Source organism: Amaranthus tricolor, chromosome 1 (assembly GCF_026212465.1).
Source record: "Amaranthus tricolor cultivar Red isolate AtriRed21 chromosome 1, ASM2621246v1, whole genome shotgun sequence".
In the NCBI taxonomy this organism is placed as follows: Eukaryota; Viridiplantae; Streptophyta; class Magnoliopsida; order Caryophyllales; family Amaranthaceae; genus Amaranthus; species Amaranthus tricolor.
The window spans coordinates 4,810,382-4,877,151 of NC_080047.1; the positions used below are offsets into that span (position 1 = coordinate 4,810,382).

The 66,770-nt window shown below is 30.2% G+C and overlaps 4 protein-coding genes and 1 non-coding gene across 6 annotated transcripts; 1 reads left to right on the top strand and 4 right to left on the bottom strand.

Annotated features, from left to right (window-relative positions):
- Positions 1 to 7,108: 7,108 nt before the first annotated feature.
- LOC130817447 (trihelix transcription factor ENAP1-like) lies at positions 7,109 to 8,278 on the bottom strand. The gene has a single exon (XM_057683194.1). It carries the CDS (start codon positions 8,276 to 8,278, stop codon positions 7,109 to 7,111), a length of 1,170 nt encoding a protein of 389 aa, XP_057539177.1.
- A 1,012-nt stretch (positions 8,279 to 9,290) lies between these two features.
- Positions 9,291 to 15,796, bottom strand: LOC130814098 (MAR-binding filament-like protein 1-1). 2 transcript variants are annotated; one of them, XM_057680111.1, is made up of 5 exons: positions 15,249 to 15,796; positions 13,155 to 13,192; positions 12,915 to 13,046; positions 10,303 to 12,119; positions 9,291 to 9,841 (listed from the first exon to the last, which is right to left on the bottom strand). In XM_057680111.1, exons 1-4 carry the CDS (start codon positions 15,532 to 15,534, stop codon positions 10,314 to 10,316), a joined length of 2,262 nt encoding a protein of 753 aa, XP_057536094.1. In that variant the 5' UTR covers positions 15,535 to 15,796; the 3' UTR covers positions 9,291 to 9,841; positions 10,303 to 10,313. The 2 variants fall into 2 exon arrangements, with proteins under 2 accessions (XP_057536094.1, XP_057536086.1); XM_057680103.1 differs by lacking the exon at positions 9,291 to 9,841 and having other exon boundaries at positions 10,030 to 12,119.
- A 1,921-nt stretch (positions 15,797 to 17,717) lies between these two features.
- TRNAR-UCG (transfer RNA arginine (anticodon UCG)) lies at positions 17,718 to 17,791 on the bottom strand. The gene has a single exon. It is a non-coding gene; the product is annotated as a tRNA-Arg (tRNA).
- Positions 17,792 to 17,880: 89 nt separating this feature from the next.
- LOC130814139 (uncharacterized) lies at positions 17,881 to 24,107 on the top strand. The gene is made up of 3 exons (XM_057680185.1): positions 17,881 to 18,591; positions 22,286 to 22,512; positions 23,533 to 24,107. Exons 1-3 carry the CDS (start codon positions 18,368 to 18,370, stop codon positions 23,538 to 23,540), a joined length of 459 nt encoding a protein of 152 aa, XP_057536168.1. The 5' UTR covers positions 17,881 to 18,367; the 3' UTR covers positions 23,541 to 24,107.
- A 3,670-nt stretch (positions 24,108 to 27,777) lies between these two features.
- LOC130814132 (probable sulfate transporter 3.4) lies at positions 27,778 to 34,294 on the bottom strand. Its single transcript, XM_057680157.1, has 12 exons — positions 33,881 to 34,294; positions 33,324 to 33,372; positions 32,859 to 33,066; positions 31,345 to 31,516; positions 31,150 to 31,215; positions 30,633 to 30,746; positions 30,350 to 30,466; positions 29,796 to 29,922; positions 29,166 to 29,452; positions 28,885 to 29,075; positions 28,722 to 28,807; positions 27,778 to 28,345 (listed from the first exon to the last, which is right to left on the bottom strand). Exons 1-12 carry the CDS (start codon positions 34,250 to 34,252, stop codon positions 28,125 to 28,127), a joined length of 2,010 nt encoding a protein of 669 aa, XP_057536140.1. The 5' UTR covers positions 34,253 to 34,294; the 3' UTR covers positions 27,778 to 28,124.
- Between the last annotated feature and the right edge of the window lie 32,476 nt (positions 34,295 to 66,770).

The window sequence follows — 66,770 nt, forward strand, 5'->3', positions numbered from 1 at the left end:
TTTTACATAGAAATATGATTGACTCATATTCAATCATCTTATTAGTTATTCTAATAAAGTGATAAATATTTTAATAAAATAAATTTTATAATACATAGGTTTCATATATTTAGAGTTAATAATCAATGATCAATGTTTATTTAACTACTTTTGATCGAATTAAATGAAAATTGACAGAACTTTATAATTTTAATTTTCGGTCAAACAAATAAATGTAACAATGTAATAGTGATCACTAATTGATTTGCATTTTAAGTATTTTGCTTTAAGTAAAGGGAACCTTATCATCAATTAAAAAATGACTAACAACTTAATCTGATACTGACTCGATCGATAGTAATTAGTAATTCGTAATTTGTAGCCGAATTCTACTTAAAAAATACCCGAACTCGATCTGTACCCGGTAAAATCGAACCAATTATTAACCGATGACAACCCGAGACCGATTGAAACTTGATACGAACTTCAATCGACACCGAATTGATGCTAACCCGATAGCTCGAATAACTGATCTTCAACTGAACCGTGACTAACCGACCCGACCCGAGTATGACCCGTCGTAACCGTCGTAACACGCATCCGAAATATAACCGATCTGAAATACAACCGAACCGAATGAAACCCGTCTGAAGCCGACCCGATCACCCGAATGAACACCTCTAGTTATGACGGGGGACAATTCAAATCAAGGACCTCCATCTCAATATTTCTATCTTTTATTCTTTATGTATAAGTGAGAATATTTTTTTTAGTGGGGAAATTTAAAACAAAAATATATTTATAGAATAAACTTGGTTAACTGGACAGGTAAATTATTTATTATTAATAAATAAATAAAATATATTTATTATTGGTAAAATCTTATTATTACTTCTTAAAATCTATTAATAATAGATTGTATATTTGGTGGATAGATATAACTTACTAAACTCATTAATTAATGATTAGAGTGATGGTTTGATGAAATTTAAGAGGCACAAATAAATTTGGTGACAATACTATAATATGTACAAAGGTATATTTATAGGCTAGCTAGGAGTGCAATTTATAGTTTTATTAATCATAATATATGATTCAATAATTTTACTTAAAATTAATAAATCTTAATTTCTTAGAGTTTATGATAAATGAAAAACATATTAAACTTTTTTTTAAAAGCAGTATCTTTGATTCCACAATTAACTAGAAGAAGACTATAAATCGCATAAATTATAATTTATGCCTTTGTACTGAATAATATAATCTATTGCCTATTACATATCAATAATTTCACATTTTCAAAAATTTTAAAAATTTTTTATCTTCATTTTGTTGCGAATGGACACTAAAAATACAAACCGACTATTCCAAATTACTACTATCCGTTTGAATAAGAGGTACATGGAGACTTCAATGAAGATCAAAGAGGTTTTTTTAATTAGAAAAAATAAAAAAATTTTGAATAAGTTAAAAGGAAAAGGGATTTACCGATTGTAATCGGTTCTTTGCAACAAAGGTTCATTAGCAACAAAAGATATTCAAAGGTTGAATTATTTAAAAATTTTCAAAAGATGGGATTATTAGCAAAGAATGCAATTGGGTGGATTATTGAATATTATTTTTCCTAATTTTAAAAGGTTTGAATTTAATTACTTTAGTTATTTATAACTCTTTTTGTTTTTTAATGAAGTTTCCATAAGGAATGTTAATGAGAACTAAGATAAATAGAATCTTTTAGAAAGTTGAGATATTATTTTATTGAATAATAAATTTGATGGAGGAAAAGTGGGGATTATAAACATTAAAAAAATATTAAATGAAAGTTAGCGGAAACAATATATGAGGACCACAACTAATAAAAAATATTTTTATAAAGTTAGTGGGAAACATGTCGGGACCATAAGAAATAGAAAAATCTTAAAATGAAGTTAGTGGAAAATATATGGGGATCATAAACATTATTAAAATATTAAAATGAGAATGACCAAGGTCATTTTTATTCAAAATTTATGATAAAACAAAAAGTTTCTTATGGGAACAACAAATGAAACATTTAAAAGTGACAAATAAAAACTACGTTAAGGAACAGAACGAGTAATAATTGTAATTTTTTAAAAATGGTTCTAACAAGCCTAAAGGTGGATACATATTTTAAATATCTAATGATATATTTAGTAACATTTCATTTAAATGTCACTATTTTAAATATCTAATGATACATATAGTGGATTCAATTACATGTATTAGACCTTTTAGCAGCATAATAAAAAATCATACTAAAGCTATTTTTGCAACATAGGATCTAGTGACATTTCTTATAAATGTCACTATAGACTTTAGTAACAATTACATATGTCACTAATGACCAAATAAAGTAATCACTTTATTATGGAACTTAAAATAAAAACCAAAAGTTGTTCCACTAAAACTATGAATCAGTGACATTTTTTTAATGCCACTAAATCCTATATATGTCGCAAAAAGTTCATTTTATTGTAGTGAATATACAATTATTTTAAAATGTTTTTGCTGAATCAATTAAAATAATAATTGATTTCAATTCTCATTATAATTGGCACTTGTTTAAACGTACATATTGGAAGAGGATAAGATAAGTCTAGCACAAGTACTTAAATTAATATGTATATTGGTTGATGTTACTATAATTTACAAACATCTTTTCTTACATGTCAAAGGTTTTAATTACTAATAATAATAAATAATTAGAAAAAATGGCTTCAGTGCAAGAACAAACAAGAACTCATGGTAGCTTTATGAATGAAACATTTGTAAAGATGGAGTTATTGGAGATCAAAACATATTCAGGATTTTTTCAAGATGGAGCTCCAAAACCCATTTTGGAGCATTATGAGAACACTAATTTCATACACGATGGTCAGCCTCCTAAGGCTTCCAAGGTTGGGGTTGCATACGGTGGTTATAATGATGCCCAATGGGTTGTTGCTTGGCACGTGCCTCAACCTGATAAACTTCGGTTATTAAACCCAACAAGGCATTACCAATACCATATACTTTTATCGTAAGTTATTTTTTTTTTATCAATTTTTCTAAATTTATATGAAAAATAATATTTATATATGTAGTATGTTTTTGAGAATTATAAGTTAATTTAATGGTTGAGATCTTTTTTTTAGCTTTTATAATAGAGATTCAATTTCACCACCTTAGATAGTTCTGGACATGTACAATATATAATTTAAAAGTCTATCTTTAGTTAATTTACACATCTATTGACTTAGTCAAACTACTTTGAAAAAATATAAAAAGACAGTGTCTCAAAAATTAATTTATATTTTTACTTGGAAGCCCCTGCAGTCACCACATGTAAAACGCATAATTATCTCTCCCCTTCTTGTAGGGATATTCTATTCTAGTCTAAAAAAACATCAATTTTTAGTAATTTTTGGAGATCCATAATTGAATACTCATATGTCCTGATGAAATGAATTTAAGAGAAAAAGGACTTTCAAAAAAATGGTAATTATTAAAGAGAAAGAATAAATTGTATGGATGAAATTAGTAGAGAGTTAAAATATATAGATGAAATTAAAAAAAAGTGGTGGCTCATAGTCTAAAAATAGAAATAATACAAATTAAGTAAAACCGATCAAAATGAAAAATACTTCAAATTTAAGTATTTTTAATTAAAACACTTTTAATTTTGGTCAAAATAAGATACAATGTATAATTTATTTGTAAAATATATATTTGATGTGTATATGTTGTTTGTACTACAGGTGCTTGGAAAATTCTTTTTAGCTGAAGAAAAAATTGATTGGGTAATATTGAAAAGGAGCTTGATGAAAGCAAGTCGAGCGAGATAAGCGATCCTTACTTTAGAGCTACTATCACTCCTCATGGAAACAAGGCCCAGCTTGATGTCAAGTTTCTCAACGTTCCTCACTAAACACTCAGTGTCCCACTTGCTGAAGACATGTACCCTCTAAATATTATCAAGCCATTTTTAAAATAAATAAGTCAGATGACAATTATATAATAAGAACTGAAATATTCAAAAGGCCACTTTATAAGTATTTTTAAGAATAAATAAGTTCTTATGATGACCTTTTTTGAAGATTTTTTTTGAGTAGGTAGACTTTTTGACCACACTCTCCTATATGTATATAAGCTGCCGTCTATCTTTCCTTTCCAGACCCTGACTATAGTTGTCTATAAGCGGGATATACTGAATATGATGATGATGAAATCTTCATGATGACAATTACTAGCTATCATTGTACTATCATTTGTAATGTAAACTCTACTACTTGGTAAGATCAATTAATATGTTAGATTCACAATGTCGACTAATGTAATTTGATTATCATTTAGTAAGTACTTCTTTGTTCTATTTTATTCTTCTCATTTAGTTTCTATATGTTTTTCAAATTAATTTTTGAGCTTGAATTTTTTAAAATATGCATCATAAAAATTTATAATGAAAACTATATTTAAGAATATGAATCTAACAGATCATGCATGAGTATCATGTGTTGCTTCAATGAAGGCAAATTTTCCTTGTGTTTAAAGTGAAATATTATAAATGGGTAAAACATTATAATACAAAGATAAATTTATTATTAGCTAAAATTTCAATTTTAATTTGCTTTCTAATAAGTAATAATCAGACCCAACATCATGCACGTACGCATACTAGCTGATTACATTTAGATACCAATCTAGTTAGCAAAATATGATTCACAGTTACCAATAAATCAATGACCATTATTAAAAAGATAAAAAAATGCAACGTAATCATAAATAGTAATTTAATTCAAATTAATGAGAATGATGGATTCGTAAATAGAAATTGAGTTCAAATTAAATAATGCGAATGTAATAAAAACAAATGGGGAAAGTCTAAGCGAGGGTAATCTAATATCATAAAGACAAAACTCAAAAATAATGCATAACAAGGGACGAAAATTTTATTTAGAATATTCAAGCAGTTAGGCTATGTATAAACATAGTTTTCTAGCTAATGAATATTGTGTCTTAATTAGTTAAAATAATTTTTTGTGTTTTGAATCGAAAAATAATAATAGGAAATTTTACATGTTAGTATCCAATTTTCATGAAACGTCAGTGATAGTATTTTTGTAAGATTTTTTCACATGGTAGTATTCAATTTATATTTTCTGTTAAATTCATGTTAGTTTCTATTTAATTTATCATTTTGTAAAATTTTTCCACATGGTAGCATTTAATTTTTGCTCTCAAATGTTTAATTCACCATCTTAACGTTTAATTCACCAATTAATTTATCAACGCCCTTAAATGTTGTAACAATTTTATTTTCATTCAAATTAATGGCATTATAAAGTTCAAAAGGTGCATTACAAACATTAATAAATAATTCAAAAAAGCATTTCATAAGCTCAAAAGGTGCATTTTATAAGTTCAAATGGTGCATTACAACTTTACAAGCACTAATATATACTACTTAATTGTTACATCATTTAAAGGCGTTGATAAATTAATCGGTGAATTAAAAGTTAAAATGGTGAATTAAACATTTGAGATCAAAAACTGGATGCTACAATGTGAAAAAATCTTACAAAATGATAAATTAAACAGAAATTAACAAGAATTTAACGGAAAATGCTATAGTGCATAAACTGGACGCTGCAATCTGAAAAAATCTTACAAAAATGCTATCACTGTGGATTTCATAAAAACTAAATACATGTGGAATTTCCCAAAAATAATTATAATAATTTTATATTTTCATTTTCAAAAGTGAGTCATGACCAAATTTCATCAAACACATTAATTTGTGGTCAAATTCGAAAAAATATAAAAGATAAAGATAAATCATCACTCAAAATAATTTTTATATTTTTAGAGTTTAAGGAAAAGAAAGCAAACACCTCACTATGGAACTATAAATGTATTATCCACATTTTGGCAAATTAAATAGACGAAATGCATGATGATGACGACACGTTGATATTACATAATATTTTAATCTTTGTTTTACATCATTGCTTGTTGAGTATCATTTTTTGTTTGAATATGATAAATTACTATAGATTTATAATAGTTTATAATCTGATTAGAATTAATTACTCAATAAGAGATGCTTATTTCAATACAAATTCAAAAAGACCTGAATTAGAAGTTCCAATAAAAATATATGGTTCTCAATAAATATATATATATATATATATATATATATATATATATATATATATATATATGAAAGAGTGTGACTTGAGTCGTGTTAATCTTAAGTTACGTGTTACATGGCAAATGAAGTGTAGAAGAATTTTGGACTTAAAGGTTAGTAGTAACAACTTAGTACTAGACCTTAAGCATGGGCGAGTACATTCAAGTCATAGAAATAATACACACATTGTGTGCATGGGACAAGTAGATGGAGTACCTTGCAAAGGGATTGGCCTTGATCACCAAGGCAATAGTACCTACAAACAGCTGCAGAGCCAAGCAATATGCTTAAGCCTCCATACTCTATCCTTACCACACTCATTAATTCTCTACTCATGCATAGCTCACACAAACACTCATCCTTCAACTTTGTATTGAGCTTTCAAACTCCTATATCTTTTAAACACATAATAATACGCTAGACTAGAATAGTGAATGTAGCCTCATTAATGGTAAACCATCTTAAATCATGGTGTAAGAAAGAGTGAACTGGTTTTATTGGAAGAGGATTTAGGCTACATAGGGAGTTAAGAGGGGATAAGACTAAATATGGAAACTAATTGATCTCCTTACTTATACTCTTCTGTCTTCATTCTCCTAATTCCTAACTTTTAAATTGAGGATTAATTTCCTTAATACAAAAGAAAATTATTTTTTAAAAATCATGACAATGTAGCACATTCAACTAGAAACTTAAAGTAATATTTGTTGGTATTGAGATCAGAACTCTCTGGAGGCACCAATGAATCCACCATTACATCCTACACTCTACACAACACATACACATACATGTCATGCTAGAATTCTACTTCCTACTATTTCCTTCACTCTTAATAAAGATCGATTTCGCAAAGCGTTCGACAGATTATGATATCATACAACATTAAGCGGAACATCGATGAACTACGTTATTTACAACTTACAGCTGATTATATGAGTACTACCCGCTGTGATTTTCACCCGAGAGATCGTTCTCATAATCACGAGCTTGTTGTATCCTTGCAATCTCGGCCTGAGCTCTCTCTAAAATCTGCCTCCTTTGTGCATCTAGTTGCCTGTGGAAATCCTTCCTCATGTTTTCCAACTCCACCATCTGCTTACTCTTATTACTTTCAGTTTTCTCATATATCTCACTGAATTTATTAATAGACTCAGCCAGCAATCGAAAACATGAATTTTTCCCTATATTTCTGTTTTCGTTAGGTCGAAGTTTATCCGAATCATCCTCTTCGCCCTTCAAAGAACCTGAATACTCGGGACTATCTCGCATCTCGTCCAATCCATTTGCACAATTCAAGTACACATTCGGGTTCATGAACACATATTCACCCGAATCAACTCCACATGAAAGGCCAGTTTGTCGCGATGGGGCAGACGACAGCAACATATCCATCTTCCTATAGAAAACCCATTTGCTATCGTCATTCCCACCAGATAATACCCGAGTTTTCTCTTTTTTGTACTTCTTTCTCAATAAACAGAATCGATTACGACACTGAGCATCAGTTCTCTCGATATTCGTTTGTCGTGATACTTGTTTTGCAACTTCAAGCCAGTCTGTCGAATGAAGGCTCGTCCTTCCTAGTCTAACAAACCAATCTCCCCACGCATCTAAGAAGGCGAATGTCTCTCTATCAGTCCAATCATCCACTGAAGTCTTCCCACCACATGATGGCGGAGATTTCAACACCTTCTCAACCGATGGGGTGGGAAGACGCGGAGCAAATTCATAATTCGATATTAGGGTTCTTAACTTTCGCTTCTTTCGTGGCCTTCCAATGCCAATACCTTCATTATCATCCTCCTCCTCCTCCTCCTCCTCATCATCAGAATCATCGAATTCCTCTTCCTCATCCTCTTCCTCGACATCAGCACCATTATCCACATAGGTATCTTTCTCTATCATCCTAACCCCATTGATTCCTACATTTTCATCCCCTGATTCTTCATCTTCTAAAATTCCCTCCTCATCACCAGGATATGAAATAACAGCCCTGGGATACATAGAACCCAGTTCTGAAACCTTAGAGTAAAGTGAGGAACAATACTCATTTTGATCCTTCAAACCAGTAATTTTTGGGAAAAACCTTGAATCATCCTTATCATCCATTACAAGTTTACAACAGTAAAATCAAAAATACCCTATTAGTGAATTTTTGTTTCCAATCATAAAGATTTCACTCAAAAAACCACTCCAGAAATCAGCTTTTTGTGCACCAAATTTCCAAATAAACTATGATACTTACTTAATTACACCCAAAATCTATCCTAATGAAGAAATTTTAACTAAAAGTAATGAACTTTGCTCATAACTACAAGAAAATAATACATGCAAAACAAAATCCATCATTAAATTGTTGAGGAAATCTACAACAAACAAGTACACTACCCATATAAAGAACACCCTTTATCAGGATTCTCTATTACATGAAAATAAAAGTGCAAAAACCCCAAATAATTACCTGAGAGAATGATGCTTAATGACCCATGAAATTCCCAGAAGAATTTTCATCTTGAGTGAAAATTGACTCTGATCCAGGACGCAATTCAAGGCCATGGGGAACCCAAATGAACATTTTGGTGATAATAATTATCGTCTTGAAATGAATTTTTAGTAAGAGTTTTAGATCGGAAGAAGACAGAAAATGAAAAAAATGAGAAGTAATGTGGATGGAGGAGAGAAAGAGAGAGGAGCAAAAAAGTCTCGAGATATTTGGAAGTTAGAGAAAAGTGTTCTTCCCCTTGCTTATTTGCTATAGTGAGCTGAGTGCGCTATCCTCTTTCCATTGATCATGATGATCTCATCATTGTGGTTTTAGCTTCTTAATCCTCACCGTCCATGCCATTTGATCACATGTGGGCTCCACATAAAAGAATGAACGGTAGAGTACTTGGTTGGTGGCCGTGCACATAAAAGTTAAAAAGGTCTTGTGGAGCTCTGATTTGACAATTTAGAGGTATTGATTAATTATACTAATCGAAGGGTTAACTATTGAAGCTCGTTATTATGAAATAGATGGCGAAAATGTAATGATTTTTAATTGTTGTTTATTAGAGGAAACTTAATTAAAAAACCATAAGTTAATGAAAAAAAGCTATTCGTATTAGCTTTTTAGTCGCCTTTTAACTTAAACTTAAAAGTCAACTTTTTAACTAGCTTTAACATATCCGTTTGACTTTACTACATTCTTACTTTTCACTTTGGTCCTCCATCTTCTATTCTAAGCATCTTCACAAGCGTATTCTAACCTTTTATCGTCTACATATTTATTCTATTCTTCATTCATTTACTTCTTGTCTAATTCTCTCACCAGAAATTAACCAAACAAATTTCCTTTGTTATGAAAAGACAAACATGCATAGAGACTAAAGAGGAGGTATCAATTTGTATCATGGGTCGCAACGATCTTCAAGTACAACTTCTAGCAACTATAGTTGACTCCTTTAGAAATGTTTCCATTGGCAAGTTCATGAATCATGAGATCATTTTTGCAAACTACCATAGTACCATTGATATGTACATTCCATTAGTAATAGGTGTGCTAGTTTGAGCGACATTTCTGCTGAGACTTGCAAGAACAATGAAAAACTCCTTGTTTGTCTGGGGCTGGGAACATAGATGTGAGGCATGAAGATTCGTGTGAGGAAATCTCGCCATCCATGTCCATGTGTCCTAGGGAGAGGGAGAGAACATAAATCGTAAGAATTAAAAAGTAAGTCCCATATCCCAGTGTCACATCAAAAGACCCCCTCGAAGTCAAAGAGGCCTCGGTTTTCTTACGCCGGAATTCATGATACAAAATTTCGTAAAGACATAAACATATGATATAGAACAAGAAAAAGAATCATGTACTACACATATAGAGGAGTGGGTCATTGGAGGTTAATTTATTCAAGTTTCAATGTACTCACGACACACATAGGTCGTCGAGAATGCCTCTTGATCTTCACAAAAAGGATTTACATACATCAATATTCAGTAAAAATCAGCTTTACACGGCACATGATGTGAGATAATAATATTATTACGTTACCTGAAATCGCAGAAGCCGAAGAAAGTACAGGCTCAGGTAAGATAATGCAAGGGAAAAATCAATTATAAGGAATCGAGAGTCGAGATGGCTGATAATTTACCGTAAAGGTACTCACGGGCTACTTGCTTTTCTCCTCCGTGTCGTTCTTTTAGCGGGTGCTGCGGTAGTATTAACTGCAGGCTCAGCTTCTTGCTCTAGCTCATGATCGACCGTCTCGGTTTTAGTTTTAGTTTCAGTCTCGGTTTCTTCCTTAGCTTCACCGTTAGTAACAGGTGCTTTTTCTTGCTTCGGTTTACTGTTAGTTGCAGATCTCGACGAGATTAGTTCAGCTCTCAAGCGCAAAATTTCGCCCTTTGTCGAAGCTAAATCGTCTTCCAGTTTTTTGGATTTCTTTTGCAAGTTCTCCCTTTCAGTCCCGAGCTTCATTATAACACTCTGAGCATCTTCAAGGTTTTCTTGGGCATCTCGAGCGAGTGTCTTTTCCTTTTCTAGCAAACTATTGAGGAATGCTTTCTCCTCCTCGAGGCTAGAAACTCGAGAGTTAGACACCTGGAGATCTTTAGAAAGCACCAAAGCTTGCTGGTTCATCTCATCAAGAGACCGAGTAGCTTCTTTGAGACTGGTTTCAAGCGATATTCTTAACTCCTTGTCCTGAACTATTTGTTCTTCCAATGATTGTATTTCATTATTCAAGGAAGCAACCATCTTTTTTTCTTCTTTTAAATCATTTTTTGCACTTTCGGCCATTTTGTAAGTTTCGACCAATTCCTTCTGTAGACTGTCGCAGTTCTTAGAAGTAGCCGTTAAATCCTTGGACACGATTTCGAGCTCCTTTTTAGTTCTATATAAGGCTTCCTTCACAGAGCTTAGCTCTGCCGAGAGAGATTCCGAGTGTAAAGTTGCCTCGTTCAGGCTTTTCTGAAGCGACTTTCTCGCTTTTGAAAACTCTTCCTGAACACTTGTGATTTCCGCCTCGAGTTCAGAAGATAGCTTTCTCGACTCCAATAATAGTGTATTCAGATCATATACTTCATTTTTCGATGACTCGAGAGCTTCCTTTGTCATTTGGCGCTCCGCTTCCAAATTTCTTACGTTGTTGACTTCTAAATCGAACATTTTCTTCAAATTATCCCTATCTCGAGTCAAATCAGATATTGCAGCCTGCTTAGCATTAGCTTCGTTGACGGCAAGTTCATACTGTTCTTTAAGTTGGTTTAGTTGAATCTCTTTCTCCTCGAGGAGTTTCTTATTATCGGCAGCTGTTTTTTGAGATGATGCTCTCAAATCATCGTATTCCCGTTCAAGCGCGTTGAGCTTCGCCGCTAAATTGTCTCGCTCAATCGTCAAAGAATTCACTCGGGCATTCAGATCGTCTACCATCGAATTCTTCTGCTCTAGTTCATTTCGAAGCTTCAGAAGCTCTTCGTTCAAATTCACAATCTCTGAATTAAGGGCATCTACTTCATCCCGACTTTTCTTATAGGAAGCATTTAACTTCGTCAAATCAGAATCTTTCTCTGCAAGGGAAGAGCTAAGACCGTGTATAGTTTCCTCTTTCTCCTTTACTTCTGAACTCAACAAGTTTACTCGTTCGTCCAAGAATGAAATAGAGCTCTCCTTCTCTTTCAATTTTTCTTCGAGAGAAGCCTTCTTTTTCCCAGTTATTTCGAGTTTCATCCCGAGATTTCCGATGTCAACTTGAAGCTGTTCGATTTTCTGTTTTTCCCCTTGTAGCTCTCGACCAAGGCCACTTATTGTGTTATTTGCTAATTCCAAACGATTCATCAATGACAGCTGTTCTTCCTTTGCTTTATCTAATAGTCTGTTTTGTTCTTCCTGTTGATTCAACAGCTTTGACTCAAAGTTCTTCTCCAACGAAACAATGGCCGCATCCTTTTTCTTGAGTTGATCGTTGAGCTGCAAATTTCATGACGGTAACTCTGAGAATTGAACCCAGTGGAGGAACTAGCATATTGAATTAAATACACATTAACATCAATCATCAGTAAGCATGTTGGGTGACTTTTAATGTTACATGCCGTGTCACATGATTCGAGAAACGTGAATCAAAAATAGCAAGTTGTGGCCGATTTCTGGCTATTTGGGGCCATTTTGAGTGAATCTCGAACTAAAAAAAGTGAATAAGTTAGCGAATTATGTCACATTGGTCACATGTCCAAAAAAAAGAATGAAAATACGGCTAATAACAAAAGCTCTCACAAGTTCCAAAATATAAGCCATCCAGACCCTTAAATATGGCATGGTCTTTAACAAAAGGCATGCATTTTTTTGTATGAGAAAGGCTAGAAACAAAACACAAACGATTTAAGGACATTCAAAAGAACAGTAAATAATGACACAAGGAGAGTGGAAGTAGAGGTGTTTAAAACAGATCCGATGATTCGAAATTTACCTAACATTGTAACCGAACCCGATTTGACCCGATTTTAAAAATGATTCACAATTATGCAAAAAAAATATGGACACAAAACCCGATTCAAACCGACACGAAACACCGAACCTGAAATCAACCCGATGACCCGAATGAACAGCTCTAAGTGGAAGCATTACTTGTTAAAAATACACAAATTCAAGTAGACATTTCTAAAAAGCCAAAAAGAGACAAGGGAGGAGGTTAACCAAAAAAAAACTAGTTATCTTTTCTTATAACTAAACTCCGAGAAAAGATGAGAAGGAAAAAGGACGGCTTACAGATTCTATCGTTGCATCTGATTCTGCCTTGTCCTTTCGGGCCAAACTGTAGAGAGCAGCGAGCACACCTGAACTGAGAAGTCCTATTGCATTTAAAAGAGATAGAAACGGATTTCCTGATGGAGGTGGTTTCTGCCAAGAAAAAGTTTTTCATTTTAGCAGACATCTATTTTCACCAGAACGGATAGAGAGCTTACTTATTTGAGTATGTCACAACAAAGCAAAAGGTAATAAGCAAACCTCAGTTTTTTTATTTCCTCCGCTTTTATCTTCATCTTCTGAAATAAGAGAAAAAAAGTTATCAATCACATAAGTTTGCATATCACAGTACGATAGGTGATATTAAAAGCCTTGGTTAACCAAAGTTATTTCAAAAGTACACTTAGCAGTACAGTAATACAGAGGTATCAGGTATTTCGTAATGGAGCGTTGGGCATAACAAAATATGAGTACAGATAAAAGGATACAGATCAAGAGCTTATAGCTGTAGAAAAAAAGGCAGTAGAAAAATATGGTAACGGTCAGGATGTGAATTGTAACTTGAAACAAATAATATATTTTATAGTAATGTAAGTTTTCTAGAACATATGTCCAAATTTAACTTTATAATAGACCTTTTAAAACCTAAAACATATTAATATAAGATCATAATAGTTAATCCGTTACAATAACTTCTTATAACGGTTGTTACTCGACGATTCTAAATCATAGGTATGTAACAGGATTTTGCGGAATGTAAAGCGGCCACTATGTAACAGATCGTCCTCATTTCTATTCCATGGACTCAACTAAAAGAAAGCATGAGTAGATCCCCCTTAATCCTAAACTTGTTTGTGAATTGTAGCTCAAGTCTCATGAACAGTGTCTGAAAAAATAGAACTCTTATCTCGAACAATTGTTGTTCACACCGTGTCCAAAGCCAAATTGGAGTCTTAGCAGACCTCAAATCGACATTGTTACTGCATGACTATATCCTAATTGCACAAAAAGCCGTTATCAGAAAGGCTCTACTTTGTCTCCATGGTGCTAGTAATTCCATAACGGAACTACTTTATTCCAAAAAATACCTAGCCTTGCCCTGAGTTTGCAAAGTAGAAAAACAAAATCATGCAATAGACAGATCAGGAAGCAAATTTACAGTAAATTGCAAAAGGATAGGGAATTTGTTACATGATTTTGGATGCAACTGAAAAATAAAGAATCACACAATAGGATTGATTAAGATTCAGTTCATCATACTCTTCAATGATAAAACGTGATTAACAAGAACCTAGAAAACATTCATCACCTTCCTTATGTTGAATATTACTTCGTGAACAAGTCCCTTAAAGTATAAAATATCGGAGTGAAAAGGGGCATGTGAAAGAAAACCCAAAAAAGAACAAGGAAGTACTTGATGTATTTCGGACACAACGAATAAAATAATACAATCATGTCCTTTCATGTTATGTTGCAATGCCCACTGTGCCACAGAATGTGCATAAATTCATAATTGAAATTTCACATATAAAAGCATAATTTCACTTTATTATATTATCATTTTTGTTAATGTCCCTTACTTCAATTGGCCAAAGATTTATAATTTTTTGATTTCGGATTATAATGGACTATCATAAAATGCCTCATTATATCACGCGCACTTCTTATTTATTTCAAGTTGCACATGGTTTGTTAGTTGCTACCAATGGTCAATCGGAAGCACCTTTTGTTAGTGTTATCACTAACTAAAAAGGGTAAGTTTGGATACATCCGACCTCCCTAGCCCCACCTTAGGTGGGAGCCACTAAATGGCCTTAGAGTAATGGAATTTTGTGTAGTTGTATTATGATTTATGTTAGTAATAGCGGTTCCACAGGCTGGTCATTCTGCACCTTCCTCATTTGCATACTCTTTCAAGACCATCGAATTACCTCCTTCAAGCATCACATCTCAATCAATCTTATCACTAAACATTCTTCAAAGATTCTAAGCCTCATCACAAAGAAAGACTTTTGATATCACTCTCACACTCTAGTCTCAAAACCTTAAACCCCCATTAACTTAATTTGTCTCTAGAAATAACTACCAACACCCATAATCCTAAAATTAACCTAAAAACAATAATAAATAAAACAAATGCAATACATTTCATACCCAGCAATAAAATTCCCAAATGAAAGCATCAAATTGAAGAAGTGAACAAACATTAGATTGAAACCCATCAAAATCACAGCATTAAAAGACAAATTAATCAACACCCATATCATCCAATGCACCAAATAGCAAGTACATTCAACTATCTTAACAGAAAAATAAATAATTAAATCTAGGAGAGAGGAAAATTTGAGACTTTACCAGAGGCAAAAGCTTCGTTTTTCCATGGCAAAAGAGGGAAAACTGAAATACCCAGAATGAGTAAAACTCTCCTTTTACAAAATTCATTATCTTGGGTAATTGTTTGTGGTTGCAGAGAAGCCATTGGAACTCTGCAAAGTCTACCATTTCTTCTTTTTCGTTCTGAATTTTGAAGGTATAAGAAAAGAGGACGAGAAGAGAGAGGAAGAGAAGAAGAAGAAGAAGTGGAAGGAGGAGGAGAAAGAAAGTGATGGAGAGGAGAATGTAAGCAGTAAGAGCTCCCCATTTCAGGAATGAATCAGGATTATTACTGGGTATGAAAATCAACCAAAGGAGGAGCGATGAAGAGGAAATTGGATATCGTTGTCTCGTGCTCTTTTGGTTGATTTTCAGAGATAAAAAGAACTGGTGTTGGACACCCTGCTTGATTCCCTCTATCTATATTTTGTCAGTGTTACTCTAATCCACTCAGGCTCTAGACTCATGATCCAATCAGATTTAGACTCATAACTATTAATTATTCGAGAATATGAATTCAGGTCTAGACTTTTTGATCTGAATTTTAGATTTGGATTCAATTTTAGGATCTGAATTCTAATGAATATAGGGTTCATAATGGATCGATAATGGATCTCTAGGTTGTATACACTATGATTCTAAAATGAGTCCAAATAAATATTACAAGTTAGGTTTAGAACGAGTTTGATTTGTTTGGACAATTTTGCGTCTTGAACAGGTTTATGGACAAGTTTAACTAACTCATACCCTAAAATTAGTATTGGGTCTAAGGCGTGTCTAAGACTTTTTAATTTATCAAGTCGATCATAATGTCTATAATGTAAACTAAATAGATCATCATCATCATCCTACCCAGTATATTCCGATCATAGAAAACTAAGGCCAGGGTTTGGAAAGGGAAAGACGGCGACAACTCATACCCATAAAGGAGAGCGCGACCAAAGGAGTCCCCTGGCTCGAGGAAGATAAAGAGACGTAATAACACATGAAAGATAACTTAAAGGCCTATAAAAATAAAAGAAGAACCACTACAAAAAGAAGACAAAGAACTAATAGAAAGGAAACGATAAAAGCAAAAGGTTAAGGACACTAAAAGGTAAACCAAGAGGTCATCAGTAATCAAGATATGGATGTGGCGTCTTCAACTGCTCCTATCCCTAGTTAGGTCCGCAGAGAGGTTTAACTTATGCAAAATAACTTTTATTTGCTCAATCCAAATTCTCCTGGGTCTTCCTCGACTTTTCCTACCCTCTACTATAATGCTTTCCACCTTCTTCACAGGAGCGTCAAAGGTCTTTCTCTACACATGAACAAACTACCTCAATCTATTTTCATGCATTTTTCCAAGGGCTACCCCTAATTTGTCCCTAAACTCTTGGTTCTTTATTCGATCCATCAATGTGTGCCCACACATCCACCTCAGTATACACATTTATGTAACTTTCATCTTATGTTCGAAAATCTTCTTTACAGGCCAACATTAGGTCCCATATAGCAGAGCAGGTCTGATGCCGTCTGGTAGAATTTTCTTTTTAACTTGCTTGGGAATTTCCTATCACATAACACTCCGGTGGCCGCTCGCCACTTGAGCCAACCTGTCTGTATACGATGATTTGCATCCCCGTCAATCTCCCCATCCCTTTAAATGATCGATCCGAAATACTTGTACTTGGTTGTACTCTTAACAACAGTTCCATCAATGGACATCTCTGATTCACTTATCAGTGATGTCCCACTAAAGTCACAACGCAGATACTCGGTCTTCGTACGGCTAATGTGCAAACGTTTACCTTCTAAAGCTGCCCTCCACTCATCTAATTTGTCACTAACCTCCTCTCTAGTTTCTGCTACCAACACTATGTCGTCCGCGAATATCATGCACCACGGTACCGTCTCCCAAATAGATTTAGAAATCTCTTCCATTATGACAGTAAAGATGAAAGGGCTTAGAGCCGATCCCTGATGTAGCCCTACTTTAACCGGAAAAGGCTTTGTTTTCCCCACCGGTGTTTGAATGCTAGTCGAAACCCTGTCATACATATCCCATATGGCCTCAATGTACACTGAATAAATACCTCTAGCTTTGAGGCTTTCCCAGATGACTCGTCGTGGTATGCTATCATACCCTTTCTCCAAGTCAATGAACATCATATGCAGATCTTTCTTCGCTCCCTATATCTCTCCATCAGTCTCCTCAAAACATAATTGCCTCAATGACTGACCTTTTGTATTAATATATAGATAGAATTCATAATTTTAATTCTCCTACTAATAAACTTTTGTATTAATATATAGGGTTTACACAATCTTATATTAAAGCTATTGTTTACGCAATGTATATTTTCATTTTCAATGATACAAAGATCATAAATTATAATTATAATACACTTCATTAATCAATAAAAAGGCCAACGCATTTGGTGTTTCAAGATTCAAGAAAAAAAAAAAAATCGACCACAGTGGGAGTCGAACCCACGACCTTTTGATCCGAAGTCAAACGCGCTAATCCACTGCGCTATGCGGTCCAACAATGAAATTAATGTAAGACAAATAAAAATAAAACCTTTCTTTTGTATAAGGGCAATCAACGCTAATAGTTAACTAACGGTTTCTTCTTCCTCTTTATTCGTCTTCCCGAATCCCACATTGCACACCACCATCCTCTCTTTCTAGCTTTTCTCCCTTTCCTCTTTCGGTCTACTCATAATTACACCCCAAACCCTAAAATTAATTCTCACTGATCCCTAAATCTCACCCGATTTTCCAACTTCCCAGATCACTTCATCATTAAATTTTTCTGTCTACAATACCAAATTTCTCATCTTTTCACATCAGATTCGTCAATCCTTCCCAAAAGGTTTAATTTTGAATTGTGGGTTCAAACAAACCTTAACTTTTCCGAACTGGGTCAATCAAAATCGACCATTCAAAAGATAATCGCATCAGATTCATCAACTCTTGCCGATAGATTCAATTTTGATTCATGGGTTTTAACAATCCTTAATTTTATCTACCTGAGTGAACCAACATTCTCCATTATAATAAAAACCATTGTGATTATTGACTAAAAGAGTTGATCTTGTTAAATCAAAAAGAGAGTCATGTTTTATGGAGCAGTGGTGTGGGACCCATGGCTAATTGTAGCTCAAATAGTGTGTTTGCAATGTTTGTATTATGTTACTCTAGGAATAGTATTTGGTGTTTTGGTGGGTACTAGGGTGTCCAGAATGAGTCTCTTCTATTTCTTCGATTTTGCCGCGGTTACTGCTTCTACTATCACTGGTTGGTGTGTGATTGGTGCCTTTTTCCTCTCTTCCCTTGCTGGGTAATCCTTCTATTCTTTCTTAATTTTGTTTAATGTTCTTAATTTGTTGTAGTTGCAGTTTTAGATATGCTACTGTGTTGGGATTTTTATGTTTGGCATGTTTTGTTATTAGTTTAGTACATTAAATGAGATTGTTGATCTCTTGTATCCTGATGATAATTGATAAAGTTGAATGGATTACCTATATTTATTGATATTATTTAGAAGGTGGTAGTAGAAGTTGTTTGCAGGGAAATTTGTTTTTCTTTTAATGGTTTATATCCTTTATGAAATTTAAGGAATAATTTATGGTATTGTGTAGTACTGTAGTTGATAAATAAAAAGGGTTATGAATAATCTAGAAAAAGTTATGTGGGTTTTGAAGTGCTATTCTTGGAAGAATAATGTTCTTTCTTTAAGAGATGATTTGAAAATAGAAGATTAGAAGATTTGATCTTGTTTGGGATTGAGGGATTACATTTAAGCTATTGGCAATTGTGATTGGTTGATGTTTGGTTGATCAGTTTAATCGAAGCAGAATTAGGTATTATGAGACTAATAAGTTTGATTTGTGGGGGAGGTATTTACTTTGTTTTAGTTGTTTGATTGAATAAAATTGAAATGCTTGAGTTTTTAAGAACAAGATGGATGGAATAATGTTGGTAGAAAGTGCGTATATGGATGGTTTTTAGTTGAAGCTGATAGCTTAGGTTTCATGATGGTAGTTCATTATTGTACTGCTTCCATTATTTTGAATTTGAATCGGTAAATGTACTATTTCATAACAAGGCCTCAAGCATAGTGTTCTTTATGAATTTGTGTGTTACAAGAGTTATATGCAATTTTAGATTGATATCGTTGTATTTTATTGTAGATATTTTAGGAAAGAATTTGTAAAGATTAGGTGATAGTATTTGAACTATTTTTCTAATATAGAAGGGCATCTTAATTTGGAATTTTGGACTGAGATTAATAGTTGGATCTGTTAGTGTGCAATGTACACAAGTTGGGGAGTTGAGTTATATGAACATGTGTTCTTGCTTCCTCCGGGTCATTTCTTGATGGAATCTAGTGAAGTGGGGGTCTGAAATACATCAATTTTTTAACTCTATTTTCTAAAAGTACACAAGATATTTCTTTGTCAGATGGCCCCTAAATGGAGTATGCATGTCTCAATGTGATGGAGTTACCACTTTTTGGTATCATAGCTCCTCATCTAAACCATGGGCTTCTGACATTTTCTAGGTGCTATAAGAGGGAAAAGATGAAAAAGTACATTAATTTTGTTAGTAGTGTTTTTGTTTTCAAAAGAATAGGTAGTTGGAGAAAGATAAAAGTATAATTGAAGGGGTTGAAGTTGGAAAGTGTCTATCATCCCAAAAACTTGTTGAATTGGCTCTATTCTTTAATTGACCAAGCTTTCTAGCTTCACCAACAAGTTACTACCCTTACTCCCTAATTCTAGCATTATCTCTCTTTCCTCCTGTTGTTGTCTAAGATTGAAGTTCTTTTCAGCCTATTGATTCCTTAGAATACGTTAATCTAGTGATCTCAACGAAGGGGCTTATATCGTAGTTAGATCTCTGTAAAAAGAATGTAGTTCTTTAGGACATGTTTTCAAGCTTTTATGGATAGCAACTTAGAGTCAAAAGATGTGAAGTAAGAAACAATCGTTTGATTTTAGTTTTAGTATTGTTAGCTAGAAGACTTGCATAGCTCATGAATTGAGTGAGGATGAGGATGAGGATGTATGAATGGTTGCGGACGTGGAGGTGAAATAACTCATCATCTCATAGCCTCTGCTTAACATGGAAAGGAGAAAAAAGTCTTTTATATTATTTTGAAATGGCTACCTAGGCAAGTAGTGTATGAGTCAGTTTTTGTAAAGGATTTTTAAAGGAAGAGGATCTTGTGGACTATAGCAGTTATGGAAGTTTGAGCATGGACAGTTGAGTTGCTTGCTCTCTCTAAGTGTGTCACAATAAGGGTATAATTCACAATATTGGTTATTAGTAGAAATAGGCGGATAAAACTAGCGTGTATTCAACCTTTTATTTTGCCAGTTCGTTTAAGAGATTTCTGTGCTAAATTGGTGAAATTTGGACATATCAATATGTTGTTTGTGCATAACAGTATAAGAACCGTTTTAAGGTGTTAACTAAGTAATCGGGATTCCACATTGTTGGTGTTGCTTTAGCAAAAAATGGTTTTGTGTATTATCCTTGTAGAAAATTTTGGAAGCCGATGTTTTGCTGAAAACTAAAATTTATTTACTAATTTTACCATTTTGTAGAAGTGTAGATTATAGTCTCCTGTGGTGTATACATGGATTATACTAAAGGGAAGAGTTATGGGTAACATGGATTAGTGTCATAAAGGAATGAATTGCTATAGTAGAAGCATGGATGATAAAGGGAAGAGTTGTGGCCCCCCTTGTAGCTTCGCCCCTGTGTGATATATGTAATATGATTTTCAGTAGGAGTTTAGACTTATCTTTTGGAAGACATTTTTGGAATCCACCGAAGATTCTTGACAATATTATAGAATAGAATGAACATGAGGGAGCTTGGTTCAACTGGTATGTTTTGCTGGGATAGCCTTTTGATGAAAGGATAGACTAGGACTTAGCTTAGTCCTTCTAAGAAGTTCAATAGAAAGATGCTTGCTCCATCTTCTTCTTTAGCCAATGGTAGATGTTTCCAGTTTTTTATTAGAAGAGAGTCATTACAGTGGGGGAGTTTTGGTTTTGCATTTATAATGTGCTTGATGCTCTACTTTTCAAGTGACATTGTTATGATTCTCTAGACTATACTTAAGTCTTGTGGTTTGCTAAGAGTTTTAATTCTGTGTCTTTTGTATTTTTTTTACAGGTCTATGATCTATGAGTTCCGTCTTAAGTAGATTCTAGGTTGAATTATGGCAATCCTTGGAATGCACGTTTAAGTGTTTTTTTTTTTTTACTAAAAATTGTGATACAATGAAATGTTTTCGACATAAAATCACTTGTTTATTCTAGAAACATTGTTATAGGAAATTAAGAAAAATGTTCATCTAGCAATATTTTTAAATCTAGTGATAAAGTAAAATGAGTTGTGGAACGAAAGGAGTTGAACATACTTATTATAGAGGATTGCGATAGTGGTTTCTTGTGTTCAATTTGCGACAAGAGTGATCACTTTGTAATGTGGGTCATCTATGGGCACAAGTATATGTGTTCAGTTATGGCAGTTTGGTTTTGGAACCATCCCTTTAATGTGTGTTTTTGGTGGTCATTTGTGTGGTGATGAAGTACAACTGTACAAAATAAGCTTTTTAGAAAGAGTACATTCTATATAGTCAAGTTCCTGATAGACCTAAGATGAAGCAATTGCCCATGCCATAAAGATTTCATCACCTTGATGTTATGTACACTCCACATTCTTCAATGGCATACTTAAAAATCCGGAATTACCAGAAAACTTTCTAATCACATAAGAAAAGGCATTTGATGTTGGGCCTTCCCGTTTTGACGGGTATTAATGGTTGAGTTAGATTTTGATCATATTTCTTCTTTGATGAAAGACCTAATTTGTGTTCCTTAAAGATTCATGATCTTTTATTGGGTCATATAGAATATCTTGATTGCTCTCTTTCCATCTGGAAATGGTTGAGTTAGATTTTGATCATATTTCTTCTTTGATGAAAGATCTGATTTGTTTATTTTATATTTGACCAGAGCTGGTTACTTACTTTTTCTGGTAGAGAGGGCGAAAAAGTGCTTAGATTTCTCGGCAACTCTCTATATTATCCATCTCTTCATTTGCGTTGTATATGGTGGATGGCCTTCGACATTTACATGGTGGATTGTTAACATCACTGGACTTGCAATTATGGCACTGCTTGGTGAATATTTGTGCATAAAACGTGAACTGCGGGAGATTCCTATTACGCGTTTTCGTCCAAGTAAGCACTTACTTTTCTATATGATTTAATTAAGATCTTTTCTATTTCCGGTATTTTATTTTGTTAATACATGTGTTATATAGCTAATTTAATGGTTATTCTCTAAATTTTTATTCCGTTTTTAGAATATGCCTATAATGCATGCTAATTACTGATCTACAAAAAACCATGTCTCTCTTGATTAATGACCTGAATAGTTCAGATCTGAAGGAAGATCTTGGATTTAGTCTATTTTCTAATTTTCCATAGTTTGTTTGAGGGCCTCATTTTTCCCTTTTCTCACTCCCATTTAAAGCTGCTGCGGGCTGCATATGTGCCTAATTCAGTGTAACATAATTCGCTAGCTAATTTGCTTTTTGAATTCGTGTTCGCTCAAATTTGCCCAAGAATAGCCCAAAACTGACCATAATTCGCGTTTTTCGATTCGAGAGGAGATTAGCGAATCATGTGACACTGACCTAATTGTATGAGTAACTCTCTATTAGTAGGTTTAAACTGATAAACGCTACTCCGGACAAAAGAATAATCATCTCACTGTAACGTTGTAGTGAAGATGCCTCAAACATGAAAGGCTAAAGAGTTCTTCCAATCGATCCTTTAGCCTATGTAAAAAGAGATGTCTTGCATAACCTTATTTCCAAAAGATTTGGGTTGGGTGCATGAACCTAAACAAAAATGAGATCTTCTGAAACAATCCTCCTTTTTATTTGTTCGTGTCTAATGTTATATGGTGTTGCTGACTTAGTATCTTCATACCCATCTTCATCCTCGCCATCTAGGTCACTTTTTCTCTCCTTCAACTTCTCGTATAGTCTCCATGCCTCCAGATTTTGTGTTTCGTAACCTTAGCATATCTGGTCATCACACATGAACAAACCAATGGAGTCGATTCTACTTCATTTGTCCGCACTATACATCTAAAATAGGAATAGAAGAGACTGGCTTGTTTATGTTCTGAAAACAAAATTGAAAATTGTCTGCGACAATATGTTAGCATTGATTGAAATTGTGCTTGTACAGATGTATGATTGACCCGAGAATCTCGTCGAGCTTGAGGAATTATTTTCTTTTTTTTTTCAACTCGTAATTGGTGGGCTTGCTGTCAAGAAGCTCATGGGAGGAAGCAATTATATATTGATTATGTGGTAATATTTGGCGAGGCAAGGAAGAATTGACTGTAGTACATTTTCGTGGTGCTTTTATGATCTTGATTGATTCTACATGGGAGCGGCAATTATTTGGAGTCAAAGGCGAATATGTAGAAACATAAAGCATTGATTGTTTCTAGGTATGCATACCTTTCCGAAAACTTGTATAAATTCTAGCCAGCTTCCTTACACTCGTGATTGTTCAATTTCTGACATTAGAAAGAAATTTTTTAAATGAAATCTGAAAAATGGATGTAGTGCTTGTTCAATTTCTGACATTAGAAAGAAATTTTTGTTTTGATCATTAGCGCTGCTGACATGAACGTTTGTGTAACATTCATCCGTGTCACTGTTTGTGTGCACTCGTGTGTCCTGGGCCTCTTGGCCGCACAATCGTACTTTATGTTCATGCGATGCGCACCTATATGTAATGATTTGTTTGTGTGATAGCCTAGGTCGTCTTACTCTTGGATTACACACGGTTAATTATTCAACTGGTTTTCTGAGAGAATACCTGTAAGTTTACCCTTTTGAATTTGATTCTCGATAAACTGTGAAGTCTTGGACCAATGCTTCTTTCTTTCCAGGGGTGGGTTAAAAATGCATAACAATTTTCAAGGTTTTATTCAGGTTTTTATTCTTTGGTCCCTGTGTGGTCGGTTACTTTGCACATACGAGTATGATAGAGGAAAGTTCTTACAGATGGTATATGAGAGTATGTGATATCTTTCGGTGGTCTTTATGATGAGATTTAATAGTAAATATCTTTTTACAATAAGTCAACAACACTGAGATGCGATAGTTTAGTAGATGACTTTTTAGTTGACTTTTAACTATTAACTTTTTGGTTGACCTATGGTTTTTGGCCTTGTCAAACAATAAAAAAAAGTGTTTATTATAATCCAAAGTCAAAACCTTACTATAAGTTCCTTTTTACATTGACTTTTGGTTTTTACTCACGTTATCTCTAATAAACAACCAACAACGAACAATTATTTTTTTACCAAACATCATCATGGTTAGTCACTAGTCAACTAGTAGGTTTACAAATATTTTTAACTGGTCAAATCATTCAATAACTGCTCAGACAAACAAAGGCATTCCATCGCTAATATATAGTTGAAAGGCTTCATGGGCTTCCTTATTTAGTTAGTAAACAGATACAGGATGAGCATATGGATGCCAAATTCACTTGGGATATGATCGAAATGAATACGCATATCTCTTTCAATGACAAGTTGGGGATGTATTCATTAGTCATGATGTTCAACCAAACCGAATGATATTTTAAAGGGTGATTATCTTAATAGAAAGAAAACCAATATTTGGATAATTGAAACGATATAAACCCTAAATATAATTACCTAATCGAATCAAATAAACTAGACTATTAACCTACTAAGGATAAGTTTTATCTATTTTTAATTAAATTTGATTTAACCCGATATCTAACTCGAGTTAAACAATATATGCAAAAGCTTAAATCCAATCATAAACCGAGTCAATCTAACTTCTAATTGACTTTGATCAAAAGCAGCTCTAAACTAAATTCAAATTTTTATCAATACGAACCTCATTTGAATTGAATCAAATCGAAAACTGAAAAGAAATAACTCATTGCTCAGTTCAAGAATTAACTGCAATAGACTTGGTCAAGTGAATTTATTTATTTTGTTAATTCAGGATTAGTTTCTAGGTAATTCATTTTAATCATGATAAGTGAATAATCACCTTATGTTTAGGATAAGTTTGTTTTTGCTTAGGTGTCAAATAGGAGTATTAATTAGTTCTGATAATTGTAATCCACTTTATTGAATAATTTTCCACTAATAATTTAGCGCTTTACACTGTTAAGAAATTGGTGACATATCAAATTTAGAGTTCGCATAAGCCCAACAACACTTGTGATTTGTGATGGAAGACAGGTCTTTTTTCAGGATGAATACATCCTACTTTTCGATGGTTGAGATTAGAGGTGTTTATTAGGGTCATATGGTTGATTTCGGGTCAAATTTTTCGAGTTGGTTTAAAAATCAGGTCTCGTATTTATATTGATTTTTCAATAATTGTAATTCCACTTTTAAAATCAAGTTGAATTATAAGATCGAATAAATTTTAGATTATCAGATTTGTTTTGAATAGTGTAGTTGAGATTCACACTTGAATCCCATCCCATCCCATATATTGCATTCTACCAAAAGCATATTACAAATAGACTCTTTTAAATCATTACAAAATTCTGAGTGCTATTTTTACTTGTATTATTATTATTACTATTATTATTATTATTATTATTATATGGGGTGCGATTATGATTTAAGTGAAGCTGTAGATTATGTTTACAGTTTGTAATTATGGGTTGATTAGAATTACTCCTTATTTTTGTTATTACAAGAATAAGAGTGTGTATAACGTGGATCTGAACCCTTCAAACTATTTTTAGACGAGAACCACTTAACGATGTTAAGGACCAACTCAACCAATAACATGAGTTATATACTCTATTATATCCTCTCACATGAAAGCCCTTTAGTCTGGAAGTGTAAATACTGATAAAACCTTTACAAACATGAAGCCAACTTTTGACTAACTCAATAAAACTTTAGCTGAGGATTGAAACTTAAAGTTCGAGAATATATTATATACGCTATTTGTTAGGATTATGGGTGACTTATGTTCACCAAGTAATCAAGAAGATGATTAAGGTAATTAATCATTTTAATAAGTAAAGGTTAGAAGAGGACTTATCATGTGTTTGTGATTTGTTTTGTATGGAAATCATTAGTAGAAGATTGTATGGGTAGTAAATCTTGACATGTGAAGGATTAGAATGCACAAAATCAGTCCAAGATCAAGGTGTAAGAGGTCTTGAAGACCGTGGACATACACGAAAAGGGAAAGGCAAGCAGCACAAGACAGCAGAAGGCTGCCTGCTGACCCTCCTTTCCGTGATCTGTTTCTGCCTTCTGTCAACATACAGCTGCTGCCCCCTTTAGTGTCATTCTCCCCTATATAAACATTAGTCATAGGGCTTTATCAAGGGTGCCAAAGGTCTCCTCTAAGAGCACTGCCTCTCCTTACACTTATCTCCATGTTTAAGTTTGTATTCTCTCCTTAAAAACAATAATATAGATGATGAATGTAGCCCAAAATCGATGAACTACCTTAAATCTTTATCTTGATTATTTTCTTTATTATTGTCATTCATTATTATATTGCATTATTTGGTTCTAAACTTTGACACAACATAAATACCCAACTTAAACCTTAATTAGTGATTCTTGAGTGAGGTTATTACCTCCCATTTTACTATTAAATAGATTAACACTAGGGTGTTAATTTATTATTGGGGTTGCTTTGAATGACTCATCTTAAGAGATGAGGCAGTGTGCATGGCTGCTATTAATCAAAGAACCACCTCTCTTTTTTTTTCAAATAAAAAACTTGTGATTCTGTTTAGGGAAATAAAGAGAATTTTGGTAGGGTTGCTTTGTGTAATATATGCTTATCATAATCATTTAGATTGATTGTTTTGTCTCATCTGATGATTCCTTTAGAATCTTGGTAATGGGGTTTCCCATCTTTACCAAAAGATCTATACTCATCAACAAAAGTTCATATCAACACTTCTCCTCCACTTTTCTATCAAACATTATCTTTTTGAGAATACAATTTTCTTTTCTTGATCAATTATTCTTTTGATGAAGCTCATAAACATAAATTAGAGAAAAATCACCTTATATACCATCCTATCCGGGGCAAATTTAGGAAAAAAGAAGCGATGTCAAAATGTTCTTATGTAAGAGGTATTCATTTAGGCCACCGGATTAAATTCGGATTAGATGTTTCGGGTTGGTTTAAAATCGAATCTTGTGTCCACATTGATTTTTACATAATGTAAATTCATTTTTATTTCGGGTCAAATCAGATTCGGTTACTAAGTCGGGTGAATATTGGGTTATCGGATCTGTTTTGTACACCTGTAACGCACTTTATGGGTTTTGAACCCTGACGACTCATGTGGAAAACAATATACTAACCAACTCATTTAGGGTATATTTACATATACTATTTGAATTTATTTTGTATTTAAGTGATGCCAATTTTAGTGACTACACACTAGATCTGCTCATGCATCCTATCACCGTATCACCGCATTGTCATTAAGTAGCACTCATCTTCACCGGTAGAGTTTAGAAGTCAGATATATGCTTTGTAATAGCAAATAGGTAGTATCCGACTATTATTTTAAGAGCAAAAACACTTGAAAACACTTCAAAAACTCAAGCTTGAACCTATGGTTTACATTAGTTATTAGTTATTACATACATATATATATATATATATATATATATATATATATATATATATATATGCATATATTATTACTCTGCTCTATTAGATCTAAGCTAATAATGATTCCGGGTTTTATGAAGTCTAATTATAAATCCTCTTAGAGGGTGTTCAAGGTTGAGATTTCCATGTTGTGGAAATGTCAGCTATAGCTTCTCCAACAGTCAAGTAAAGTCCTTGTGCACCAAAGGATTCTAAAGTTTTTGATTGGTGCAGTTTTTCAGTCACATTTCCTGCAGGATTCGCGAGTACAAGCTGCAGCGATCTTCTTTCTAGCATCTTTCTCAGCTCGCCTAGCAGCTCGATTCCACTCGTGTCTATTGCTGACACGGCTACATGAACGATAACAAATAAATTCATAATCTCATTGCATGAACCAAACTTAAACTTTCACCATATAGACGATCAAAAATCTATTCGCTCAACAAATTTTTTACATTAGGGGTGATCAATTCATCTAAGAGTTCGATAGGTAAAGGATCCTAATCATTTTTCGATGTTTTTGGCACAGATCGTGTTGGAATTAAGGCTTTGACATGTAGTCGACTCTGTATATTGGGATTAGGGTTTTAACACTGTTATTGTTGTTTTAGACCCTGATGGACATACACGAGGGCATATTGAAATGTTTAATCGAATACCCCAAGATTGAATGATTTCTTGTATGGGAAAGGTTCTATAAAAGGGCACACCAAGTTTGAAACTTACCACTCATGTCTAAGATTACACATTTCATCATGTTCTCATTGTTGGCCTTCACTCGTTCTTCCTCCTCTCGAACCCATCTTAATACCCTATACGATCACGAGAAATATTGTTAGTTATGTGACTACATTAATTTCCTTTCATAAGTATAGGAATTGGATCAAACCTCTCTTGAAGATATGTGGAGTTTGCGAAGTAAATGGGAGATTCGATCGATAGGATGAGAAATGAAGGGATTCTCGTTGCTTCTCTATATCTTCCTAAGGTTTGGTAAATCTGAGTTCCGGGAATGTTTCCTAGAACGGTTGTGTTTGGCCTTGTAACATGAAGTAGAATCTTGAATACCGATACTCCTACCTGAAATTTCAGTAACATCACAAAATATAAGGCATGAATCCCGGCAAGAAGTTGGACCCTTTTTAGACACGAGACAGAACGATTACTCACAGAAATTGCGAGCCCCAAAGGAACTGAAACGAAGAGGACACCGAAGAAGGAGCATATACAAGCTAAGAAATCGAGTTTATCGACTTTCCATAATCGGAAGGCTGCTTGATAATCGATCAAACCGATGACTGCAGTGATGATAATAGCAGCTAAGATGACTGTAGGTGTGTAATAAAATAGAGGCATTAGGAACAACAATGTAATGAGCACTGCTGCCGCCATAATTATGTTTGACACTGCAGTTTGAGCTCCTGCATTGTAGTTTACAGCGGATCTAGAAAACGATCCTGCAAAACGTAGAAAAAGTCTTTAAACCGTCACACTTTTGATTTTGCAACGCTATAAGTTGCAACGTTCTGATAACAACTACCTACACCGCTAACACCGACAATTTTTTAAAAGTTGTGTTTTAGCCTCATAAAATGACTAACAACTACTTAAACCGTTAGCATCGAACATGCCCTAAGTGGTTGCCAACGAATTGCAGTTTCGGATTCACGCAACTTTACCCTTGTCAGTGATCACGTGAATACATTTTTACACCATTTGATTATTCTGATGAGCCAGTTTAATATTGCTCGAAAGATCGTAAATTCTAAAGAGAATTTTTTGGTGATGTGAATAAATTACCAGTTGTGACATAGCAAGAAGAGCAAGAACCAGCCATATTCATGAGACCAATAGCCATCATTTCTTTGTTGCCATCAACTTGGTAGTTGTTAAGTGTTGCAAATGTTCTTCCTACCGCTATTCCTTCCTACAAAAGAATATTTAAATTTCTCAATCTCATATTCTTTAATCAAAATGAGAATCGTAGATTGTACAGTCATATTTATTCTCTTACGGCCCCTTTGGTAGTCGGTATTGAATGGTTAGAATGAAAATGAAAGTGTAATTTTGATTGGAAAATCTATCTACAATTTTAATGTTTATGCTTGTTCTCCTTCAATCATCTCATTTTCTTCACAAAAATTATTCCAATGCATTACCATTAAAATAAGTGGTATACTGATATTAGGTGGTAATGAAAAATTGTGAATAAAAAACTTTTTTATAATCAAAGTTTCATTATCATGGAAATGACATAGTATATTTCACGAAAATTTACACCACAAGTCATTTCCATTACCACCTTTTAGTGTCAGTATGCAAACGGGTCGTTAACTTTGATAAAGAAACCTTACAGTGAGAGCTAGGATGCCGCTAACAATGCCGGTTTTAAGCGCAAGAGCGAGGTACGAGCCATGGAAGTATAGCATGTTTGTTGATGGTGGATTGAGTCCCTTAGGCAAGTATCCGATCTAGCCAAAAGACAAATATGATTTCCTCAATGTCAACATCTTTTACAAATCATGTAATTATTGACATTTTATTATCCTACTATCATTAAGTGACTTTCATCTAAACTCAAATCGAGACACAAATGTATATAATATTAACCTTTTAAAAGAACTAAAAGTTTCTTACAATTGGGATTTGGCGAGGATTAGGTTTGACAGCAAAAACTATGATTGTAGAAAGTATAACTGATGTCAAAGGTGCAGCTGCTGATATCCAAAATAACTTGGGCCTTTTGGCACTCTGAATAAGACAATATGAAAAAAAATATTAGAAAAATAAACTATATTAGAAAAATTTGTGTTGATATTATGTGTTATTCTTGTGAGACTTATCGGTGACACGAATTTAAAATAAAAATCTATATACATTAATAATTTGTATTATTGGGCTATTTAGACCATGTATGAGACGCATCTCACGGTGAAACAGTCTCATACAAAAATTTGTACGTTTGTAAGCATAAAAGGTATATTTGGTTATTACTATAAGCACAACACATAGGACTATAGGTAGACATGTCAATTTTTAATCCGGCTTAAATTTGGCAAGCATGAAACACGACTAGTAGCCCAAAAATAATATGATCCGAAATCCGCCTGTCTGTTCGACTGACTGTTTTGACATGTCTAAGTATGAGACTTACAATTTGTCTTGCTGCAAGAAGAAAGAACAGGAAACAGAAGCCCATCAAAATAGTTTGCCATGCCCACTGCACAAAAAATAAATCTGAGAATTATGCATGTTTATCCTCCATTTTATTTTACTTATTTATTTGCATTATTATTTTAAAAAATAAGATAAAAAAGAAAAATGTTAGCGAAAAGAATAAAAATAAGACCTCATTTTTGTACTTTAAAACAGAAGACAAAACAGGAATGATCTGCATCTGGTTAGTGAAGTGGACCATCCCAAGCAAACCTTTGAGCTGTTGCAATGAGACTATGACTGCTGCCCCAGCCATAAAACCAATTAAGGTTGCTTTTGACAAGAAATCTATTACAAAACCCAACCTGCATCCAAATTTCTCTGCATTTTATAATTTTTACATTTTTGGATAAATTTTTATAATACTTCTATTAAAATTATTTACTTTAAAATATTGTTTATACAACATTTCATTATTTCAATGTCATTCCAGCATCCATTTAATGAGACTATTCTCGAGTTTACATAATCTTAGTCTTATAACTAAAAAAAAGCGGTTGTTTTGATCGACCTTTTATAATAAAATATAAAATATAACTAAGAGATTCTTATGATTTGACGAGTTTTTAAAGTATAATTTATAGTCATATAAAAGTAGATAAAATAAATTGCTATTAAAAATCAATTTTTTCCCTAATTATTTAGGCTCATCCTTTTTGGGCACAAGTCCAAATTCCTTTGTCTAAAGTTGATGGCATTTTGTACAATCACACCGCTAAATAAACTATAGGGTATTTTTTATTTTTAATATGATTCTTTTTAATTTCATACCCCCTACTTGTACTACTTTTTTTAATTAGAGGTAAGCTCCAGAATATGTAGGAGAGAATTAATATATATTTCTGTAGATTAATAAGTGAAGGAAAAAATCTTTAATCAGTATTAGAAACTTAAGATTCTCCTTTGTAATAGATAGCGAATTAAATTGGCAACTACAAGATCTTATTTGGTTTCAACTTTGAACTCTAAGCTAAACTTTGAACCATAAACATCAATAATTATATATGACAAGATAGAAGTTAGTTTTGATGAACAAAAATTAGTTAAAGTTTGTCAAAAATAGTTAGTTTATTAAGAATTTAAAAGAAATATGCCTAACTTTATATATATATATTTAAGTTATATAGATGGATATAGATGCCCATATAAGGGAAATCTTCTATAATTACTTTGTAACATGTTGCCATGGTTAATATGAAATTACATTACAAACTTTATACAAATTGAAGAATAAACAAATTGTAAAATACAAATTCAGATTTATTTAGGCTGACCTAACACACATTCACTATTTTATTTTACTGTCTTAAGGTGATCAGTTATAACTTTATAACTTTATAGTATTAATTTTATAGTATTAATGTGATTATTCACAATTTAAAGCGATAATTTAAAAACATTATGTGAGCCCCTTTTATAATTTTACAGTATCATATAAGATTTATTGTAAATTAATAAAAAGTAAGATAATAAGTGTGAGATTAAACTCATCATAATGTTTTAGACCCATAAATATTTTCCAACCATTAAATGTGAACCCACCAATTTTCTTCCCCACCCACAAGGAATATTCCCATAAATTATTTAATTATTAGAAAAAGGAAAAAGGGGAGCAAGAAAAAGTAAAAAAGAAAACAACAAAACAACCTGAGAAAACCAAGAGAAGCTTGAAAAACACCAGCAAAAAAGGTAGAAGTAAAAGCAAGCTTAAGATAGAGAGTGGGTTCTTCAATAGGAGATACAACTTCACTCAACATAGTCCCCATCACTAAGGATGCTATTGACACTGGGCCCACTGCTAAGTGCTTTGAACTCCCTAATATTGAGTACATCAATGGCGGCACAAAGCTTGAATCTGCATTTTCCCAAATACCCAATATTATAATACAATAATTAGCTCAATGAAAAAAGTATTTGTATGTTGAGCAGAAGGTTTGAAATTCAATTCCTGACGGGTACACCCGCGGGATAGTCGGAGCTGTACTTTACCTTTTTTTTTCACACTAAAATTATGTAAGAAAATAGATTACTTCTAAGTTTTTATTGGTGTTTGTTAATAAAATTAAAAAAAGTTTGATTTAGGAGGCAATTAATATATTAATATTAACTTACATAATCCAATGATTGGAGGTAAATTTGCAAGCTTTGCATAACTAATTCCCTGCAATCCAAGTAATTCAAGATTTAGTTAATTATTTTTCATTAAAATTTGATTGAGACTTCTATTTTAATTCCCTGTTTGGTATAAGCATTAAATACCCACTAACAATTCTATTATAAGAACCAGAAAAACTTGATTTTTTTAAAGAAACTCTATTGTGGATTAAGTACCCCATGTTTTCTGTATTTTTCTAGGGAATTCTAATTCTAAGAAAGAAAAAAACAATATTTTTGTGAATTTCAATAAAAATTAGTGCAACCCATTTTATTATTTAATGATATTTTTTATACTTGAAAATTTTTATAAATGCTGCAATAAAAGTTCTCTGAAAAAAATGTTGCCATGTGTAAGGCACAAGCCTTTGCAAATCACAACCTTTTTAGAAAGAGAAATAAGGGATAGAAAGCTTCTAAGAGGTATTTCTGAACATGTACAAAATATTCGATTATATAATATATTTAAATATTAATTTTATTAAAAATTTTAAATTTATTGCGAGTTTTTGTACCTGTGGGATAGCAAGACTAGCAATGGTAAGACCAGAGATAAGATCAGACCTAAAAAGTTTGAGATTATAATTTGGACCCCAATGAAAAACAGGGAAGAAAAACTGAAGGGAAAGAACAAGTTTTTTAAGCCATGTTTGGTTCTTAAACCTATGAAGTGGATTATCAGGGAAGAAAATTTCTGAAACCCTGTGTTTAAGCTTTTGGAAAGTAGTTGTTTTTGGAGGTAGGCAAACACGGTGGATCTCTGTAGGGGAAGTAGTGTTAGGTAATTGTAACATTGTTTGTGTTGTGTTTGGAATATTGATTGTAGTTTCAAAACATGCATGATTATGAGTTGAGAAATCTTCTACTCTATTTGAGTTTACTCCCATTTTTAAGAAGAAAATGTGAGGATTTAAGGGTTTTTTTTGTGTTTGGTTTGGGAAATGAGGGAAATGGAGGTCAAATTTATAGGGGTGGTCTTGAGGAGGTTTAACGTTTGGGTTGCTTGATGGGTATTTTGGGAATTATATTTTTGTAGTAATATATCATACACTTCTTTTGTTTCGTTACTTTGTTACTTATAGTGAAATTTGCGAGTAAGTTTGATAACCCGATAACCTGTTATAGTAGGTAATTTATAAAAAAAAAGTAAATTAAAAATTAATGTAAAATGAGAAAATTTTTGAAAATTCACATAAAAAATCTAAATAATTAAAAAAATCATAATTTTTTGAATATTTTTTTCAAAATTTTTTCGACATTTTATTTTAATATATTTTTTTTAAAAAAAAAATTGCTATAACAAGTCATCGGGTTATCGGGTTTACTCTAGGATAATATCTTCTAAAGTTGGGATTATTCATGGTTAATCAATAGGTGAGATTATTATACAAAAATCATAAAAGGTTGGATTATTCTAAATAATTTTTCCTATTTTTAATTATTTTAGTTAGTGTTCCCAACAATTTTCTTTAATTTTTATCCATATTTTATGGGTTCTATTTATTTTTTGATATTTATATAAATTATTAGTATTGTAATCACTAAATATTTTTTAAAAATTATAAAGGTAGTGGACCTATAAGGTTTGTGCAAGATTTTTGCCACAACATTCTTAAAGTAGGAAAGTTATACTAAATGTTTTCTTTGGCTACATGTAGAGTCGGCAAAAGGGTGTTTAAGTTGTGTTCGGTTCATATTAATTTTGTTAGGGTCATATTCTCATCATATTGAGTTGCATGGAGCAGTGACGGTATTTTATTAGGGTGGAAGCTTTAGTGACGCGTAATGAATTATTTTTTATTAGTGTAATTAAAATAATATAATAATCAAACTATTTCTATAAATATTGAAGGGTGCAAATAAAATGTTAAGCATCAAATGAATATTTAAGTGAATCGGACTCTAAATGGTCTCATATTATTTCATCATTGATGGAAGAAGCCATTTTTTGAAATTTTATTATATATATATATATATATATATATATATATATATATATATATATATATATATATATATATATATATATATATATATATATATTGGAGGGATTCATTGAGAATGGGTTGAAAATGAGAAGGGTAAGAAGGACTCTACACCCTTGATTTTACTAAAATAAAAAAATCTATGGTCACGATTGAGCCAAAAACTCATAATTGTAAAAGTAACTATGTTACACTGAAAGGTAACTATGAAATAATTTTTAAAATGTTATTAATTTATAACATAGTATCTTTTTTTTATATATAGTAACCAAACAAAATCAAACAAAAATTCTTCTCACCCTTCTCATTTTAAAATCCTTCTTATTTGATCCTATATATATATATATATATATATATATATATATATATAAGGAAATATACGATCAACCAACATTTATCGAATTTGAAAAAGAGTCAGAAGAAATGGGTTGATCCTCTTATTTTTCTTTCTCGAACCGAGAGATTCATGAATCGGGATCCTGATGCATATAGATACAAATGGTTCATATATATATATATATATATATATATATATATATATATATATATATATATATATATATATATATATATATATATTATAAGAGCCGTCTAATATGGCCCATAGCGAAATATTAAAAGGAACTTTATAATTTTAAGACTTAATAAAGTATATAATACTTTTTTTATTTTATATTGTTGCTAATTTAACAATTTTATAAAAAGTCCTAATAACTCATATATTATTTAGCAAAAAAATTTAATTATATTAAAATTTATTTAAAGTTGATATCAACCTTGTATATGAAAATATATTTTCTAGACCTAAAATTTGAGGTCTTGAGTAATAGCCTATTTTATTCTTGCTAATCGAGGACTATAATATTTAGAGAGAGAATTTCTTGCTTGAAGATGAAGATGGATGCATTTGAATTATTAAATTACATACAAGTTTCTCTATCCTTAAATCAAATATTCTTCATGTGAAGATTAAATAAAAACAGATGATGTAAAATTTATTTGTTCGGAATTTTAACGCATGTAAACTTTCTGCGAAATGCTGATAGACCACATAATTTGAAAGTGAAAATTTGCAATCAAATTTAAGACAACATGCATAGAATTATTTTAAAAGGTGATTAGGAAACTATTCTAGAGTTAAATTTCAGTATTTGCTACAATTCGCATTATCACAATTTCACAAGAGTTAGTATCTAGTAGTTTAATTAAAATATAGCAAAAATTATGTGGAATGATCTAATATTTTATTAATTTTTCTATAATAATTCTAACTTTTGATTAACCATGAATAATTCAAATTTTAGGATCACTTATTCAAGAACATTTTTGCCCACATGATAATCAGTTTTTACAAGTTAATTGCTAAAAAAATAAAAATAAAAATAAATATCAAAAATATCAAAAATTAAAAGTTAAAAACAAAAAATAATCTTACTCAATTTCATTTTTTAATTTTTTTTAAATTTCAATTTTTTATAATTTAATTTTAGATTTACATTTTTTATTTTTCTATGTAAAATGATTTGTTATATAGTTAACAGGTTACCTTGGTGCTTTCTTAGCAAATACCCCATATAATTGGGATTGTTCATGTTTAATTAAAAGTTGGGATTATTGTAAGAAAATCAATAAAAGATTAGATTATTTTGGATAATTTTTCTTAAAATATAAGAAAATACTCTAACGTCTCAAATATTCTTGCTCCAATTGCTTTTGGCACAAATAATAAAAAGTTAAGTAAAATGGATTAAAGTAGTGAGATATTTGAAAATAAAAGGAATAATATAAATTGTAAAAATGACCAGTAAATTCATTCAAAATAAAAATGCGGCAAATTCTAAAAAAAAGAATTTAACTAAGATAAATATATGACAAATTGAGTGGAAAATTTTTAAAGACTAAAATAGGATTGTCCAATGCTAATGATTTTGTAAGAAAAAAGTCTATTTGACTTATTTAATGGTACTATTAAAAAAAATATATGGAGTAGGTTTCTTCGTAACAATTAGTTGTACGATGAAAGACTTGGTTTTGCTATGGAAAGATTGTGCATGTTATTAATGACAATCGATAGTAGTGATTAAGCACTTTTGAATTTCTTGAATTAAGTTTGATGTACTAATCTTTTGAGTATTAATTTAAGGGTGTCTACCTAAAAAATTGTTAATAACTTATCAGTTATTATTGGATGATAAATTTTATTAACTGATTTGACCAGCTTATTTTATAAGGAGTAATAATATATTGATGGGAGTAACTTGTTATAAATTAATTAATTTAACAATAATTTCTTTTAAAAAAAACTTAAAAATTCAAATAAAATAGATAAAGATCAAGGACAAAAAATTTTTGCAGTGAATATAAGAATAATATTTAGCATGTAGAATAATTATTAACCTTTAAAACTGTACATGTTTGAAACATTTATAAAAAGTTATTGAATATTATTTATAAAAATTTAATTTATAAATTTTTTCTTAAGAAATAAACTATAGCTTAAATAATTTAACAAAAAATATATTAATTAATTTATTATTAATATCACAAAAAATTTAATATTTTTTATGTAGCTAATCATTCATCTTCTTCTCTTTAGCAAAGTAAAATTTGAATTTCCTAAATCATCGTACGATATTATGATAGGCATGAATCATGATCAACAAATTCCCAATCCAATATACTTTGTTAATTAGTTGGTGGCAAGGGTGTCGTTACCCTTAATCAAGATTACTTTCTTTAATATTCACATAAAATCAAAAAATTTGTACAAGCAAAAATAAAAGAGAATTAATTCTTTTTTTAGATAGTGAAAAACTATCCTTTATCATATAAAAAAAATTTCAATAACCATTACTCTTAATTTAAATTACAAATTTGAACGACTAAAACTCTAACTAATAAAATAGGGCAAGTAAGCTAGATCCGAGTCCACAAGAACTCTAACTAACTAATAGTGAGTGCTCTTGTTTAGTGTTGGATTCAAACTTTTTGTAATGAGAACATCAATCCAAACATCAATAATATGGTTTTCCATTGTTAGGTGGGTTTTATAGTCAAAGAACACATTGTTCTTAAAGATTTTTCCACCTCCATTGTTGTATATTGGTGGTAATGGTGGATTGTATTATTTGAGGGATACTGCAATAAATTTAACTTTTCGCAATATTAGATTTAGTGACATTAAAAAATATCACTGATTTATAATTTTTAGTGTAATAATTGTTGGTTTTTATTATAAGTTTCACTATAAAGTTATTTAGTGACACCTTATTTGGCCTTTAGTGACACATGTAATTATTACTATAATCTATAGTGTCATTTATGATAAATGTCACAAAATAATATGTCGCAAAAAACTTTAGTGTGATTTTTTATTATGCTGCTAAAAGTCTGGTAAATATCACTAAATTCATTATATATATACAATTAGGATTTTAAATTAGTGGCATTTTATCTAAATATGAGCTAAATATATTCCAAGTAAATTATGTTGCAATGAGATCAATTGATTATTTCATTAAGGTGCGTGGAAAATTGTTGAGTGCGACTTGTAATCAATTCATGTTGTGTACTTATTAAGGTGGATGATTGTGTGGAAGAAGGTGTGCAATTGCAAACATTGTTTAAAACAAGTAGATCAATCTATAAGCAAGTAATTGCAGCCACAAGCAGAAACCTTGTTTTTATTAAGGAAATTATAATCTCTATTTTCTTGTTTAGCTAATCATTTATAAATCAAATTCAATTCAATTAAATTTAAATTATCCCAAATTAGCTTAATTGCTATCACATTTGACTATTTTATCAATTTAATTATGTTGTGTTCATTAAATCAATTTAATTGTTATAAAGTCGTACCAAAACATATCTCTTACTAGCTAGAATTATTGCTATTTTAATATTGTCAATTAATTTTAAAATAATAACTCATTTAAAATTATGTCTGATTAAACTAAACTTTCCTCCATAACAATAATCTAATCATTATTTCCATAACAGGAATATTCTTGAATGCATTTTTCTTGTAGTTAATCTCATCCAAATCATGAAATTATGCATTATACCAATAAAAGACTTATCAAAATAAAGCATTGAGCAAATGTTTACACATTAAAAATGAGCAAACTTATAAGAGAATATTTAGAAATATGAAGTATTGCTTTTTTAGCAATTCCATATTATTTTGTTATATTTTTTTTATATCTTTGAGAAGCAGCCCATGTTTTGACACATTTCAATTCCGATATTATAAATTTAATAGAGTATAAAGTCAGCATTAATTGCCTGGATAGATGTTGTGTGATAAAGGAAGTATAACTAGATGTAATGTTCAAAACAGACCTGACGATCTAATACTCGACCTAATAATCAAATTTGACTTTAATCTGTCTTCAAAATAGATTTAAAATCATGTAAAAATCAATGTGAATAAAAATTCTATGCCGTTGGCTATTAGAAAAATGAAATAAAGTGCGGAATATAGTGATAAAATAGTTTGCAAGAATTTATGCTATTTCGTATTTTCACTTATCATCAACTACTAGTATTTGATTCAATGAACTTCGTTCATTTGAAGAAGGGAAAGCTTGGAGCTGCTACTTAAAAGTTTAGTTTACATTTGGTATTTTAAAAAGGTGATGATGAATATATTTTGGCGTGATTTTTGCTAGAAAAATCATATGTAAAGGTCCATTTTGTACTTATCTATTTGTTTAAAAAAATATTTTATAAAGTTCATTTACATCTGGTTCTCTATGGCCATTTAATATCAAAAGTGGTATAAAAAATATTTAATAAATATTTCTAGGATAGTAAATACAGAAATGAGGATAAAGTTTCTTTCTAATACATTAATGTTATTACACTAAAAATATAAATTATTAAATATTTTATTTTAATTTGTTTTAATATATTATTTATTAAATTTTTATATTTTTTAGTTATATAATAATTAAAATAATACATTAAACAGTGAAAAACAAAAAATATAAGAATTATTTTGAACATGTGAAGTACCACTCGACTTTCCAAGAAAATAGACTCTATAATTTTTTTTACCATTATATGGAGTACTATTTTTTTGCCTTATTTTTACTAGACGAGTCGTTATTAATTTATTGGTAATTTTCCAATCTATATGTCACACTCAAAGAGTCAAAGTAATGGCATATTAAAAAAATTTAAATAGAAATGAAAACTATTGATAAGTAAAATATTTGTGATGAGCAATGCACATTATATATTGGTTTAGTAGTTGAAATTTTTTTGGTCATTAATTAGTTTAGTAGTTGAAATTTTTGAATCCCTTCAATCCTTGAAAATTGTGATATGAGTTCAATTTGCACCAACTATAAAACATAAAATAACTAACGTAATAGAAAGAATACTTAGATATCAAATACAAGATAATAATTTAAATTTATTGTGATATATTTTCTACAAAGTACAATCCTCATATGAACATCCTAAGAGGTACAAACGGAGTATACATGCTGATCCGGCCAGACGTACCCAATATTATGAATATACTCCACTCAAATCCCAAATACCAATGGTTCACCTTATTTTCTTACATCACTTGCGACATATTCTAGACTTTCAAATTGATTGAAGAGAAGTTGTTGGGTAAACTACTATTGATTGTATATGTAAACGCTTTTAACTTTTTAAACTATAATGTGTTTCTGTCAAGAAAACAAATAATAACAATTCAATTAAAAATTTAAGATGATAATATGTTATATACTTATATAACTTATCAGGTCTTTTCACAGAAGAACTTTTGATTTTGAAATACAGTGTAATACAAGATTGTATAATTTTATTTCTTCTGTTGGTGTTTACTATGTAGCCACCCAAAACTTTCCTTAAGGGAAAAGTTTGCTGCGAGGGGACAGTTGAAAAATATTAGGCGATGAACATCATTTACTACCCCTCAAGCAACAAGCATGTCTCTTGTTTTGAGCTATTGATACACATAGTCAACCATGTAGTAAACATATTATATATATATATATATATATATATATATATATATATATATATATATATATATATATATATATATATATATATATATATATATATCACAAATGAACGAATTTTAAATATTAGTATAATGTAGATTAAACACTAAAACTCTTACCCTTACATGTATCATAAACAATTTAGCTGCCATTTTTCGTTATTATTTAAGTATATGTTATACCTATATTATTTAATGATTATTATTAATTTAATTTTTATCCACATATTTTCTTTAATTTTTCTCGTTTATTATTATACCTACACTATATAATGGTTTTTGTTGATTTTTTTACTAAGCGCTAATTATTGCGTAAATTTTTTAGAACATGGAAGTATTGACTTACATACGTGGAGAAGCTAAGCAAAGCTACGTCAGCAATATGTAGTTTTCTAGGGGCTAAGGGGCTTCCTGCCTAGATTCGCACCGTCGTAGTTTACGCCGGGCATTGGCACGTACGATGTTGACCAAGGATTTGTCATTAATTTGCTTGCAAGTCGTTGTCGACATTATATTATATATATTTTTTTGTACTTTTAATTTTATTTATATTTTTCTGCTTTTTTTATTTATATTCAAATTAAATTTTCGACCATTTATTATTCTACTAATTTATATTTTTCGATTATTATACGAGAAAAAACATAATTATCTGAGATCTTGTTTAATTTGTCTCATCACATATTTTTATAGTATCAAGAACGGAGGAAGTATTATACTCTCTTCAATTCACATTAATTGTCTCATTTAGTTTTGCATATTATCCAATACACTAATTTAATCATAAATATCTCTAATAAAAATTTGATATTGATGAAATTTACATTGAGACGAATCAAATAAGACCCTGCTTGACCATATTTTGACGTCTTAGATTAAGAATAAAATACAAGTTAAGAGTGATTGATTCATGTCAAAAACCATATCTCGGTAGAATTTTGCGTTTTACGCGCTTTGAGGTTTATTTTGATCTATTTCTTTTGTTGTGTGCATGTTTTGTCGTTTTTTTATGTGTGTGATTGTGTGTGTTTTGTGTTTGATGGGTGCGTGTTTGTGTTTGTACGTTGAGGTTTTGGGGTCAAAACCTTTTTAAGGGGGGTAGTCTGTAACACCCCGATATTTTCCCGATATATTAAATGATTTGCTAGTAATATTATTATTTTTATTATTATTATTCTTTTTAGAAAAAAAAAATATATTTCTTTTTATTATTTATTTTGTTAGTAGGTTAAATCATGAGACTTCAACTTTTAAGGCAATTAAAATCATTTTTAGTCCAAATCTTTTCCTAATCTATCTTTAATTTCAAAAAAAAAAAAATAAATAAAAAATAAAAAATAAAAATGGGAATGTGTAAGGGTGGCCGGCCATAGGGTGAATATTGGGAAGATTGTAACTTCCATTTTGGCTATTGAATGATTAAGGAAATTATGATCAATAAAATCTCATAAATCCCTTAATTTATTCCTTTCCTTATTCTTTTCCTTACTCCTTTCCTTACTCCTTTTCATTTCAAAATCAATTGCAAGTAATGAAAACACTCTCAAATTTTCTCTAAGTCCACACGCCTAATATCATCCATTTGGTTCATAAAATTTTGGTGTTGTTCTTGAGCAATTGTAAGTAATTCTTAACCTAGTTTTATTTTTAAGTTTTAATTTAAATTTCCATGATGTTTATGTGTGTTATTTTTATAGTTTGTGAGTTGTTCATGATTTAAAATTTCATGTGTGGAAGTATGATGTTTTTCTATCTAAATTTAATGTATGGGTTTAGGGTTTTAGATGTGTTTACATGTGTAAGAAGAATTGTTTGATGAATGATTGAAAAAAAAAAAATATATATATATATATGTATATACATAAAAAAAAAAAAAAAATGGTTGCTCATATAAAAAAAAATATATGTGGTGATGGAAATTTATTTTTATTTTTATTGATAAATAGTGGAGATTTATAATGTTGGTAGAGAAATATACATGTATATGTGTGGTGTGTTTGTGTGTGTAAATTGGTGTAAAAAGAATTTTATTTTTGAGAAAAATATAAATAATTAATTAAAATTTATTTTTGGATGTGATCATGGAAATTATGTAAATTTTATTGTTTAGATTTATTAGGGAATAAAGCATTGAAATTTATATTTTTGTGATAAAAAAAATGAAATCCCGTAGGTTTTGAAAATAGTGGAAAAATTGTGTTTTTGGAGCATTTTTGGCTTTGAAATTAAGTTAAAAATATTTATACTATGTTATAAATTATGGAAATTGGTAACCGGGGGTTTTGACGCCTTCCGGGCGCATCGGTGAAGTCGGATTTTCAGTTTGACAGTCTTAAGATGAGTTTCTGGACAGATTGTATAGGCTGTCCAGTTTTGTGTTTATACCATGTTATAGTATGTGATGGATGTTCATGTTGTGTGTAGCATTCTAGGTATGGATGTGATTGTATATGTGTGTTGTGTATGATTTGAGGAAAATGTGTATGTGTGCTTATTTCCCGAATACGATTGAACCTTGTAGGAAGTCGATTCGTGACCGGGAATTGATTAAGACGCTTGCGAGTTGGTTATCTTGCTTAAGGTATGTACACGCAGCGTGGTTCGCATTAGTCCGATGTATCATGTATTAATGATACCCGAAAGTAAGGCATGGGTATATAGAACGAATAATGTTATCGTTCGAATCAATAATTTTATACATTATTATGATAAGTAGAGGTAGTATGTCTTCACTAACTTAAAAGTGGACGTAGTATGACGTCAATCTGTATATATTGTTTTGATAAATGGAGGTAGTATGACCTCACTAACTTAAAAGTGGACGTAGTATGACGTCAATTGGTGGAAAAGAATTACTCGCGGTATATGAGAGCATTATGAGCCACCGCGGGGGTATGCATACTTAACTATAGACACCGAAGTAAGGCGAGTGTCTATGGTAGAGGCTTGCTTAGGGGTTAGCTCCCCCTAATGTATTGTCTCACTTATGGAGTTTGGAGTGTACCGGCAGTATGGCTGGATAGTACAGCAGTATGGCTGACTAACTTTTACATGAAAATAAATATTCTTAATAAGCATGATCGAAGCGTACGGTTCTGTGATTTGTTAGCTAATAAATTAAAACTTTCTCTTGTGTTATTATTTATTGGTATGCGACGTTCGCTGACGTGTGCTTTTGGTCTTGACGACCCTGCGATGATGTTGTGTCCTATCTGGGCAATGACTAGCAGTAAGTTAAGTTGCAGGTCTGGGGAGTGAGGATTGTCCCTTGAAGAAATAAATTATTAGGGTAGAAAGGTCTTAATAAGATCTTCAAAATTTAGTTTAAAGAACATTTGGTTTTTATGAGGCGACTTTCGTTCTCAAGTTGTAATAAGTAGATTTAACTTTTCGTTCTTGTCCGCTGCTAAGAATTTCTTATTATCTAGTAGATCTTAATAACGCTAATAGAACTCGATCCGCACGTTTTCCTTAACTTCAAAACCGTTTTAAAATGTTTTCTAACATCCCGGTTTGACTCGGATTTTAGTTGTCTCGTTTTTTTAAAAAAAAGGTCATTTTTCTCTTTTCGTACGACCCGAGTTATTCCGAGATGTTACAGTAAACGAGTCAATTTCCAAACTATCGGTTAGTTTTATAATATTATTCTTCAAATTAATTAAACTTTAAATTATTTATTTATTTAATTATAGTTTTATAATTTTAAATTATTTATTTAGATGAAGATGAACTAGTAAGACAACCTTTTCCGGCAATGCCACCTCCTAGTGGTAGAGCTGTTTCACATGTGTGGTCGTATTTCACAAAAGAACCAACCGAGAATCCAGATATTTTCTTATGCACTTGTCAAATTTGTGAAAGTCAAGGAGTAAAGCCCTTAGTTTCATACAGTTTCACCAGAGGTAAATACTTTTTAAGTTTTTTATACATACATAATACATTCATACATTATATATTCATATTTTATAAACATTTATTTATTGTGTTTTGTGAATACGTGTTAGGTGGTGGAACGGGATCTTTTAACAAACATTTGGCAAAGAAGCATGGAATCACAAAAGAAACTCATGCAGCAAGCGGCAGCGGGACCACAAGTGGAAGCCGACAGACACAATGGGACATTCCCAACACAGGTATGCCTTTTAGATACAATCGTAATGACATGATTGATGAATTTTCTAGGTATGTAACTTGTGATGAATTGCCTTTTAACCACGGTGAAAGTAGGGCATACGAGCGTCTCAATAGAAAAACTTTGCAACCACAATATAGAGCAATCCCTAGGAGCACTCTTAAAAGACGCACAATTAAATTATACGAATCAATGCGCTATGAATTAGTTGAAATGTTTAAATCGTTTAATGGTAGGGTTAGCATAACAACTGACATTTGGTCTGCTCCCCCACATTTAGAACCTTATATGTGTGTAACAGCACACTGGATAGATCGAAATTGGATTATGCAAAAAAGAATAATTGCTTTTGAGACAATGCCAGAAAGACATACCGGTGAAAACATAAAATATAGATTAGTAGAGATATGTAGAGAATGGAACTTATTAGATAAAATATTTTGTTGTTCAACTGATAATGCGACCGCGAACATTAAATGTATAGAACTTTTGTTTAACGAACCTGCCTTTAGTTTAATCCTTGGGGGTAGCTTATTACACATACGTTGTTGTGCGCATATAATTAACTTATCTTGCCAAGCAGGCATAAAACAATTAAGTGATTTATTAGAACCAATTAGGGATATAGTGAAATGGCTTAGGATCGGAAAGATAAAAAGACGATATAAACAATTATGTGACCAATACCAACTTAAAAAAGTGTATTGGTCATTAGATACTCCTACACGTTGGGGCTCAACCAACGATTTATTAAGAAAGGCGATTGCTTATCGCTCATCGCCCAGTAATAACACAACTATATAGTGAGTGTACAGATAGTTTCATAGCTGATGACACTTGGGAATTAGCAATAGGTGTACATAACATATTAGAAGCGTATAACCACGCGACTAAGATTTTTTCTTATGTTTATGAACCGAACGTTCACTTAGTAATAAGTGAATGTATTACTATTTTTTATCATCTACTTAAACATACACATGAATATACTAACCCACAATTAAGGCCGATTCTTGCAGATATGATGGAAAAATGGAAATCATATTTTACCGATTTTCCTTATATTTATGGAATCGCAACCATTTTGGACCCACGTTTTAAAACTGAGGTCCTAACTAAAGTAATAGGATTTTATTATCACTCGTTAGATCGCTCGTCTTCTGATGTACAATATTATGTAGGAACATGTAAAAAATATTTAGCTGAACTCTATGATTTTTACGCTAGTGTATATAACCCGAAACGCGATATGTCTAGGCGTGCTAGCGTTTCGGCTCGTCCCACTTTCTATAATTCAGTAATAGCTAACATAATGACTCAAGATGATAGTTTTGTAGGATCTTCTTCTTCCTCGACCACATATTTAGAACTAGATAGTTATCTTAAACACCACTTTGAAATAGACCCAAGTGTCTATAATATTTTGGAGTGGTGGAAAGAAAAATCTTTTAAATTTCCCATTTTATCGAGAATTGCAAAGGATATCCTTGCAATTCCCGCGTCAACTATTGCGTCGGAGTCTGCTTTTAGTGCAGGTAGAAGAGTTTTGGACGAAAAGCGATCTCGTCTTGCTCCACATAGTATTCAAATATGTGTTTGCAAGAAAGATTGGGATCAAGCGGAGATTCGAACACAAGGACTAAGGAACGATGATGATCAAGACGACGATGATGATCCATGGATGATGATGGATACAACTTCATCATCGTCAGGAGGAGAGTCAGCGGAAGCATCTAATCAACCACATGATGATGACGAAGACGAATAGGATCAATCCGACAAGCGACAACGATGAATCAACACTCAACAACTATAAATAAAAGGTATGACAAAGAACTACGTGGGCTTTGATTCCTTCGGGATACGTAGGCAGCTTAGTATTCATTTGGGTACTAGGTTCAAGTCCATTTTCTCCCTCTTTTTTTATTAATCATCTTTATCGACATTATCATTGATTCGTTTCTTATTAATTTATTTTTTTCCATTCTTTTTAGTAAATATTTCAATAACGATGACAACTTGACATGCAATGAATTTCGCTAATAATCAAGTAATCATCAAAGGTACGTCCGCGATATTATAGTATTTTTTTATTATACAAAAATTTAAAGAAAAAATTAAAATGGAACCGATGGTCCGACCCGCCCGTCCCGTGAGTTGGAACCGCCGGAACCGCCTCATGAACCGCCAAGGAACCGTTTGGAACCGCCCGGAACCGGAACCGGAACCGGAACCGTTCGCGACAGGTTCCAAATGGAACCGGAACCGGGTGGAACCGGAACCGGATGGAACCGGAACGGAACCGGACCAACCCGGACCGTGGCCATGCCTAGCTGCAATATATAAAATAAGTTTGAACAATGAATAATGTTAATAACCATAACGTAGCAAGCATTTCAAAACGTGGGAAATATTATATATGGTAAGTCAAAGGGACATCGGAAGTAATAATTTACTCTTTCCTATTCAACTTAATAGTCTCATTTACTTTTTGAACACTATTAACTAATCACTTTTACTTTGTGTTTTATTCATAATCTATCTGCAAGTAATTAAAACATATATAGTCAAGTGCGATTTTCTTTGATTCATCTCAATGTAAGGATTATTAATATAAACTTTTCATAATTTTTGGTTATACGTAATAAGAGATATTAATGGTCAAAATATTGCCTCAATAAGTGAAAAAAAGGTAAATGGACTATTAGGGTGAATAAGAGGGAATATATAATTTTCAGGACTAAAGCCAAAAATTTGAATTAGGGTCCAAATAACAGACACTCAACAATGTAAACAATAATACTAGAGTCTTAATTTTAAAATATTAGAGTCGGTTACATAAACTAATACATTATTTCTAAAGATCATCTAATCTTGGTTTATCATGATCATAGAATGTGAGTATGTAACTTAGTTTCACTGACCTGGTTTTCACCGACAAACCTCTCACCCACCTCTTTTATTCTGGTTTGGAACCGAAATAAGCAAAGCATTCACAGCTGAAAGTTTCCAAATTTCAGACACTAATAAAATATTTAGACGAATTAAGGATACATTAGTGAACAAATTGTGATTAAATGACTGCAACACTAACAAAAAAACTATAGTTGAATTACCAATACCCTAGAATAAAATTATAGTTAAATAATAGATACACTATCAAATAAATATATTAATTTCTCCACCCTCCCTTAGGGTAAATATTTATCCCATAAAATTGAGAGCTCCTTTCATTTTTCATTTGCAATCATTTTCTCACCTCTATAACAATTAATTTCTCTAATTTCTCATTTAACAATTTTATTTTCTTACTTTGACTTTTTTACCCCTTAAATATTTACATTCAATTCAAGCATGTCCTTATAGTTATTAATCAATAATCAATAAACTCGAAAATTAAACATAGTCAATATATTATAAGAGACGCTGAGTAATTTGTTGATCTATAGTAATTGTACGTACTTTATATAATTAATTTGTCCTATAATTTTTTATTTTCTGACTCACCTTAACCTGAAACCTTATAACTAGAATGGCACCATCATTTATTTGCAGGTACGAGGACGACCAAGATTGTATGAATATTCAGGAAAATCACCCCTTGCCTTTGGTGTGCACGTTTTATCTCTATGGTGTGAGAAGTTTATAATCTTTTGTTGATTCATTTACTCCATAAATGAAATGAGCTTAGTTGGTTAGACCTCTAATTATACGTACCACGTCAATAATATTTACAAAAAATATCAAAAATAATATAATATTTTGTTAATTTTCCTATAATAATATCAATTTTTGATTAAGCAAAAATAACATCAATTTAGAAGTATTTTTTCCTATAATAATACCAACTTTAGTTTATTAGCCAATTTACGAATTTTTTGTCATATAATTTGTTATAGTTTGAATTTTAAAATGTTAGAAATATTCTAGGGAAACACCCCTTAAGTTGGTATTATTTATGGTTAATCAAAAGTTATTATTGTAGAAAAATAAGCAAAATGTTGTATTACTCATGATAATTTTTTCCTAATATTTATCGAGTAATAATAATAATTTTTATTATTTATAACATTTTATATAAATAAGGTTGTTTTTCTTCTTTTATTTTCTTACATACCCTAACTAACTAATTCGTATAATAATTGTATTATTTATAACTTTGAAGAAGATATATTGTATCTTCATAGATCTAAAATTAGAAATATCTGAATAATAATTTGTGCTAGATCTTACCGGTATGTTAGGCAATTAACACAAACAAAGTTTGAATAATATATATAGCTAGGTACCATACTCATCAATAAAAAAAAATTAAAAAAATAAAAAAAAAAACTAATTAAATATATAAATATTTTAATTACAAAAAGGTATTACTAAAAAGATGGGTCTAGTGTGCTTTTTGATTTAGCAAAGTTTAAAAGGCCTACCTCATTCAAAGATACATGACTAATTAGGCTCCATTAGTAAGGGCGAGATGACTCTTCATAAGTAAACAAGTATTGTACAAGAACAAAACGAAAAGGAAACACAAATAACGTTTTGTTATATTACAGAATAGGCGAGGGAAGATTTAGGTTATGTGATAATCAAATTTAAAAGTCAAAAATATATCTAAAAAAATATATTTATTTTTCAATTGAAATTAAACTCAATTCTTAAATTTAAAATATTTTTATTTGAAAATAGGTTAGAATATTTCTTCAGAAGAAAAGAGAGGGAATAATCATTCTTATAAATCCCTATGACGAAGGTAGCATAAATTTTTTTTGAACTATAAAATACTACTCTCTTTATTCTTTTTTGTTCTTCTCATCTACTTTTTGCATAGTTTTCAACGTAAATTTTAAGCTTTAATATTTCCAAATACGCATCATAAAGAATTATAAAAAATTTCTAATAAAAAAGTATACATTAAGACGAATCTAAGAAGATCTCAAATGAATATATTTTATCGTCAATATATGTCTTAAAAATCTTAATCAAATTTTTCTCTACAAAATAAAATATTTTATCGAGAAAACATTAAGAAACAAGAGAGTATTATATTTTCATAAATGTGACTGAGGAAACAAAGTTAGTTACTTTGTGATAAAGTATATTTTGTAATTCTAATTATCAATTAAACTTTTAATTGAGACAATCTTTACAGTAATTTGATTGCGTGTTGTGTTGAGAGAATAGTTTTCTTATGTTCGATTATTTTAGAAAATACTTCTACAATATTGCGTAGCTAGGTTATGCTGTTCATATCAGGTTTTCTAACACAATTATCTGGATGAATATTGTAGACTTTTATATACTTTATTTTATAAAAAATAACTCTTTATTAACTAATAAATATTGTTAATGAGGTGAATGATGTGAAATTGGATAAGAAAATTATCCCAAACTTATGATTGCAAGTTGCAAGTGAGTGGAAAAGGATGAGTCTTGCAATTTTGTGACTTAAATATTACACCATATTAATTATTATGATACCGTCTTATTAAGAGATGAACTTATATAATTATTTTATTTTTCTAATTGATTACATTAAATGCTTAAAAGTAATTATTTTAAAATTATAAATAATTAGTTTAAAATTATAAAAAATGAATATAACTCGTTCAGTTTGAGGCCCGAAGCAAAAGATAAAAAAGTCTCTTTAAAACTTAAGGTGTAATAAACATATAACACTCCTTTTATTTTGTATTGTTTAAATTTTAACTATTTTATATAAAAAAATTAGATCAATTCATATTACATAGCAAAAGATATATATATATATATATATATGTATATATATATAGGCTCTAAAAAATTTGACGCTTTAGGCAAAAACCCGCATTACCTTTGCTAATCGACGACCATGTAAATATTATAAAACTATAAGTGATCATTTAAATGTAATAAATGATCACTATAAAAAAACTAAATATACATTGAAATAGTTGAATATATATGATCTGAACGTATGACCGGGTTTGCGTGTAAGTATTACTAACACCAATTATTATATGTTTGGTTTAAAGTAAATACTCCCTAATTCGAGTGTGATTCTTTTGGTCAATTAAAAATGGATCCTTTTTACCTAATTGAACTGCATTTATCCACTCACTACTATATACGTCATGGCAAAGGATATTATACTATTATTATTATTATTATTATTATTATTATTATTATTATTATTATTATTATTATTATTATTATTATTATTATGCAAGTTAATTCCTAACAATATGTCCCCCTTCTAGTGTTGCATATTACATAAAATGAGATAATATCTCCATTGTCCAAATAAATATAGATGATCAATGTTGAAGAAGAAAAGTAGGAAGATTTGAGACCTGAAAAAGAAATCAAGATTTTATTTCCACTAAACTAAACTGTTAATAATGTAATCCAATCTGACTTTATGCCTAAAAAGATAAACTAACCATGTAATTAAAAGTCAAGATTTAAATTGCACCACAATAAATCAATGAAACTGTGGTTGTGATTCGTTGTATTTTACTTGACTATATTTTTATTATTTTTAATTATTTAGCTATTAAATTATGTATAATTAATAATTATAAAAAATTAATTTAACATGTTTATATTGTGAACCTTAGTCATAGGACATTCAGGGGTCAAACACTTTAATATTAGTCGCTTAGTTAAACTTAGATTGTAACTAGATTTTCTCCTAGACGCCTTCTGAACTTAATTTGTACTTTCCATCACACTAAACAAAGCAAACCAAACATTTCTATTTTTCAATGAAAAATACTACTTCGTCTGTTTTTTTTTCAAACGTTCTATTTGATTTTGTGGATACTATTCATCATTCACTCTAAATTTGTATTTTATTCTTAATTTATAAGCTAAAACATAATCAAATGAGATCTTGCTTGATTCGTCCCAACATAAGGTTTATTAATAGCTAATTTTTATAATTTTTAATTATATACAATTAGATACATTAAGGTACTATTAATGCATTGACAAATATACCCAAACTAAATAGGACATTTGAAAAGAAACAGAGAAAATAGGCGGAAAAAAAAATTTGTAAAAAATATATATCATCAAATTACTCACAAACTCGTGAACTTATGTATACAAAGATCATCATAGATGAAAAATCAAGCTAATCTTGACAAAGTTAAAAGAAGTTACCTATATATATTCATTTTTTTCTTTGAGTTTACTCTAATATACACTTGTCTGTCCACCTAAATTTATAAATTATTATAGTCTCTTATATAATTCTCATTCATATATGTAATTTGTAAGTTCATTTCATCTATACATTTTAAATTATTTTATCGTATGCTCTTCAAATTTAAAGAACATTTTAGAAAAACAAAAATTTATATCGGTGGCAAATTTAAGAGAACGGAAGAGAATATACATCAACTCATTGGGTCATTCCTTTTGCTCAACAAGTTATAAGTTTGGTTGGATATTCTACATTATGCTAAGCCTATACCAAGACATATTATATATGTGGTCAATAAGTAAGTAGCAGTAGTAAGTTGGAAATGATTTTTGTTGTGAGACAGAAAAGAAATTCATGTTTGGACGGTTTAAATTCATGGGCAATCTTTTGGTTGTCAATAGAAGAATAAATGGGTAGTCTAGTCAAAAGTTTCAACTTATTAAACTTCAATATATTTGCGTTCAGCCAATATGACATGAAGAACCAATCATGATGCAATGGCAAAGAATATCTTCTGATTGACTTTCACACTTACAAATTACAATACACTAAATTTTACCCAAAACAAAACTTATTAATATTATCATTATTACTGGAATGCGTGTTTTACAAAAGACTTATAATTTTTAGTTGTTCGCTTATTTAATAGACTTGTTTGAATGACTTAAAATGTTGGTTGTTTTTATTAGATTTACACTATTCAAATAAGTTGATTCTGTAAGATAATTGGTAAAAACAGATATATTGTTTGTTTGTTTTGTGGACAGTGATTGTTTCTCAATCCGCAAAATGTATTTGGTGGAGGTTGAATTTATAGAAATTTTTATATTATAGTTTTAACTTATTCCAGAATTATATTTCATTAACTAATTAAAATTACACTAATAAAATACCAATTGTAATGTTTGATCATGCACTATCAAATTTTAAAGTTTTCCCCTTTAATGAAGCTCACTCATTTAATACAATAGGAACTCTCTAGAGTCTCAACCTCTCTTTTCCCTTGTATTTGCCGTTCTCCCCATATGTTTAAACTTGATTTATGGACCTTATATTGTCCCTAGAATACACCCTAATCTAAAAGACTAAGTGTCCCCACCAAATTTAAGTCAAAACAAAAATTGCAAAGGGCTCTACACCAAGATACTTGAACGAGCACTAGCTCATCAGCTAACACTGACTTCTCTATTGGCTGCCTCGTTCAAGGCATCATCCAAGATCCTCTCGTTCAAGGTATAATTCAAATAATCATGTTGCGCACCTTTTTACCTTGTTCAAGGCATTTGTCTATTTAAGACGCACTTCATACCCTCTTATCTTTTTATTATTTATTGTTGTATCACCATACCACATCAAAAACCTTCTTTTATTACTTCCTAGAAGACCCCTACTTTAATGCACTCAATTATCCCCTTGCACCCTCTTCATTGCTGATAACATAGTATACCTTAAGTTGAGCCACTTAGTGATAACCATCACTTCCAATTATAAGTGATTTGCACTAACTAACAGAATAAAAGTAATACTATATTTTATTAGTGAAATTCAACCAATATAATTGATACATGCGATTTAATTGTATATACTTGCGTTCTCCAACATCTTTTGAAATTCTTTTTATAAGAAAAAAAAAAGAGCATTATATATTTATATTAGTTGGATCATAAGCTAATTACCAATATAATTAAGGTATGTGATCTATATTTGTGTACTCAAACATCTTTAAAAATATAGGAGTATATACTATCATGTGATTATTGAATTTTTTTTTTAATTCTTAAATACATATATCTTTTTATTTAATTTTTTCAATTATTTATAAAATTTCTTAGTTTGCTTTCAATAAAATATCCATATAAAGGTTATACTTCATCCAATTCACTAGTAATGTCTTATTTTCTTTTTCAAAACTATTCATCTCTTACTCTTAATTTGTATTTTATTATTTATTTATAAGTTAAAACATAGTTAAATCTTATTTGATTCGTCTCAATGCTATGATTATTTGTATCAACTTTTCATAATTTTTAAATATACACAGTTAGAGATATTATATTAAGGATTGAATAAGTACATTGAATAAAGTACATAAAATAAATTGGACATTACTAGTGAATTGAAGAGAGTATAATTTAAAATACTCTTGGTCTTTTCTTTGTTTTTGGGAATGATAATGTTAAATAGTCTTTTTCGTTAAAAGTTGAGACAATTAACTTCTTTGCGAAATTTGACCATCAAAATCAACTAGTACAAGGGTATAACATTGGGTCATCTTATTAAGTTTATCACAAATATTATTTTAGATATAATAATTTTTAAACTCAAAATATTATATGTAATTCCAAATGTACAAGTATTAAGATAGAAAAAATAATCATGGGTTTAGATGATCTTACATTTTCATGACAGGAAATGGATTTTCACTAATTATTATCTGTATAAGAATTCTCTAGCCTACTTTAAATAAAAAATAAGTATAAAATCATATATACGCGGCGACGGGTATTAGGGCTTCCATATAGCTAACCTATAGATGAAAAAGACTCCATTATCGTTTATGCAAGTTGATATTTAAGTTATGGGACATCCACAAAGAGAGAACCAGATTCAATTAAAATATAATTGTGAAGGATCCAACTGTTTTCTCCTCTAGGTGAAAGGGAATGTTCTTGTTTTTATTTGTGATCATAAATAAATGAATTATGTACATTTGTCACACTTTCATTGGGAATTTTTTTTTATTTCTTTTAGCTTTTTCTATGTAGAAAAAGTTTTTTGTTTTAGAGAAGCATGGTTAGCATTAATTTTAAGCTTATTTTTCACTTATAGCTTAGTAGGAATTGATTCTTCTCCTTTTATGTATGTTGAATTTGAGTATGTGTTTTGCTATAAGTTTGACAACTTAATAATCACTAGCTTTTGAACAAATTTAATGGACTAAAGTCTTAGAATAATGAGTTGTAGTACTTCATACACATATATCAAAAGGTATTATAAGTGATTTGTTCCTTTCATTACAATATTAAAAAATTTTAAAATGTGATGTGTTTATTAACTATTTTAGTGGTCGTGTTTAAATGGCTTTGGACCAGATTGTTGGTCGGTTGGTCGAACACTTAAAAATATATGTATGCTTGATTGTTCAAATTAAGTTGAAAATGTAACATATAAGCCAAAATGAAAAATCGATATGAATAGCATTTTTAATAAATAATTTTATTAATTTCTTTATTAACAGCTGACTTATACATTTGATTAACAAAAAGCTTAATAGTATCAGTTAATAGCCAACAACCTTAATGTGACTTATTTGACGTAAAATTAGACTGTATAATTAATGTGGCCTATAAAATCAACATTCAATTTGGCTACATAAAATAAAATAATATTATTTCATTAAAACTCAAATGTAGCTACATCATTATCAAACAATGCTATCAATGAGAAAAACAACTTAATTTTTGTTTGTCGTTATTTTTTTTAATATTAAAATTACAGTGAGATATAAATATATATTCAATGTTTAAACTCTAATATAAATCATGTAGTATAAGAATATGTCTCCATATAATGTAAAAAGGATTATTGTAATTTGTAAAAAAAAAATATGCAATGCAAGATAAAGGAAGCCAAAAAGGGTTTATAAAGTCAACGCCCAAACTTATGACTTATGATTAGATATATATGCTCAACAAATATTTTACAATATTATTATTTGAAAATGAAAAATACTACTATATTTTAAAAAGGAAAACTAATCTGAATATAGACCTCATCCAATTATTTTGTGAATGTTCTACTCTATGATGTCTAGCCATTTCATTGGGCCCATAAACAATAACTCCCTTTGAACATGGCTGAATCAATTGAACTGTGCCGACCATATCTTCATTTTCCATTATCTACTTTAGGAAAATTCTTCAGCGGACATTTAAAGTGATATATTGTGAGGTAAAATATTAATTATCGGTTAGGGTAGTTATTTGGAGCCCTTTTTCTTTAAATTAATATCAGATGATAGTATTTTTTTTGTTTTCATATATTCTTCTCAAATAGAATTTATGAATTTTAGTGTCAAAATTTGACTACGATTTCTCATCAATGTATAAGAAAAAACATATTCATATTTACTTTCTAAATATTGACTTTTTAGAATTTTTTAAAAAATCACGTAAAAAAAAAATAAATGAGAAGAACATTTAAAATAGAGGGAGTATTAGCTTTACTATTGAGAATATTAAGTACTCTATTAGCTTTTAACACAAAAAAAAAGTTTACACATATTAATTAAATACAAAATAGAAAAGTGCATTGTCTTGTTATCAATTTATTACTTATGCAATAATAAAGTAGGAAGAGTTATATATGATTTTTGGCTCCAATCCACACAAAAAAAATATATATAATTTTTGGTTATGCGGATTTAAAATATAAATAATTAAAATAATACATTGAAATATGTAATTAAGTAAAATGTAGCAAGTATAACAGAACGAAAGAAGAATATTAAATTTTTTTTATGAACTTTATGCCCCAAGAATTGAACAAATAGATAAATCAATTATTTTGTAAATTCAAAAATATGATACATTTATCACTTCAGGGTCTTAAAAATTTTTTATCTCGCTCTAGGCCACTAAAATCTTAGAAACGGATTTGATATTAATTTTCATAGCAAACTTAAAAATATACTTAAAAATAATTTAAAAGATTATCACTAACTATGCATGATATATACCTATTGACAGTAAAATAAAAGCCAACACCAATAATAATTAATACTTAATTTGAGTGAATAAATTAATATTGAAATAGGAGTATATAAGAAATAATTAATCTCAAAATTAGTATTCTATCTCCTACACATTTGGAATTAAGGATGGTTTTCCGGATTAGATTGTTAGGGTCCTGATCAAAGTTAACGGCCGATCTAGAAAAATTTTGAAATGGGTTAAATTATAATTAGGTAATTTCACATGGTAGCATCGAACTTTCATAATATATCAGTGGTACACTTTTGTAAGATTTTTCTACATAGTGACATCTAGTTCATGTCATATCTAACTGCCACGTTAAATTCTTGTCAATTTCCATTTAATTCATCATTTTGACGTTTCTACCCTTATTAAGTTTTGGTTCTTGTCTTTAAAATTGGCCCTAAACATTTGAGAGAGTTGATGAATTAAATGGTGAACTAAACATTTGAGAGTATAAAAATGGTTTAGGGCAAATTATAAGACGACAATCAACACTTAATAAGGGTAGAAACGCTAAAATGGTGAATTAAACAGAAATTAACAAGAATTTAACGAAAAATGCTACGGCAGTTAGATAAAGCATAAACTGGATGCTACTATGTAGAAAAATCTTATAAAAGTACTACCATTGACGTTTCATGAAATTCAATACTACCATGTGAAATTTCCCTTATAATTATTAGAAAATAATTGGGTTATTTTGCGTCTTTCATTAGTAAATTTGGCATATTTCTATCAAACTAATTAAATAGGCAAATATTTTAATTTTTAAAATTGAAATGGGGCAAATGACTTTGTTGTTTATTATGTATCTACGCGTGCATCGCATCCCAGTCATCAACATTTTCATAAATATTGACAACTTCGGTAGCAAAAATTTGTACTTCTTTCTATTCCCACTAAATGTAAACATATGGGATTGCACATGTACTAATTAATTTTAATATCTCTACTTAAATATAACTAGAAATTATAAAAAAAATTGATATTAATAAAATTTACATTAATATGTATCAATAAAATGTCACTTTATTATGTCTTAATTTTTAGATTAAAAATAAAATAAAAATTTATTATAATTGATGAATATTTTAATCAGATCATTCACCTATATATTTGGATACCATTAACTTAGTGAAAAAAATTATAAAAAAAAAAAAAAACTATAAAGTTTAAACATGTACATCAAAACATTTAAGAAAGTGCGTGTTTTTTTGCTTAAAACAAGACATAATTTTAATAATTATGAAAACGAAATTAATGAATTAATTTTGATACCCATCATGCAGATATTATTCGTATTTTCGGATAAAGATAATTCGACAGATCAGAAGCAAAAGAAAGTAATTTTCCTGTAAAAGGTGAGAACTGAACTTCAATGTCAAGAGTAAAAGAGAAAGTCTTCAACAACTACGACCAACCTATAATTCTCTGAAGAGCGGACTAAATAAGAGATATAAATCTCAAATTAATTTTTTCATAATTAGTGATCCTAATACTTCCCCCCTAATGAAAGCATTATAGGAAACATAATTAGCAATATTAAATAATCCTTAATGGATTAGAATGTCGATGATGTCATGTATTTTCCTTGATTTGTAGCCAACACAAGAGATATATACATTGCGTAAAGTAGCTTGATTTATTTGTTGCAGAACTCCGGCATGAACTCGTGGATCATGGTAAAAGTAGGTTGTTAGAGGACATGGATATGCTAAGAATATACCATTACATACATAATATTTCCCCTATTCATGTGCACTTCGATTCATCTTTCTGCTCTACATTTTTTTTTTAAAAAAAAAAAATTCTACTCTACTTTCTCTATATAACAAAGACAGTGAATATAAAACATTTATGTGACAAAGTTGTTTTGCCGCTTATTTTGTCATAAAAGACATTTAGCGACAAAATAAACGACAAAACACTTTGTCACTTAATTTTTTATCGCATAATCAAGATTTTGTCGCCTATTTTGTCACTGACTTGGCGACAAAACTAAGATTTTGTAGCCTATTTTGTAGCTAAATTGATTTTCAGGTTATAAACAAAAATATTTGTCTTTATTATTAAATATTAATAGTAATTATTACTATTATTATTTAATAATAATAACAAATATTCAATTTTTTTTATAAATAATACTCAAACATATGTAAACAACAAAAGTAATTAAATTGAAATTTAATAAATAAATTAATATCAAATTAAAAATTATATATATATATATATATATATATATATATATATATATATATATATATATATATATATATATATATATATATATATATATATATATATATATATATATATATATATATATATATTACAAAATTGTTTACATTAATGTATATACAACAATAAACGTAAAAATGCAAAAATTAGAAATAACCACCACGACTAGATAGACTACCACCACCACGGTATTATGCGAGCCTCGGGAGCCACCAAATCCATCAAGGCTACCTCCCATATGGAATCAACACTAAGTAATACAATAAAAAATAAATTAAAAAAAATAATCACATGAATAGGGATGGCAATGGGTATTGGACCCGACTCGGATCCGTGGATCCGTATCCGTTTTCACGAATCTGGATCTTTAAAAAATGAACCCGGCGGATCCGGGTAGGATCCGAATTTGTTTAAATTTTACGGGTCCGGATCCGGATCTGAGAAAAATACCCAGACCCGGACCCGCGGATCTGGAGGATCCGTTTTATTTTTTTATATATTAACTTTATTAAATATATATAATATAATTTTCTAATTCTAAATTCTAATTTCCCTCCCATAGTCAGTAGTGTACTAGTGTACTCCAAGACTCCCAGTAAGTCCAGGCAGTGTAGATTTCGTGAATGCACTTGCCTCCCTCCCATTCTCACACAAACCCTAATCCCCAAATTCCATTTCCAAATCTCACGGCCACGGCCACAGTCCACGACTCCTCCCTCCTCACAGGCGGTCTCCTCATTGCCACTGCGGGTTCTCGACACGGTCTTCTTCCCCCTCCTCACAGGCGGCCGGTGCATTTGAGGGTAATAAACCTTAATTTTGATTTTTTTTTCCTATAATTCTTTTGATTTATTTTGAGTAGTTTCTGATTTATCTTGAGTTTAGTGGTAGATTTATGTTGAGTTTAGTTGTTTTGATTTATTTTAAGTAGTTTTTAATTATTTGAGTTTAGTTGTTATTTGATTATTTGATTATTTTCCTACAAATTCGGAAGATTGGATGACTAAGAACATGAATGATCGACTTTTGTTAATTATATTAAGTTATTTTGTGTAAAAAATTATGTATCGGCTATGTTTATTTATGTAACAAACAACTTTAATTTGTTCGTTGGATATTTTCAAGATAATTTTAAGTTGTATAATATTTTTTTCGATGATCGATTGTGAAATTATATATATTATTATCATTAGTTTATAAATATAGCTTTATTGTAATCTCAACACCATTCAATAATACAAAAAAAAAAAGCAAAAACAAGTTAGACCCATTTTGGACCCAGATTCGATACTGGATCTGCAGTATCCACGGATTCAGATCTGGGTCTTGCAAAACTGGACCCGTGGATCCGAGTCCGGATCTGGATCCTGTTCTTGAAAACAGATCTGGATTCGAGTCCACTTGGACCCGGTCCAGATCCGACCCGTTGCCATCCCTAGCCATGAACAACAACAATTGTAAACATGAACAACCATAAATATTTGAAAAACAAAAGCCATAAATTAAAAAAAAAGGAAGATGAAACAATAACATGAAACAACAACATGAAAAATGAAAGACCAAAAACATGAAAATCTACATACAATTCGAAAAATTAAAGACCAAAAAGATGAACATGAACATGCAATTCGAAAAATTAAAGACAAATTACATGAACATGAACATGCAACCTAAGAAAACCGACATTCAATTTGAAAATAAACATGAACATGAAGATATGAAGAACAAAAAACATTGAATAAAAATCAGCAACATGCAATTCGAAAAATGAAAATAAAAAGAGCCATTGAATTGTATAAACAACAATGTATATTAACATTATAAAGTATGTGATGAGATTACCTAGGAAAGACAAGAAAAGTGATAGAAAAATTGCTCTAGTCGCCAGATTAAGTGGCTTGAAGTAGAGAGGAGGAGAAATTTTTAGTAAGTAGAGTGAAGTATTGGAGAAGAAGATGAATAGGTTTAAGAATGAATTGAGAAAGAGATTGAAGGAAATTTAAAATCCGGATTAAAAACTTTGCGACAAAATCTTTGTCGCCTACTTTGTCGCTAAGTTTTTACCATTTCAAATTGCAAAATGGAAAAGGCTTTAGCTATAAAGTAGGCGACAAAAGCTTTGTCGCTAAAACCTTTTACAGTTCAAAATTTACTTTTTTCTGCTCATTTACTTTGATAGTGTTCTTTTTATTTTTTAACGACAAAAGTGTTTTATCGCTTAACCTCTTTCTTCAAGAATTAAATTTTATAGTCAAATTAATATATTTCTGTAGTGATTGCAACGTTTAAACTTTCACTCATAAATCATAACATAATAGTCTGCCACTATTTTTTTAGAATGCGAGCAAGTACATTGAAAATCGAATATAAGATTTTTGGTTACATACTTCAACTCAAGTCTTAACTTTTTATAAATATAATTTAATATCTATATTTTTCTATAAATTTCCTTAAGTTAAGTATATTACCTTTATCACAAAATCATTATTATGTTTACATTGTTGGTACAAAAAAAATTATTTAACATTATCTTTATTTTTTAATTTAGGTCATCTTAACACACTACTTTAATCATTAATAATAGATAGGAGTGTTTACTTATTAATATTAAATGAAGGTAATGGAATAAGCATTAGTTTTAACTAACTTAATTTCTCGTGCAAATGCTCAGATTAATTATCAGCAATAATTCAATAACTACTATATTTTCTTTTTATGAATAAAGTATATTGATTTAATTATTGTGATATATATATATATATATATATATATATATATATATATATATATATATATATATATATATATATATATATATATATATATATATATATATATATATATATATATATATATATATATATATATATATAACTTACCAAAATATTTGGGGACTTCGTTCTAGTGTTGTTTAGTGAATTCTGAGTTCCTGTGATCTTAATGCAATGAAATGCATCGAATAAATAATTATGCGTTATTGATGATATCACAAAAATAAAAAATTTGTTAATAGTAAATATTTAGACAATGTTAATGGCGCATTATTTGAAAAGGAAAAGTGCAGATAGTGAAGTGGTTTCAGGTCATTTCAGACATGAGAGTCTTAGCTAGGCTTGAGTGAAGGTGATAATCATGATTTGTAATGCATGGAGTCATTTTACTTTGTGAAATCAAGTCAAAGGTGTTCAAATTATTCCTGCTAATGGAAGTCGATCTTATGTCCAAAGTCATCTACAACATTATTTTATCTCTAAGAGTCTTAAAACGAGTCTTTAATTTTTACGGGCAATGCACGTCCATTTTTTATCACAAAGATTAGCTTTGACAATAATAATACTATATTTAGACTCAAAGTTTAGTTTTCGGTTTCTGTTACATTAGATTTTTCTTACTTAATTCAATTCACTTTTTTTTTATTCAAACTCATTAGGATTTTTTTCTACTTTTACACTTTATCTTCAATTTCACTTCATACTCTTCCTAACCAGATGATTTAGATTCAAAACCAACACCTCTTGACATTTAAAATTATCCTATTTACTAGTTACGACTATTACTACTATATACTATAAAGAAGAAAAAAGGTACTTTTAAATAATTATTGATTTCTACTCTAGTCTAAAAAAAGCGAGAAAAAAAGAGGAGAAAAATTATTTATGCAAAGTATAATTAATTATTGTATTATATATATATTTTTATTTCCATGAGCAAAAGTATATTGATTATGATGATTATATAGTTTTAAGTTCTAACTATTACCATGGCACTTGTCATTTTGGTGAGGGTTTTGAAAATTGGAAATGGTATGACAATTTCAGTCTCTTCAACCCTACTTCTATAAAGGTTTATTGCAAATTTAGTTAAATAATTATTGTAGCTACTTTAACTCGTTTTTTATCTATCGCACGTGTAAAGTTGAGGTTTCGCTCGGTCCTCGATTAGCAAGGATATTGGGCTATAAAGTCTTTACTTTCATGTACAAGCTAAGGTTGATATTATTTTAATTCAATTTAAATATAATTTATATTTTTTTAAGTAATATTAGTTATAAGTATTTTTTTTATATGATAGTTAAATATCAACAATATAAAACAAAATGAGTCTTACATTATTTATTACTTCTTAAATTTTAAGAGTCCTTTTTATTTTTTGCCGGAAATAATAAATAATAAAATTCATTTAATTTAGACCGTTAAAACCAACCAATTAAATGATCCAACGGTTAGTAATGTTCTTAAAATGGTCTTTTTTACTTAATTCCTACTTCGAGTAAAAAATAAAAGGATTTTTTAAAAAATTTAAGAGGTAATAAATAATATAATACTCATTTTGTTTTGTATTGTTAATGTTTTAAGTATATAAAAAGTCCTAATAACTGATATTTATATAGCAAAAAAATAAATTATACCTAAATTTAATTCAAATTAATATCAATCTTATACATAAAAAATATTTTTAAAACCTTAAAAAATTGAGGCTTTTGGACAATAGCCTACTTTCCCTTGCTAATCAACGGTCATAGTTTTATATGGCAACAATGCAATTTGACCACATGCACATGTCATAAATTACAAATTGATTTTTATTGATTTTTCTTTATGGGGCCATTATTCCTCCCTCCTAGTTAGCTAAGGAAGCACTTCTAAACCCTTGTCTATTTATTTTAACAACAATAATGTAATTATTGAAGAGGATAAAGATGGCAACAAAATGGGAGTAAACCTTAATTAAGTACTCCCTCAATTTCTTTTTAATTATTTATTTTAAAAAATTTTTTGTGAGACAAATAATTAAATAAAATAGATATAAAAAATTTGTTGATTGAATGAAACTAGTCTAGCATTGGATGGTTATGAGTTATGACATCTATGTCAACATATACAAAAATCATTGTGTTATACCAAGCTTATTTTCATGACCCTACATTTTTTTGAAATCAATGGTAAAAAGAATTAGTGAAAAAGAATATGTTAAATATAGAAAAAGTGAGCCTTTGTTTTCACTCTTTCTCATTAAAATCTTATTTAAAGTACCCAAAAGTCCAAAAGTGCATGGTTTATTATTTTTTATTCAAATGCTTTTGACTTTCTCTTTACCAAAAAATTATAAAAAGTAAAAATACAATATGAAATCATGCATGTCTTCCTCATTTATTGACCGTCTAAAATTAAGATACACGGCAGCCTATAATACTGAAGGTTGCATGGACGCAATTATGGCGATTTTGAAGTGCTGTAAGAATCTTCTAAGAATATTCTCCTTACTATTTTCTGTACACTATAAGAAAGAAATCATCATTTTACTATTACCGGTACTCTTTTGGAGTTTATCTCTATTTTAATTTTTCTTTTTTACTTTGTAATATTTTTATTTTGAATAATATTTTTATCACTTTTTAATTCTTGTAACACATTTCTCTCATTTTAAATATTATTCACATAATAAATTATGTCCAAGACTCTTTAACATTTTCTTAATATTTGTATAAATCTTATCATTAAAGTGAGAGAGGGATGGTTACTAGAGTACTAGTACTATTGTCAATAGTTTCCTTTGTCACTCACTTTCTTTATTAAAGATTGTCACATTTTTCTTTTTAGTTCGTCTCTTTTACTTTTTTATATAATTTTTTTTTTGAGAAAATCTTTCCCACAACTTTATTTTACTTTCATCTACCCAATTTAACTCTCCTTTAATAACATCTACATAATTTGAGCAAAATAAAACTGAGACGAAAAAGGTTGTAAAATACTATCCCATAAAACATTTTTTTACCTTTTTATATTTACTGATTACTAGGGATGGTTATAGGGCGGATCTGAGCGGGTGTGGCCAGACTCGGACTCTTTTATTTTTTGTAGATTCAGACCCGAATTCAGATCCTAAGGGTCCAAAATTTTCAGACCCAGACCCTCCGGATTTGATGGGTCTAAAAAAATCTATCACAAATAGTAGTTTACAAATATTTAATACTAATTAAACATCATAGCGTATTTTACAAATATTTAATACTAACTATACATTCATAGCATCGTCCATATATACTTAAATTCTATCACAAACAGTAGTTCGAGTCAATGAAATTCAAATACAAAGTAATTACTAAAAACACTTGTTCAAATCATAGTCCAATTTGCATAAAACTAAATATTATATATATATATATATATATATATATATATATATATATATATATATATATATATATATATATATATATATATAATAGAAAATAAATTAGGATTAACAGTTAGCAATTAGCATATACTATATTATATATATAAATAGAAAATAAATGGGATATTGGGGTGGGAGCAAAATTTAGAATAATAGACAAAAGTCACAATGCTCAAAAAATAAGACAGTTTAGTGATTATAAGGCTTCAGGTCCAGGTCTGCGGGGCGGGTTTAGGGTTCGGGTCTAGAGGTCAGAGATCCTAGACTCGTCAATTATTTTTAGATTCATATCCGACCCGAATTCGATGGGTCTTAAAAAATAAAAACCAGACCCCTAAAAACGAGGCGGATCCGAGACGAGTCTAACAGGATCCTGAATTCATGGCCATCCAACAGGTAAAAATTTTGTCACCCTACATTCTCTCTTTTCCTTTCACCTTAATTTGACAGAAAATTTTTCTTTTAAGTTCTATGACCCCACTAGACATGCTCTAAGAAATAGCAGAAAGAAAACCCATCGAACCAACCCATGGAATATGTAACAAATCTCTTTTTAGAGTGCAAAATATACAATGCTTCAACATTCAACGACGTACAACGTTTTTTGGATTGTCATTGTTAGGTTGAACATGTTAAAATAATTTAGAAAAATCTAGAATTTTATTTAAATATAAAAATATCTAAACTAAAGAATTAAAAAATAAAAATATCTAAGATAATATAATGGAAGTAACTAGAAAAGTAATTAAAAAATTAAAAATATCTAAGATATTTTAAGTAAACTTGCACTATAAATACCCATTGATGTAATTAATTTTTTGTGCAATGAAGAACAATATTCATTCTACATATTCACTCATCTTCCTCCCCAAATAAATCCATTCACTATTTTACCATCTAAATTT

Coding starts and splice junctions, on each gene's coding strand:
- LOC130817447 (XM_057683194.1), bottom strand. CDS start 8,278: ATGGATGATAAGGATGATTCAAGGTTTTTCCCAAAAATTACTGGTTTG.
- LOC130814139 (XM_057680185.1), top strand. CDS start 18,368: ATGTTTTATGGAGCAGTGGTGTGGGACCCATGGCTAATTGTAGCTCAA. Junction 18,592..22,285: donor TTCCTCTCTTCCCTTGCTGG/GTAATCCTTCTA, acceptor ATATTTGACCAG/AGCTGGTTACTTACTTTTTC.
- LOC130814132 (XM_057680157.1), bottom strand. CDS start 34,252: ATGGGAGTAAACTCAAATAGAGTAGAAGATTTCTCAACTCATAATCAT. Junction 33,373..33,880: donor CTAGTCTTGCTATCCCACAG/GTACAAAAACTC, acceptor CTTGGATTGCAG/GGAATTAGTTATGCAAAGCT. Junction 31,517..32,858: donor GCTTCTCTTGGTTTTCTCAG/GTTGTTTTGTTG, acceptor ATTTGGATGCAG/GTTGGGTTTTGTAATAGATT.
- LOC130814098 (XM_057680111.1), bottom strand. CDS start 15,534: ATGGGGAGCTCTTACTGCTTACATTCTCCTCTCCATCACTTTCTTTCT. Junction 13,193..15,248: donor AAACGAAGCTTTTGCCTCTG/GTAAAGTCTCAA, acceptor CTCTTATTTCAG/AAGATGAAGATAAAAGCGGA. Junction 12,120..12,914: donor CAGATGCAACGATAGAATCT/GTAAGCCGTCCT, acceptor TGAAATTTGCAG/CTCAACGATCAACTCAAGAA.